At 32.2% G+C, this 70,064-nt stretch overlaps 2 protein-coding genes across 6 annotated transcripts; both read right to left on the bottom strand.

The window, feature by feature from the left end:
- Positions 1–15,700: 15,700 nt before the first annotated feature.
- LOC117923955 (small RNA 2'-O-methyltransferase-like) lies at positions 15,701–31,928 on the bottom strand. Of its 3 annotated transcripts, none has more exons than XM_034842472.1 (11): positions 31,819–31,928; positions 31,122–31,197; positions 30,611–30,950; positions 30,343–30,432; positions 29,528–29,979; positions 29,185–29,427; positions 26,695–27,644; positions 25,965–26,116; positions 25,769–25,885; positions 25,153–25,290; positions 15,701–16,434 (listed from the first exon to the last, which is right to left on the bottom strand). In XM_034842472.1, exons 3-11 carry the CDS (start codon positions 30,881–30,883, stop codon positions 15,997–15,999), a joined length of 2,853 nt encoding a protein of 950 aa, XP_034698363.1. In that variant the 5' UTR covers positions 30,884–30,950; positions 31,122–31,197; positions 31,819–31,928; the 3' UTR covers positions 15,701–15,996. The 3 variants fall into 3 exon arrangements, with proteins under 3 accessions (XP_034698363.1, XP_034698362.1, XP_034698364.1); XM_034842471.1 differs by having other exon boundaries at positions 30,611–30,953; XM_034842473.1 differs by lacking the exon at positions 31,122–31,197 and having other exon boundaries at positions 30,611–30,953.
- A 21,512-nt stretch (positions 31,929–53,440) lies between these two features.
- On the bottom strand, positions 53,441–66,920 carry LOC117922860 (probable 3-hydroxyisobutyrate dehydrogenase, mitochondrial). Of its 3 annotated transcripts, XM_034841043.1 has the most exons (10): positions 66,699–66,917; positions 65,966–66,054; positions 65,619–65,733; positions 62,612–62,762; positions 59,818–59,900; positions 58,856–58,951; positions 57,566–57,708; positions 56,983–57,067; positions 54,535–54,614; positions 53,441–53,689 (listed from the first exon to the last, which is right to left on the bottom strand). In XM_034841043.1, exons 1-10 carry the CDS (start codon positions 66,804–66,806, stop codon positions 53,602–53,604), a joined length of 1,038 nt encoding a protein of 345 aa, XP_034696934.1. In that variant the 5' UTR covers positions 66,807–66,917; the 3' UTR covers positions 53,441–53,601. The 3 variants fall into 3 exon arrangements, with proteins under 3 accessions (XP_034696934.1, XP_034696937.1, XP_034696935.1); XM_034841046.1 differs by lacking the exon at positions 65,966–66,054 and having other exon boundaries at positions 66,699–66,781; XM_034841044.1 differs by lacking the exons at positions 65,619–65,733; positions 65,966–66,054 and having other exon boundaries at positions 66,699–66,920.
- Positions 66,921–70,064: the final 3,144 nt, after the last annotated feature.

Genomic DNA, 70,064 nt, shown 5'->3' on the forward strand with positions numbered 1-70,064 from the left:
AGCTCTCTCTTTAGAGAAACCCTGGCCTATTAAGAGTTTTTTTTTTTTTTTTTTTTTTTTTGCTAGATTGTTATTTTTCTTAGAAAGGACACATCTTTAAGAATGGTTGTAGGAACTCTATCCTTAAGTGCACAAAGGCTCAAAAGGACATTAACTTTATTGAAGATGGTTTAGCATAAAACCTTCAATAATTTATTCGCAACTAGTTCAAATACATAGAAAGTAAGAATATAAAGATGCATGTTTAGATTTCAAAATAAGAGTTTTGATTCATTTCTATTCAACATGAGTAATCCTATATGTTTTTCACGAATATTTGGAAGAATTAATTGGTTAAAATGGATGAAATAATCTTCATTTTTGTGATTTTAACTTCTTTCATATTCTTTCTTGAAGAGTAACCCATTTTTTATATTAATGTTTTTTACTATTTCAAGTATTTGCATATAGGTTTTAAAAGAAATAGTTATTTTTACAAGAAAAAATAAAGGTATTTTAGTCCAAATATGGTCAAAAAAGAATGGAGGGTTAGATTTCCAAAATTAGGTTTTCAATGGTCCTTTTAATCAAATAACCCTATTTGAAATGAGATCATTTTGCATCCACATTTGTTTTTGAAAATCTAGATCAAAAGGATTGCTTTTATATTTTTTAAAACTTTGAAATTCGAAATTTTTTATGAAATTTTCGGCTTTGCTCCACCTTCGTCTTCATCCATGATTTGATGATCAAGATCACATTATTTGGATTTTAAACGATGGAATATATATAACCATATTAGGGGAATCATGTAAAAGTGCATTATTTGAAAAATACTGATGAATTGAGAATCTAAAAAAGTGGGTTATATTTTGGGAAAAATAATTCTCACATCATGCCTAGAATTGTAACTTTGGGCATGCTTCCAAGACTACCCTTAAGCATAAAAGTGGGTTGCCATCTAACCAAGCAACACTATTTAATTATGCCATGCATATCCTTTTCTTTTTCTTTTTTTCTCCTTCTAAAAGTCAACTCTCTTCATTCCATTTCTATTTAACCATGCATTTAGGTGTTTTAATTAACTTGTATGAAAATAATATAAGTTGAACTATTTAATAATTTTAAAAATTATAAAATAATATTTAACTCCAATTTTTTGTTGATTCTTTATATATGTTCTTTACTTGTGATGGTTGCAACTTGGTAAAAGCAAGACTCTTCAATCATTAACTTTATTGTAGACGGTTTAGTATGAAACCTTCAATAATTTATTTGCAACTAGTTCAAATACATAGAAAGTAAGAATATAAAGATGCATGTTTAGATTTCAAAATAAGAGTTTTGATTAATTTCTATTCAACATGAGTAATCCTATATGCTTTTCAAGAATATTTGGAAGAATTAATTGGTCAAAAAGAATGAAATAATCCTCATATTTGTGATTTTAACTTCTTTCATAGTCTTTCATGAAGAGTAACCCATTTTTTACATTAATGTATTTTACTATTTCAAGTATTTACATATAGGTTTAAAAAGAAATAGTTATTTTTACAAGAAAAAAAAGGTATTTTAGTCCAAATGTGGTCAAAAAAGAATGGAGGGTTAGATTTCCAAAATTAGGTTTTCAATGGTCCTTTAGATCATTTTGCATCCACAATTGTTTTTGAAAATCTGGAGCAAAAGGATTGCTTTTATATTTTTTAAATCTTCGAAATTTGAAAAGTTCAATTTTTTATGAAATTTTCAGCTTTGCTCCACCTTCATCTTCATCCATGATTTGATGATAAAGATCGCATGATTTGGATTTTAAACGATGGAATATGTATTTGAAAAATATTGATGGATTGAGAATCTAAAAAAAATGGTTATATTTTGGGAAAAATAATTCCCGGAATTGTAACTTTGGACATGCTTCCAACACTACCCTTAAGCATAAAAGTGGGTTGCCACCTAACCAAGCAAAACTATTTAATTATGCCATGCATGTTGTCTTCCTTTCTTTTCTTGTTTTTTTTCCTTCTAGTAGTAAACTCTCCTCATTCCATTTCTTTTTACCCAGTTTGGTGTAAAGATCATGTTTAAATTTTTATTTTCTTTTTTGAAAATAATTCTCATTTTTTCCCTATTTTTTAAAATCTACTAAATTAAAAAAGAAAATATATCTTAAGGAGAATTATTTTTTTATATACATCATATAAAGTGGGCTATTCATTCATTTGTTAAAAAGTATACTACAAATTAATCTATAAAATATCATTGTTTTTTATTTTTTAAATTCCACTTATTTAAATTTTTAAATAAATATAAATATTTAACTCCACATTTAGGTTTTTTTAATAACTAGCATGAAAATAATATAAGTTGAACTATTTAATAATTTTAAAAATTATAAAATAATATTTAACGCCGATTTTTTGTTGATTCTTTAGATATGTTCTTTACTTGTGATAGTTGCAAACTTGGTAAAAGCAAGACTCTTCCCATTCCAATCCATAAAAATAATTTTAAAAATCATTTTGATCGAATTCATATTGATGTTTGGGGAAAGCAATGTTTTCATAATCATTGAACTGGAAAAGTTATCATTTCACGATTCAATGGTCAAACCATTGGTTAAACTGCAATTAAATTGATGATGTCATAAATATATAATTTAATAATTTATACATTATATAAAAATAAAATTAATTATAAAAAATAATGAATATATATAATTAAAATTTTTAATAATAGTTCATTTTTATTTAAAAACATATATAATATGTAAGTATGAATATATATTTAAGATTAAAGAAAAAATATAATATTTAATTTTATTCATATATCTTATTATTTTCAAAATTATTATATTAATTAATTTATATTATTTTCATACTTATTATCATATAATTATTATAAAAATAAAGATGAAAGTAAATATTTATATTTATTTAATGGTTTTATTGCATCAATACCTTCTCAATTTATTTAATAGTTGTGCATTAAATTAATTGTTTATCATCATTTAAGCTTCATAATGAGTCTCCATACTTCAGTTTGTATAACCAACATCCTTACTACACTCAATTACATGTTTTTGGATGTCTTAGTTATGCTCATCTTCCCTCATTAGACAAGAATAAATTGACTACATAGTCTACTATATGTGCTTTTCTTATGTATGCAAATATCGCAAAGGTTTCCTTTATTATGATCTCATTACTCATAACACTCACATTTCTTGAAATTTCATTTTTGTTGAATATATATATATGGAAATTTCAAAATACTCATGTTCCCACTCCTCCATCTTCATGTTCTTATCTTCATGACTTTAACCATGGCACTTCTAATGTCGCAAGGTTTAAATCTAGGGTAGCACATTAGCGGAGAGCATAATTAGTAGTCAAGAAATAGAAGGCCTCATCAAGAAACTTCTCCTTACCTTGATCCAAGTCTTGAATCATCCAAGACAACCAATATGATGGTTGCACCTCCTCTTCGAAGATCCACTTGACAAATTAAACCTCTTGATTACTTGTCTCTCGTGACTATCTTATCCTCCATTGACATTCCAAATTCGTATTCACAAGTTAAACATTCACATTGGCAAACGACTATGAATAAAGAATTAGAGGCTTTGACAAAAAAAAAAAAATCATACTTAGGAAATTTTTCATTATCCAAATTAGTGTTGGTTAATTGGGGGCAAATGAGCTTACATAATTAAATAGAAACCTAATGGACCTTTAGATCATTATAAAGCTCATATGGTTGCTCTTGGAAATTGGTAAGAATATGGGATCAATTATCATAACACATTTGCTCCAATTGCCAAAATGGCAACTGTTCAAACTTTGTTAGCCATTGTAGGTTCACAAGGATGGCCCTTTTTCCAAATGGATGTTAAAAACACTTTCCTACATGGTAATCTTCAAGAAGAGGTCTACATCAGTCGTCCTGCTAGAGTAAGATCTTATTCTAAAATTCATGTATGTCATCTACAATGTCATCTTAATGGAATGAAACAAACCCTGCATTCATAGTTTGATAAATTTCACCAATTGGTGAATAAGTTGGATTTTGGTAAGAGTTTCAATGATCTTTCTATGTTTCTTCATTGTTCTATTGTTGGTATCACCATTCTTCTTGTTTATATAGATGATATAATCATCATTAGGAAATGCAATAAACAATAGATGATATTAGCACCAATGATCTTTCTATGCATCTTGGTGATGCTCTTGTTTCATGGAAATGCAATAAACAAGAGAACATATCTAAATCTTCTACATAAGCAAAATATAGAGCTATGTCATCTGCTTGTTCTAAAATTTTCTAGCTTCATTGATTGCTATTTGAATTGGTTTTCCCTCCAACAAATCTTACAATTCTATATGTTGATAAGATGAGTAACATTCAAATTACTGCAAATCATATTCTTCATGATTTAATGAATTAAACACATAGAAGTAGATTATCACTACATCTGAGATGCATATGCTAATCGCACAATCACACTACCCCATGTATCCACAAAGTTTTAAACTGCTAATATCTTTATGAGGTCCTTGACAAAAATACGACATGAACTCTTACTTGATAAATTGATGCTTATCAATTCACTAGCATCAATTTGAGGGAGGATGTCAAATGTAGTATCTTGGGAGATTGTTTGGCATGATATTAGTTTTTTTTTTTTTCTATTAGATTCTATACTTGACCTCATTGTATGATTTTAGGAATTTGCTTGTTATACCTCCATTGTAAATACCTAATCTTGGGATTGTAATTTTAAACCTTCCTTGCATAATTTTTCCTCAATATAAGAAGGCTTTACCCCTAAGAAAGAGATAATACCATTTCAAAAAAAATCTTTGTTTCCCAAAAACATTTTTATTCCTTTGAGTCTCTTTTATTTGTCAGTGTGACCCTTTTGAAAAAATCGAAAAAAATCAAATTAGTAATTATTTTTAAATCAATACACACAATCTCACTCTTTTCAAATAAATTCCTAATCAATCAACATCCTAAGTGTGCTGTGCCACTGCACTAGCCTTTATTAAAAGAGAACGCTATGGTGGAACTATCTTTCCCTTTTTTATGATTCACAGAATAGTGATGACTCCTCTCTTAGTAGAGAACATCAATCAGCGTCCTAACAACTCAATTACCCAAGTGGGCTACTGCCACCACCACTCTTCCCTTGCTTCCCAGCTGTTGTGCCATTCAACTGGGTTGGCTATTCAACTGGGTCCTCTCCAAACACAGGTGGAAAGGCAAAAGTTTTAGCCGCAATCACATTCTTTTCTCTTAAATCGTTCTTTCTACTCCTCTCTTTCTTCTATCCCTATCAAAGTGTACGATTATTTAGCTATGATTAAACCCCATTTCATTGTCCCCTCCTTCCTTTAATTTTCATATCATGCTTAGTGTCTAGTGAAAAAAAAAAAAACAGTGAATTAGCTTAACTAATTCCTCTCTCTTCCTAAGCATGTTTGAATTGGCTTTTTGAAATTCAAAAGTTCTTTTTAAAATAACAATAAAATAAATTAAGCCACAATCGAGTTTCCAATAGTTCCCATGTGGTGATATGATACGAGAGTCATTTAAATATAGCCACTTTTATCAACAAAAAAAAAAAATTGTCAAAACCAAGGGCTTGGTAACTGTTTTCAAAAACAGTTCTAAAAAATAGGTTTTACAAAAAAAAATTAAAACTATTTTCATATATTTGTAAAAGAAAAGTTTGTTTGAAAATCTAAAATATTTTTAACTTATTTTTAATATTTTTAAATATATTTTAAAAATAACTAATGTTTTATTTTTAATCATTCCACATGTTTGTATAATTATTTTTTAAAACAGACATCAAATAATAAGTGAAACAATAAAAAATAATTAAAAGATATTATCTAAAAATATCTTACTTTATATTCTTAAGAACAAAAAATAGAAAATAATTTTTGATTGTCAAATATGTTTTTAATTCTAGAAAATAGTTATCAAATAAACCCTAAATATCTTTAAAAAAAAATCAAGGGTTAATTAGCTATACCCATTATATGATATATTTGGGTATATTCAATTTCTTCTTACGCTTATCTCGTGGATTTGTCCATTCGTTTTAACAAAAAAAAAAAAATCATATTTGATATTACTTTTAAAACAAATTCAAAAACTAGATTTAACACATCAGTAAAAATAAATGAGTGATTTTTTTAATTTATTCTAGAAATAATTCAGGCTCTATTTAAGAAAATAGTATCTCATAAGTGATACGACTTAGTTTATGTTAAAATAATAATTGTTTCTTTATTTTTTAACTAAAGTAAAAAAGTAAAGAATAAGACAAAGTGGTTGTCTTGTAAATCAATTTAATAACTTGAATTAAGTTATTAAGTAAATTAAATATAATTAATAAAATAACTTTATAGTATAATTTAAAGTCAAAATCAACTTTAAGTAATAAATGAAAACAATTAATTTATTCTTAAATATATAACTTTATTTTACTTTTTTACCTTTATTTATCCTAGTTACCTTTAGGATCTCTTGTATTACTACTTCATATCCCCTATTGTAATTCGACATCCTTTACCCTAATTATAATTTATAAGAATAAATATGTCAATTTAATAATTTAAAATAAATTTTTAAATTAATTTTATCACACAATCTTAATACCTAAAATAAAAATTAAGTAATAAATTCTAAGTAAATAATTTAAATATAATTTAACTTAAAATCAACCTAAATCATTCACTAATATATATTAAATTTAACAAAAACAACCCCAAAACCTAAAATTAATTGTTTCTAAATTCCTCTACATTCATTTAATAGTTCATATTTACAAAGTTAGAAGTTATTCTTTCACAAACATGTTGAATGCCTTTTTCATGGTTGATGATAAAAGGCAATTTTCATGGGGAAGAGAAACTTGAAGGAAACACATGGTCGGCGAATAGTTCTTCCACAATTTTTCAAAACCAAAGACTATTTGGTCACTGTGCAACTTTTAAGGACATGTATACTAATTTGATTCTATCACTAGGAATCAAGAGGTAGGGACTCACCCCCTTTCCTTATTCCCATGTTCACTTTACTTAGTTGTGGAATCAAATATATTGGTACAACCCAAAACAATTCTGGCATGTTAGGACCCAAAACAATCTGGGACAGTTGAGTGTTTGATACGTGAGAATGAGAAGTAAGAATGGACATCATTCTTTTTCCTTTCTTCAATCCTATGTTTGGATAATTTAAATTATGATGAGAATAAATTCAAAAATGATTTTAATAGATCCAATTATGAGATATTTTGATTCCCTAATGCAAATTATTTTTAAAAATTAATTTTTCAATTTTTCAAAACCAAAGACTATTTGGTCACTGTGCGACTTTTAAGGACACGTATACTAATTTGATTCTATCACTAGGAATCAAAAGGTAGGAGCTCACCCCCTTTTTCCTTATTCCCGTGTTCACTTTACTTAGTTGTGGAATCAAATATATTGGTAGGACCCAAAACAATTCCGACGTGTTAGGACTCGAAACAACCTGGGACAGTTGCATGTTTGATACGTGAGAATGAGAAGTAAGAATGGACATCATTCTTTTTCCTTTCTTCATTCCTATATTTGGATAATTTAAATTATGATGAGAATAAAATCAAAAACGATTTCAATAGATCCAATTATGAGGAATTTATTCCCTAATGCAAATTATTTTTAAAAATTAAAAAGTTAAAGTCTTTTTTAGGTAAGTTGTTTTTAAAAATAATTTTTTATTTTGATTTTGTAAAATGTACAAATTATAAATTCAATTTATAAAACGTAAACTAAATTCTTTAAATCATGTCTTATTAAAAATAAAAAACAATTTTTTAATTACAAATAAATTAAAAATAAAAAGTTTTTAATAAAATATGAATATTAATAATATAATAAAGTCAAAAATTATACTTTTTTATAAATATTATAAAAATATAGATATTAACATTAATTTATTTATTTTGTTAAAAACAAATAATAATAATTCAAAATTAATAATTTTTAATACTTTTATATGATTTTATTAATATTATAAAATATGGATATTAACATCTTATAAAAGCATAATTATTTATTTTATTAAAAATAAAGAATAATTATTCAAAATTAATCATTGTAAATAATATTCTATTTTAAATGAATATTAAAACAAATAAAATTTAATTTTTTTAAGGTATAAATGAGTCAATTTTTTTATTATATGCATACATTTATTACTCAATTATAAAGATGATATTCTGAATTATTTTATTTAATCTATAATTAATTAATCTTTTTTTAATTTCAAATTATTCTAAAAATTATAAAATTCATTAAAGAATTTAAAATATTAATTATGTCTATTATTTTTTATAGCCATTATATATATATATATATATATATATATATATATATATATATATATTGAGTTTTAAATTATTTTTAAAAATTATTAAACTTATTAAAAAAATTCAATACAAAGTCTCGCTTAGTTTGAAATTCATTTTTTCTAGTGAAAAAAAAAATATTAGAAGAACATTCTCTATGTTATTTTGTTTTTAAAGAACAACAACCAAACAATGATATAAATTTTTAAATGAGATTTTATTTTTAAATCAAATTCCCAAATAGGTTTTTATTACTTAGCAGAAAAAAAAAATACTCTCAAGAAATTTTTTAAATAAAAATAAAAAATTATTTTAAACTAGATATTATTGATAATTTTTATTTTTATTTTTTTCATTTTCATTCCCATTTTCACTTAACATTGAAATAAAACCAAATTATTATTCCAACCTTACATTCGTATATGTAGAATAGAAATAAAAACCTGAAAATAGATTCTTAGTTAAGGAATCCAACTTTTGTTTCAGTTTCCAAATCTACCCTTAGAGTGACACCTCTCCTTTCGCCATACTTGTGACAAGAAGAAGCAACTACATTATCTCCCTCAATCGATAACTTTAATCTATTTCAGCTACAAGATTCTTCTCTTTATTTCAATCTCTTACTTGTTAGGTGTTTGTTTATTTTTATTTAATTCTAAATAAAACTTAAGATAAAATAATGTTGAATAATGTTAAATATTGAGTTTTGATTCTTTTTTAATATTATATTTCTATTAAGGATTATGAAGTAAAAAAAATCAAAAGATTCACTTTAGTTATAATGATTCGCTTTATCATTTAGAAAAAGTCAAATATTATAACTTTTTATATCAATCAAATAAATTAACAAATAAGTAATAAGTCAACAAAAAATAAAAATAAAAAACAAATTATTTGAAATCTAAAAGCAAGTTACTTGAGTCAAAAATAAAAAATAAAAATAAAAATAACAAAAATGTACCTTAGTTACAAAGAAAAATGAGGAATGTATAGATGATTAAATTTTGTTTTATTTTTTGTTCCAAGATCTTTTTTTTTAGGCTGTTTGGTTCTCAAAAAATTTAAGGGAAAATATAAGGGAAAAAAATAAAGAGAAAAAATATAAGAAAATAAAAAGTGAATGAAAATAAAAAATAAATAAATTTAAAACCAATAAATTATTTTTATTTGCTATTTCAAATTCGTTTCATTTATTTTAATTCATCCATATAAATATTAAATAATTTAAAAATATATAAATTTTTAATTAGTTTTAATTATACTTTATTCTTTTTTGCATTTTTCATAAGACAACCAAATATGAGAAAATCATTTTCTTTAGTATTTTTTTTTCTTTCCTTAGACTATGTTTGGTTCTTGAAAATTTTGATGGAAAATGTGAGAGAAAGAAAATAGAGAGGAACAATTAAAGGAAAGAAAAAAAAAATTCAAAGTCAATAAATTAATTTTATATGCTTTTTAAATTTATTTCACTTAATTTTCTCTATTGTATAAGGATAAAATAATTTTAAAATACATAAAATTCTAACTAATTTTAATTATATTTGATTTTCTTTTGTATTTTCTATAGTGAAACCAAATATAAGAAATCATTTTCCTTAGTATTTTTTTTCTTTTCTTTTCTTACTACTTTTCAATAACCGAACATAACTTTAATACTTTGTAGGAACCAAATATAATGTTAGGGTTTTCTTTTTAGGTGTTTTTGTTCTTGAAAAAAATTTAAGGATTGTTATTTGATCATCTCAAAAGTGAGGAAAGGATTGTTATTTTTATTATTTTTTTTTTCTTTGTTTTCTTAACCTGCGGACAAAAAAAAAAAAAAGAATGAATGAATTTGTCCTAATTTTTAAAAATTATTTCCTACACTAGAGACTCTGTATTGTGGAATTTTTGTTTCACTAAATGTGGTGCTCCTTTTTAGAAAATTTGACAATGGTTAATCAAACGCAACATGCTTTTGTTTGATCTTATTTTAGTAATTTAACATGATGAGAGACAAATTGTTGATATTGGAGACTGTCATAAGGGTGGGTTCACTTTTTAGTCTAAAGTTACATAATTAGGCAGAAGTGTTGAATATTTGTATATCTTTTATTGGTTATTGATTCTTTTTATTCTTGCTGTTTATTTGGCATTAAGAGTCACAAAGTGTGTAGGATCCACAGCAGTTGGAGAATAGGTCTCCTCTCCCCTCCTCCATTCAATTTTGGTCAGATAATAATGCCCTTGTCACTAAAATAATGATCAAATATTTAAATATTATAATATATTTTATACCAAAATATTTAAAATAAAATAATAATAAATATTTGAATATTTAAAATAATATAAATTATTTAATGTTTTTTAAAATAATATGAATTCTTTTTCCTAGAATCTATTTTAAAAGTGATGGGAAAATATTCATTACAATTATAAATTTTAAATAAAGTGAATAAGGATAGTATGATAAAATTATACACTTCATTCGCTTTCCTTTACCATAAGTATAAACGCTTTCAAAGTAATCAACTTCGTGATTATTTCTGTTCTTGATTATAAACTAAAGACTTCAATCTCATGATTCTTATTCTCTTATCTTTCATTCTTTTATTTCTTTTCCTACAAAAGGAAATAAACATAAGCATGGATGACATCGAGGTGGGTTCCCATTTATTTATATCTATTTTCATCATCACCCAAAAAAAATTTTAATGGGGCAAGGTGAGTATAGAAAATTCCTATATCTATCTAGCTTTGCCCCATTTAAAAATTTTCGATATTTTTCAATTTTTATTAAAAATAAATAAAAAATATCGTAAATATTTATAATTTATTTTTATGAAAAGTAACATTTAAAAAGTTGAGAAATGAAAAAATCAATTAAAATAAATTTTTTATTTAAATTTATATATAATTGATGGAGGACATATATATTGATTATGATATTTGGTTTTAATGAATTTCTTTTAAAAAAAATTATAAATTTTTATTTCATATTTATCCTGTTTATAAAATAAAGAATTTTATTATTAAATAATTTATTGTAAAATTTGTCTTGCTTTATATCAAAATTTTTATCACAAGCTTCTTCATATAATAAAATTAAAATTACAAATTAAAACTATTTTAATTAATTTATATAAAGTATATAAAAGCAAAATCTATTTTAAACTGGTTTTTGTTGAGATTGAATTTTATAATAAAATTATTTATTTTTATTTATTTAATACAATAATTCATTCATTTAAAAGAATTAATTTTTCATTAAATAGTTAATGAAAAACTAAAGAAATACAATTATATTTCTTAAAATTGGTGAAATTAGGTACTATATTATTTTTATTTATAAAAATAAAAAAAATATATTAAATAAAACATTTTTTAACTCATTATCTATAAAAAGCATTAAGAGATAAAATTAGAACCAGAAATTCAACGACTCAAAAGCTTTTATCCTTTGGCATGATTGGCTAGGTCACCCAAGGTTTTCAATGATGCGTCAAATAATAGAACACTCACATGAGCATCAACTAAAGAACCAAAAGATTTTTTAGTCCAATGAATACTCATATGTTGCCTATTCACAAGGTAAATTGATAGTCATACCATCTTTTCCTAAAGTCATATCTAAGTCATCAATCTTTTTAGAAAAAATACATGGGAACATATGTGGATCTATCTATCCGCCATGTGGACCATTTTGTTATTTTATGATCTTAATAGATGCCTCTACTAGGTGGTCACATGTTTGTCTCATTTCTACACATAATGTTATCTTTATCAGGCTCCTTGTACAAATGATCAGATTACAAGCACAATTTCCAAATTATTCAATCAAAACAATACGTCTTGATAATGTTAGCAAAATATTGAATATTGAATATCATGTTGCTCATACTCATACCCAAAATGGTTTAGCATAATCTTTCATCAAACATCTTTAATTAATAGTTCGACCATTACTAATGAAAACCAAATCACTTAGTTTTTCCTAGGGACATGCTATTATGTATATTGAAAGCTTTAGTCTGTATTCGACTTACAACTTACCATGAATACTCCCCTTCACAACTTGTACTTGAAAAACAACCAAATATCTCTCACTTACAAATCTTTGGTTGTGCAATATAGGCACCAATTGCACCTACACAATGCACTAAAATGGGTCCCCAATGAAAACGTACTTAAGATTTATGTAAGTTTTGATTCTCCATATATCATAAAATATCTTAAACCTTTGATAGGCAATGTTTTTACAACCCACTTTATGGATTATCAATTTTAATGAGAGTATTTTCTCGCCATTAGGGGGAGAAAACTAATTCCAGAAGAATGAAAAAATAAATATTTGGAACGCATTTACTATGCCCCATCTTGATCCTTGTACAAATCAATGTGAACTAGAAGTTTGAAGGATCATTCATTTGCAAAATCTTGCAAATCATTTACCAAATGCATTCATTGATACAAAGAAAGTGACAAAGTCACATATCTCGACTACACATACTCCAACATGGATTGATGTCCTTATAGGACAGTTAACAAATGAATCTAAGATATGCTTAAAACGTAGTAGACTTGTCGACTTAAAGGATGTAATTCCCCAAAAGAAAAAAACATAAGGAAAACTTAGCACCCTAGAAGAGGCCATCAGAATGATTGATTAGTCTAAAATTGATAAATCTAAACCCCAAAAATAGGCACAAACAATGCAGAAAGCCCCTAAAAAGGCACATATTAAACAAGTGGCCCCTAAAGGGCACAGGTACCTGAAAATTGTAAGATCTCAATAAGTTATGTGCACATAGGGGAAAAATGGGATCGAAGTAATATTGTTATTAACAATATTTTCACTTTTCAAGTAGCCTATGATATCATAAAAAATGATGAAGATCTCAAACCACGAAATATAAAAGAATGTCGACAGAAAAATTATTAGTCAAAATGGAAACAAGCTATGCAAACATAGTTAAACTCGTGAACAAAATGAGAAGTTTTTGGACTCATAGTCCAAACGCCTAAAGATGTACAGTCTGTTGCGTACAAATGGGTATTTGTACGAAAGTTCAATTAGTAGCACAAGGTTTCTCACAGAGACCTAGTATTAACTACGAGGAAACATATTCTTTTATAATGGGCATAATCACATTTCATTTCTTAATTAGCTTAGCAGTCTCAAAAAGACTAAATATGTGTCTCATGCATGTTATTACAACATATTTATATGAATCCATAGATAATGATATATACATGAAAATCCCTAAATGATTTAAATTGCCTGAAGCAAATAGTACAAAGCCTCATAGCATGTACTCAATTAATTTAGAACAATCCTTGTATGGATTAAAGCAATTTGGGTGTATGAGGTATAATCGCCTTAGCGAATACCTGCTAAAATAGGGTATGTGAATAACCCCATATGTTCATAAATTTTTATTAAGAAATCAGAAATCTTTTGGCCTTCTGTCTTTTCTCTCTTGTCTTTTCCTCTGCATAATTCGCAATTTTTCATTTTTTGACCTTCCAATTTTCAAAAATGAGTTTTATGTTGATGACTCAAATCTTGTTGGGACTCCTAAAGAGCACATAAGAACAACAAATTACATTTTTAAAAAATGAATTTGAGATAAAAGATCTTGAAAAAAAAAATTGTCTCGACCTGTAAATTGAGCATTTTTCAAATGGAGTTTTAGTACATCAATTAACATACATTAAGAAATTTTTGAAGTGTTTTTCTATGGATTAAGTCATCCACCATTTTCTTAACCAAATCATTAAAAATATGGTTAACACACCTATATGAACACATAACTTAGGAGGGATATGGAATATGTACCACTATGCAAGGTTATACTAATTGTACAAGGGAAATGTGTCAAGTGTACAAGGGTGTACAAGTCTCCTAATAAGTTTTATACTATTTTTAAACAACTTAAGTTTGACATTAAGACGATTATCGTTATTTTTTTTTTTTTACCAAACTATGCCATTAAGACTTATAAGAAATAATGTACAACATATTTATTATTTTGTAACTAAGAAACAAAAAAAATATTTTTTAAAGTATTTAAAAAATATTTATTATATATTCTATAAGTTTAAAAAAAAAAATTGATGAAGTCTAATTTGCAAGTTAGAACAAACAAAGAATACTAATATTTTATGAGGTGTTTAAAAATTGTTTGATATTTATGAGAAATAATGTAAGCTTGAAATAAAGAATAATATTTATTATATATTATATAAGTTTCCAAAGTATTTAAAAAAACATTTATTATATATTATGTAAGTTTGAAAAAAAAAATTGATGAGGTATTTAAAAATTATTTACTTCAAAAATACATTTGACAATAATAATTTTTAACCATTTATCTCTCTTGGAAAAAAATAATTGGGAAATCATTCAACTTAGTTCTACTAAATAAGTAAGAGAATGGTGAAAGAGTCAAAAAAAGAATAAGAAAGGTGAGATGACCGATTAGTTTTTTAATTTAATGGTTAAGGCTATTTTAGGGATTTTTTAAAGGCAATAACATTTCTCTCAATTTCTACTCTTTCATTGAGTTTGTATCTAAACATGAGTGCTAGGAGGACCTTACCTCAATTATGAAGCCTAGCCGAGCACAATTCTCCCTTTAAAATACATGTTAGAAATGGATTGCTCTCATCAATTAATCTCAAATAATAGGTGGGCATAGTGTTCAAACAAATGCACCTTCCTGTAGTTAGAAATGGATTTTCTTTAAGGTTAAACCAATTTTGCTTAAGGATATACTTAGATTCTTTTAACATAAGTTTAGGTAATTAATCCTTAGGCATGCATGAGGGGTAATGAGAAATGGATGATTCTCATCAAATTGATGTCAAATGATTTGTAGGCATAGTGTGCATACAATATACTTCTTTTTCACGTAAAATGTACCAAGTTTTCTTAGTCAACATGTAACAAAAAATAAAAAATAAAAAGGATTTCATTAGTCAACATGCAACAAAAGAGGGCAAAAAAATTGACGTGTAAAAGTGAGAAAGAAAAAATGAAAATAAAAAGGCAGCAAGTGAAAAGTGATTTGTGCCGTGGAAGTTAAAAAAAAAAAATGAAAAACGATTTCCATGAAAAAAATCATAACAATCATTTTTTGCGATTTTTTTGACACCCCGCCTCACTTTTCCTCCATGCAGCCGCACTTTTCCTCCCCCTAACGTCAACCTTTATGTTTCTTTTTTTCTTTTTTCCACCGTCCCACCCCCTCCCTCTTACAATAATGTTGATGGCATGATGGTTCAACCATCAAACCATCAACTTGCAATTTTTTTTTGATTCAATAATGAGTCTGATTCTAAAAACATTGTCTTCAACAATCTTATAAATCATCATTGGTTCTAAACATGTGTTTCTAAATACCAAAATGTTTCTATGACAACATAGGCCCACACTAAACAAAATGCCTACAAGGCTTGGCCTATAATTAGCAGCAACAAAATGCCTTCATCTCATTAATGTTACTATGTATTCTACTTCATATTATAACACAACTCTGAAATTCTTAAATACAAGACTATCTATTTAACCTACTTCTAGTTGATATATAGATTGAAAGACTATTGTGCATAATTTAGTGAGTACATCTTTACCTGTTGGATCTGTCCCACTCCCATACAACCTCGTACTGCCGAATTAAATCCACCGGGTTAGGGTGATTATCGGTCCCAAGCGGAACGCTCCTCCTAAAGACAGCCATGTGAGAAGCAAACCCTGGTTCCACATCAGCGGATCCCCCAACTCCGCTGAATTCAACGCTGTAATTGTGTTTTCTGGCTAGGTTAGATGCCCAATGATTGAATTGCTTCCGCGTCCACTCAAACTTATGGTCATGGTTGCGAAATCTGCAAGCTTGCGACTGGGATGTCTCATCAGGATCCTCTTCTTGATTTGATGGATTAGATCTTTGAAGTATTGCATTATACTCGTAGTTTGGGGTGGAAACAATAAGAACCTTTGGACAAAAATAACTCAGCACTACATCTCCAAACAAACATGCTTGATCTTCTTCCATATGCTCGATAACCTGTAATTCTTATTAATGTCAGCTAGTGAAAGCAGTTAAGCAAATCTCAATACAAACAGTAGAACTACAGACATCCTGATAGGCAAAATATTTTTTCAAACAAGTATAACCACAGATTAAGATACAAAATTTCATGTTAAAGATTTAACATGAAGTGGTTTGTACGACCAATGATCCTCTATATGAGAATGCAGCAGATTGGATCATCCCCACCGTGCACCACCATTTTTCATTCCATTATGGTAATGTCAAACCCACGAGACCCAAGGCAACAAACTATTTAGTTTCCTTCGGAAATCTTAGATTAACAAGGGCCCAATCAAATAGCAGATCCTAGCAAATTGCCCCATTATCTGGATGTAGTATATCTCAACTCTAAAAACTTTAGCATGATTCTAGAATAATTTTTAGATAACAGAACCATTTCAAAGTCATGAGTCTTCTTCTATAGCTTAATCACATGATTCAAATATTAGCTAAGATTTGGACCATATATTTTAAAATTTGCTATAAGTTAAACAAGTATGAAACCAGACAAGAATCCCCAGGATTGAATTACAGTAGATTAGGGTGGAAAAAACTTGGCTTGACAGCATGCTAAGAGTTTAAGCATACTTGGGGTAAAATTTTAACATTTGAGATGGGTCTTAGCAAATAGATGTTATTTTTGTCGAGTGGAAGAGGAATCCATTGACCACCTCCTTCTTCATTGTGAAAAGACAAGCGCATTGTGGGAGATGCTTTTCACCCTTTTTGGAGTGTCTTGGGTGTTCCCATTGTTAGTTAGGGAAACCCTATTGGGTTGGACTGGTTCCTTTGAGGGAAAGAAGCACAAGACTATTTGGAGAGCGGCTCCTCTTTGCATTTTTTGGACTGTTTGGAAGACTAAGAATAGAATCGCCTTTGAAGATGAGGTGTTGTCCATCCAAAGGCTGAAAACTTCTTTTCTTAACTCACGTAGGTCAAAGACTAATTTGTTTATAAAAGATGGTCTCTCCACCTTTGTTGAGTTCATTGATTGGGTTGGTTCCCATTGAGGGAGGGGTTTTTGTGTACATCTTTATGGACAGTTTTTTGTTTTACTTGTATGGGGATGAGTATTTCCCTTTCTTCTGTACATCTTGAGTCACTATTTTAGCGCCTCTTAGAAATACAATTCTTTTTTTACTTATCAAGAAAAAAAAAAAAAAAACACAAGTTTTTTGGCATGCACATGCTAGGCAGTTGCGTCATCTCATGCATTGCACCTGTTGAGAAGAGACACGAATTGGTAGGCAATTGACTCAGACAAGAAGCGGCAAGGGATCATTTGGGTGCATGGCATAAGACTAAGGGTTGGTTGTTACATAGTTGGGTAGTTATGCGAGTTAGATAACTGTCCCAACTCCCACAATCAATAGAGGGTGCTGTAAGATCCTCACTGGTTGATTTCAAATGGGGAGTTATGTTTGGGAGATTGCACCAGAGATACCATATAACCTATGTAATTCATCAAAGATATAGAGAAAGGGGGATATTGTCTGTGAAAGGCTAAGTCTTGAACCACTTCAATTTTGCATCTTGTATTTGCTGAGTTAATAACACAAGTTGGGTGTCTTCTTTCCAATAACTATTGCATGTGTTGTATTCATCCATTATTGCCTAAATGTTCTTGGACGAGGGCTGGATAATTTTACACTCAGGGTCACTCATTGACCAAAATAAAAATAAAAATAAATAAATAACATAGAGGGTATTGTGGGTGTGACAATAGTCACACAACTATCTAAGACAAACTACAATTCTCAGTTAGAGAGAAGCGGATCCCAAGTGATGCAGGTCCTAAATTGTCAGGGCATCTTTCCTCCTAATGATGGACTAGAATGGGAGGAACACTGGACGCTCAGGCCTACACAAGAAATGGGATATAGGTAAATATTGGATATGAGCAACTAGGATGCCCTTTTCCAACATCTTATCTACAACAATTAAGCTTGTCTTCCAAAGCTAGATGGTGTATAATGTGGTAGTTTAAAGAATTGGCAGAAGGTGAGCACATTGGAAGTAACACTACCCATCAAAAGGGGAGAAGTTAATCTAATCAAAGGCAGACTAAAGGCCAAATGAGGTTGAGAAACAAGTAAAACCCTTCACTCAGGAGTCAGGTTTGCCATTTGGTTCATTTAAATTAAGTATATACTTAATAAAGCGCAGGTTTGGTTTTCAAGAGATTGGAGGCCTTCAACATTGTTAGCATTGATGCTAAGAGATGGGAGAAACTGTACATGAATCCTGATTTATGTTGTTCATTCAAAAAACAAGGAAGTTATTGTGTTGAAGAGCCAAAGGGAAAAATACTCTCTGTATTTTCCATATATAATACTTTCAACATTTACAGTCCTATTCATTTACGACACTTACTATATAGGGAATTTCATGTACATAGGTAATTTAGCCTAAGGATTACCCTAAAAAATAGGAATTGCTATATTTAAAAATTGTAAGAGATAATTTCAAAAATCTCTCCCACCTCTCTTAAACCGTTGCAATCTCTTCTAATTTATTGCACAAATCCCCTAATTTACTGCACCAAATCTGCTCCCCCTCATGTTGGCTCAAAAACATCTTGCATTCCAAAATTGCATGTAAGATTACCAAATCGCGGTTTCAACAATCCCTTGGTAAGAACATCAGTCAGTTGTTTTTTTGGTTGGAATGTAAGGCATGCAGATCAATCTGTTTTCCAATTTCTCTTTAATAAAATGTCGATCAACCTCCACATGTTTGGTTTTGTCATGCTATACTAGATTATGAGCTATATTAATAGCCACTTTGTTGTCACAGTAGAGCTTCACAGGCAATGGATTGGGAATTTGCAAGTCTTTAAGTAGGTATTTTAGCCATAGTAACTCACAAATTCCATAAGCAGTTAACTCAAAACTTCGCCTCAGCACTATCCTTGCTTCCAATTTGGATTTCACTTCTCAAGCTAAGTTACCTCCATTAGAAGTGCAGTACCCTGAAATGGTTCTTCTATCTGTTACACTACCTGCCTAGTCATCATCCTTGTACGCTTCAATTTGCCAATGGCCATGATCCTTAAACAGTAATCCGCTCCCCAGTGTCCCTTTTAGATATTTGAGATCCATTAGACTGCTTCAAGTGTTTGTCTCCTGGTGAGTGCATGAATTGACTCACTATACCATCTAAAAAAGCTATGTTTGGTCAAGTATGCAAAAGATAAATTAGCTTTCCAACTAGCCTTTGGTATTGCTCTCGATTTCCCACTCTTTCTACTCCTGATGCTTCTAGTTTCGCATTTGATTCCATTGGAGTCTCCACTAGTTAGCAGCCATCTAAATCAGTTTCTGAGAGTAGGTTTAGCACATATTTCCTTTGTGTGACAAATATTTCTTTCTTAGATTTTTCAAATTTGATTCCTAAGAAGTGCTTTAAAACCCCGAGATCTTTAATTTCAAATTCTCATGCGAGAAATGACTTCGATATTCACATCATCTCCGATTAAGATAAATGCCACACGATGAGAATGGCCATCTCTCCATTACCAAAGTGTTTGAAAAACATTGTATGATGAGCCTAACTTTAAAGATATCCTTGACCTTTAACAACTCTTGTAAATCAATCAATCCATGCTCTAGGAGACAACTCATAGTGCGCTCATAAACTGTTTCAATCTGCAAACTTTTCCATCTTCATAAACTTTTTCAAACCCCAGTGGCAAGTCCATAAAAACTTCCTCCTTCAACTCACCATCCAAAAAAGCTTTTTTCACATCCACTTGTTGCAATGACCAATTCAGATTTACAACAAGTGAGAAGAACTCGTATGGAATTCATCTTTGCCACGGGAGCAAAGGTCTTTTGATAATCTATTTCATATGTTTGTGTGAACCCCTTAGCAACAAATCTTGCTTTACATCTTTCAATATTCCCATCCGACTTGTACTTTACTATGAATACTCATTTCCATCCCATTGTCTTTTTTTCTCGAGGAAAATAAACAATCACCTGAGTTTTATTTTTTTCAAGAGTCTCCATCTCTTCCAAAATTGTTGCATTCGATTTAGCATGGTTCAAGGCTTCCTATATGGTTCTAGGAATAGAAACACTTGAGAGATTAGTGATAAAAGCTCTATGTGGGCAATAGTCTATGATAAGACACATTTCGCAATAGGATGCTGATAGGTATCTAATGGAGATTTTATTATTGAATTTCAAGAATTTCAAGAAACAAGAGACCTAACTGATACTCAGATAGCTATTCGAGAGGCTATCACTCTCCTACCAGATCCACACAATATCCAACCCTGTAATTCCCTCCTTTTTCCTATTTTAAACCCTCCCAGCCTGTATCCAGATTGTGACCTAGCCTATGCTAAGGCTGTTACAACTAACTGCCAGGTGGCAGTACATTCCTCTTCCCTTTTCTAGTATACACATAACATATGGGAGGCCTATCAGATGCATTGTGCAAGAATGAGTATCTTTCCTAAGTGCAATGGGAATATCAAGATCAAAGGAAATTCTCTTACTAATAGACTTGGGAATCAAACCAAATTAGGGATCGAATTACTTGTTTCATTCCAATTGCCTTTATCCAGAGAAGTTTCTTGGCATGGTTTAGTTGGTTGATGCTCTTTCTCCTAGAGTAAACATGAAGTTCACTTTGGGGTTTTTCTTGATAGTGTTTCTCCCCTTCTCAGTGATTTTTCATAGTCTATAATACTCAGACTAATAGAATTAGGATCAAATCAAGAGGGATTCAACAAAGAAGAGGTAGGTAAAGGTAAAATAGCTGAGACTTTCCAAAGATGGTCTTCCCTCTCATTATTCTCCCCATGAAGAGTATTTTTGGTAAAGTATGGTTGGTTTTCAAAGAATGTGACATCCATACTAACAAAAAAAAAAAAAGAATTCAAAGATAGGATTATAGAACTTTACCCTTTTTGTCTAGGAGAATATCCAAGAACACACATTTTTCAGCCCTTAGATCAAGTTTTGATTGATTTTGTTTATGAATATGGACAAAAGCCACACAACCAAAAACACTAAGAGGCAGTGAGATGAAGATTCGAATATGATAAAAGACTTTGAACAAACTGTTTCAAGGAGTTTTGAACTTTAAGTCCCGAGTTGACATCCTATTAATCAAATATGAAGTTGTAAGAACAATTTTACCCCATAAATATTCAGGAACCCCCATGTTGAACATTACTACCCTTGCAACTTAAAGAAGATGTCGATTTTTCCTCTTAGGGATATCGTGTTGTTGCAGGGTATCAAACCAAGTGAATTGATGGAAAATACCTTTGGATTTTGATTTGAAATTGGTTTTCATAGAATAGAATTCTATCAACACTCTCTTAGCCTCAGACTTTTCTTTTCATAGGTATACCTATCACACTCTAGCATGGTAAAAAAAAAAAAAATTGATAAACCACCTAGTTCCAATAACATTTGTCACACGAGATGGACCCCACACATCACTATGTATTAAAGAAAAAGGTTAGATGCTTGATAGGGTTGAGAAGGAAAATAGACACAATGATGTTTGGACAATTGACAACTTTCACATTGGAATCTTTAGGGATTTTACTAACAAACAATAGACAACATGAAAGTTTAGGAACATGCAGAACAGAATTTAAAGTAATATCCTTTGAGAGGACTATGAACCCTTTTCCAGCAATAGGTGACAAACTACCATCAGCAATTCTAACTTTTAAATGGCCTGAACAAAGATCCATGATGTAGAGTTCTTTAAAGTGGTGAGGGCACTTAGAGCAAGAGGACTACCATTTTGAGCAAGAGAACAAGTTGGAATTAGAGTTTGAGAGGGTTTGGTTTGATGCAGCAACTTGTAGAGATGTTCCAGGTGCTCTTTGCTAAAGGCAGATGTCTCAGGTCCAGAAAATTGCATCTCTCACCTTGTTTTGTCTCCAAATCAGCCACCTTTCTAGTTTGCTGGTTAGCCATGTAATTTCTAACAAGTACCCTTTGTATGTTGAGGCTTATTGCAAAAATCACACCAAAGGTTGTCGTTGTCTTCAACCTTTTGCTGCATTTTTTTATTGGTTATAGCAGCTGCAGTTTCTATAGTCATGGTGTTCAAGGCAGGGTTCTTAGATGAGACACCAACTGGATTCTTTCCCATCATCCCCATCTTCCTGCTCTCTCCTCTTCTAACCTCCAAGAATACTTCTCTAGTGGAAGTTAATGGTTCCTTGCCTAAAATACGGCCTCTTACCTCATCCAAATCTGCATTGAGTCTCACCAGAAATTCAAACACTCGATCCTTTCCTAACATCTTCTTGAATAAGCTACTATCCATGACACATGCCCACTCAAACTCATAAAAGAGATCATGTTCTTTCCATAACCCCTTGAGAGAGTTATAATACTTTGTAACAGTTTGATCACCTTGCTTAGTCTCATGAATCTTTGTTTTGATTTCTTACATCCACGTTGAATTTCCTAAATCAGAATATGTCTCACCTACTACCTCCCATATTTTTTTTGCAGTAGTGAGAAACATGTACATTTGATCAATTTATGGTTCCATAGAGTTGACAAGCCAAGACATGATCATTAAGTTCTCTGCATCCCAGATAGAATAGGTTGGATCATCTCTTCTTGGAGCCTTTGTTGCACCAATTAGATAGCTAATCTTTCCCTTTCCTCTAATGAGCAACTTCACAGACTGAGACCAACTTAAGAAGTTATGTCCATTCAATCTATGAGTAGTTATTTGCAAAGTCAGATTGTCTCTAGAACCTGACAATACGATCTGCGTGTTCTAGGTAGAAGTTTTCTTCAATGAGTCACCAAAGAACTCCTCATTAGAAATTCCAGACACAATTACACACAACTAATTTGCCAAAAAACAATTGAAGAACAATAGAAGAATAGTCTTCTACGTATCTTGCAATCAACCAGAATAAACAAATATTGTTGATTTGAAGAACCAGCAAACAAAAAAAAAAAAAAAATGGTCCCTGGAAGGGATGCTCTGATACCATGGTTGAAGAGCTAATGAGAAAAACATTTGCTTTATATTTTCTATCTAAAATATATTCAGAGTTTACAATCCTATTTATTTACAACACTTACTATAGAGGAATTCTATATACACAGGTAATTTAGCCTAAGTATTAGACTAAAAATAGGAACTGCTATATTTAAAAATTAGAGGAAATAATTTCAAAAATCTCTCCTATCTCTCCCAATCTGTTTCACCAATCGCCTAATTTACTGCACCAAATCTGCCAACATACTGTGACAAGATATTCTATGTTGGGATGCGGAGGAGTGCAGAATCCTAGATTTACAATGTCTTCAGGATTGGAAGACAGAGAGAACAGGTGCTTTCTCAGATACCATGTTCATGGGGCTCAGATTTAAAGGAGGGTAAAGATACTATTAGATGGAGAGGAGGGCTGCTTTCAGTGTGTATATTACAAGCTTTGATAGGGTATTAAGATGGTCATCTCCATAGGAAAGGAGCGAGGTGCTCTATTTTTCTGTTAAAGGTTGTTTTCTTTGCTGGACAAATTATCAGGGTACCATTAACTGGTTACAGGAACAAGATTCTTCCTGGTTAGTGCTGCATATGTAAGGGTGAAGAGTTGGCCAATCATCTCTTATTGAAATTGTAGGGCCATAAAGGCGCTTTTAGCCCTGATATTTGCTTCATTTGGGACTCACCTGTTGATCTGAGACTAGGACGTTAGAAAGCTTATTTCAGTGTTGCAGGAGGTTTGCAGGGATAAACCTGTTCGGAGTGCAGCCTTCACAATAACTTTGGAACATTTGGAGGCAGGCAAACTTTTGAGGAGAAGGAGCTTCCCAGTGCTTAAGGCCTTACACTGAAAATATTTGTATTGTGGGGCTGATTTTATAAATAAGAGACCTGAATCCATAGTAATTACTTTATAGATGTGCTATAAGTTAATTTTTCTTAGATCCATTTTCTGGGTTGTCTTCATCATGAAGGTTTCATGAATGTAATTGGGTTGTGTGCCCTTGCTTTAGGCACTGCATTTCCATATAAAAAAATTTTAGTTTCTCATTTGATCCTAGATCATCTTTCTGATTCAAATTCCCCATAGATCTTATAAATTGCACTTGCCACCTCTGTTCCCCATATCTTTTCTGGCTTGCACTTCTGGCTTGCACTTCCAACTGTGATAAGAATGATTGACACTAGTAAGTTTTTACACTAAATAGCCTTCTGCTCCATTTCATTTGTACTTTTCTAGTAAATACGCAAACTTTTGATTATTTAACATCCATCTTTAATGTTTATAAATGCTGTCATTTTTCATTCAATGTACTCATGTACACCTAAATTTGGCATCAGGATAAAATCTGATGCATGACACCAATGGTAGACATCTTATCAACAGTTTACTTCTATGTCTGCACACCAAATAATATCTACTGGCTGCAGCATGGTCATTTTCAGTTTCACAACTGCAAATGCAACGCAAACACCCCACAAACCTTGTATTGTACCTCATAAAATTCTAATAAATAAAGTTAGGAGGATGAGAAAAGGACAAGAGGGAAGGGGGAGAATCACTTTGTAAAATTACTATAGATCAAGATGTAAGCTAAAGATGACAATTAAAAAAAGAACTCAAAAAACCATTAGGTGCATTATTTAAGGATCAATTAGCAAGATTATGGAACCTCAGGGTTGTGAAGGGGGCAACAATACCTCTAAGCAAGTGCCTATATCAAACCCATACAATCGAGGATCAAAAAATGTTATGGAACCCTCATAAAGAACTGCAGATTTGATGCCTCCACTTGGCTCGCCAGCATCTGAATTTCTGCTCAATTTTGAATGCAGTAGCTGCATTGTTATCACAAATACAAACATCAATCAATCAACTGATTAGATATACAACATATTGAATAGTATAAAAAGAATATATCTTCCCACCCAAACTTTACATGTAAGAGTGAGAATTTCCATCTCTTTGTCCAAGCAGTCCACATGACACTCACACAAAAGGGTATAGTGAAAACAAGGAGATCTAGAAGGTCATGGTAGATTTGGATTGCACCAAAGAGATATTTCAGGCATAAGAACCATATTCCCAATTGCGACCATCAATCTATTCAAATGTATACCATCATATCAAGGGCCATCGTTTTTCACCCCAGCCATCCCCATGATTGAACCTATTTGACAATAGAATCCTGTGCCATATTTTCCATGTTTTTTATCAAGGATCCTATATTTTGCACTCCTCAAGGACTGATCATGCGAGTGACATTTAAAAGTAAATACTTGTTGAATCAAGCCTCAATATTTAAATTGTTTATACCTTTGCTGCACGGCTAAGACTCTTCTTTGAAATATCAACACCAACAATTTTTTCCAGCGAAGTTGGAAAATCTAATAAAGAATCCAATAAACTTCCAGAGCCACATCCAAAGTCAATCTAAAATGGAAACAAATGATATCAAACGCAATTCTCCAAATCAACTCTGGAAATTATAAGATGAGATGTTAATTTATACCAAAGTAGCAGCAGAAGATTCTTTGATGTGTTGCAATGCAAATCCCACTCGTTGCTTTGAAAGTGGAGGGCTGAAAAGAGCCTGCTCCATTCTGTCCTCCAAGGGTTCGGTTACACGCAACAAAACTATAGAGTACTCTAAGAAGCAGACTTCTGCAAAATAAAAATACAAACAGGTAGTTGTCTTCCAAGTCAGAATCAATATGGGGAAAAACAAAAGAAATATAAGTGGAAATATAATTCAATGGCAAAGGCTCTCCATCTTTTGCTACAGAAATCATTTCCCAGTTGAATGTTTCACACACAAGTTGTAAAAACACGAAAGTTTTTTTGGTCAATGTCTATCTTATGCTCAATCATTCATTTAATAAAACCCATTTCCAAAACCAGAGAGAGACAGACAGAGAGAGGATAGAGAGATGTCTGTCTTCTTGTGGGTGGGTAGGAGGGGTAGCAGGGTGGCCATAAGTTATTTCCCACAATTTTTAGCAACATGAACAGAAACAAATTGTGTATAAGGGTTGTATTTATAGCCAACAATTTTGCTACTCAGTGGCAGCTTCACGTCAGGAAAGAAGATTTTCATCAGATTTCCCACAAAACAGAGGAAGCTATAGAGTCTGCATTTGTCAATAGCATAGGAAGAAGAAGTAGCTCATCATTCTTGGTGCAGCTAGCTAAACCCATACAATATTTACATAAAATGAAAGTGAAAGGAGGGATTAACTCACTTGAAGACAGCAATGAAATAGTTTTCACAGGATCACCAGTTGCAGCTAGAATCAACTCTTGAGGAGGTAAGTCCATGTTGAAACAAGCAGACTGACCTACAGACATTTGTGTCACGACTGCTTCAAGATGGGGAATCACTGCCCCAACCCCTATCTCAAACTCAAACTCATCATTACTTTCAACACGTTCTTTCATATGCTCCCCTTCTGCCACCAAAAATGCTACATAATTTATACATGCCAAAGATCCATTGGATGGAGAGGCTCCAGAATCTGGACCTTTTATATTGAAAGAATAAAGTTCATGCCCCGGCATAATATATGGCTGATTTATAGAATTTGAATCCAGTAATCTCTCTCTCTGAGTTTCATTTCTCTGGCGAAGATTATGAATGGATGGACATGATGCAAATGTCTTAGCAAATTTTTCAGGATAAATATGGATATCAGCAGCAGAGGCTAGCTTTTCCAATGGCATATCTAGTTCCTTAAAATAGGTGTTCAAACACAAGAGAACTCTCAAGGAAGAATTCTGGAGTGCATCACTATGCTTTCTATAAGAATCTTTTGGTGAATACTCAATAATCAAATCCTGGAGCTTAGAATATATTTTTATTTCACACATAAAGGTGTCTCCCGATCCCACTGATTCATTGCCATGAGGAACAACACCAGCTCCATTTCTATATTCTGTTTCTTCTGCAGAGGACTCTGCAACCTTCAATCTTTTGCACGATCCTGATACCTCTGATGACTGTTTCAAAGGCGTACTTAGCATAGAGAAGACAGGTTCCGATAGACGATGCTGACGGCAGAATGAACAGAGGAGATCCCTCGGAAAGGAACCCTTCCAATTTGTTCGTGTGGTGAATGCCATAGGCAACTCTGCTGTGAGTATTGCCTCTCTGGATAACTTGTAAACACCACTAGGTATCTTACTAATAAGCAACCTGCAAAACCAGTAGTTATCATGATTAAGTAACTGACAATTCCAAATTCCACAGTATTTATGATAGTAAAAATGTAGCTGCATGAGTCCTAGTGGACATTTGTTATGTGAGAAGATTATATTAGAAGTGATAAACTGGGGCAACTAAGCACACTTGAAGTATACAAGAGAAACCCCTGGAGAAGAAAAAGAAAGAACAACAGAAATGCAGGAACAGAAAAGCCAGGAGAGCACTCCATATAGAACGATATACCAATATATCTTTCCTGTCTCTTTTTATTTTTATTTTTTCTTTACAAGGCTAATCATTTTTTCGTTGGCTGTTACATCTAATTGAACCTGGAACATTTCCCATCCCCACCACAACCCCTTGCCACTAAAGCCAAGCCTCAAAGGTACAGAACTAGACCAATATCTCAACCCACACTTAGTTCACAAAGTCCATAAATTATCTGCTTGGATTCATTCTTGAAACTAAGCTCCACTCTGGCATCCAAGCATTCTATTAAATTAATACTGCCTAAAGCAAGAAATGGACAAGTTTCAAACAGGATGATGCAGCCACAGTTCATGGAACTTAACAAGCACAGTAGCATAAGCCAATCTTATATGCCACTACAAATCTTTCAAAGATGGGTCCATGATAACAGAAAAGTTACCTACTTCCAAAAGTTTGATCAAATTTTTGACCTTATTGATGTTTAAACAATATGCCACTGCTTGGATCTATTAAATAGCTGCTCCTCCTTGGATATTTCAAGTGGTGGAAGCACTTACTAACATCTCTACATTTAAATGACAAGATTTGAAATTACTTTAGTAACAGTTAAAGGTATTAATTTTAGTTTAAAATATAATTAATTGTTTGAAGCATAAATATTAATCAACACTTACATACACTAACTATAATGGTCATTAATTTTCCCAGCATTAGTAAGTAGTAAACAATGTTGTTATTACTATTATCATTTAAATTTGAACTTACTGTTAGAGGGGAAAAAATGTGACTGTTACAAAAAGCCCAAAAACTTATAACATACTGGTACATACATAAATGAGCCATACAGCATTTGCCCATAAAAGTTATAAATACACTGATCAGATATAAATCAGCAATATATGTCAAGCCCAAAAACTTATGAACATTTTTTTTCCATAGGCAATAGGAGAAATGTATTAAAAAACGAGGGCCCAATCAAAAACTTAACATACTGTCAACATGGAAATGACATTTAAAATTTCTTATGCAGAAAATAAATGATATACTATAAATAATTCACCTGATTCATGTGTGACTGTGCAATACACATTACATTATTTTGGAAGTATGTTAAAGTGATTCACAAACTTATCTTCTCTCAGTTCACATCAGCAAACTACACTTTAAACAAACTTGTGGCAAGGATTGCATCATAGTACAAGAATATGAGAGGGCTAAACCACTATAAAATTCAACCACTGCAGCTGTGATGAAGGGTGTCTAATCGTTGAATTATGGTAGAAAAAGAAATTCAAAATAAGTATATGAGATCAGAGGGGACCTATAATATGACTGCAGGGATACATCTTCATGAAAGAGGTCCATAGACCTCCACGTGTATCCAATCGATGCCAAAATTGCATTGCCATATATAGCATGACCAGAGAAGTAACTTGCCCTTGCATTAAATGATCCTTCTTCAGAGGTAACTTCTTCCACATTTAGATCTGATAACAGATCCACCAGATACCACTCAGGGGCAGAAAAATACAGTCTCATCTCAGAAGAAGCTTTTCCTACAGTCCTGTAAAACAACGTAGAAGCGGTAAACATGTAATATTGAAATTCAAGAATAAGAAGTTTCCAACAAAATAATGTGCTTCAAAATAAATGAATCTGCAGACCTTGAGACCAGTATCTTAGACGTATCAGCTAAACTAAGCTTTCGTGCAATAGCGTCAAGGTAATACCCAGTTGAGGAAACATTAAGCGTCAAAGATTCAACATTCTTCTCCAGTGAATAAGGAATGTATACAGCTTCAATCCAAATGCTTTCTGGGGAGCTCAACTGACTGCTAATAGAAGACTGTATAATCTCAGGAGGGTATGGGTTTTGCCGCCTCATCCAAAGCTGTCCTTCAGAAGTAGCAAAAGACCCAGATGCAGCAGCCTTCAGAACAAGTGGAATAACCAAGAAAGGATTCGACTCCACCCCAGGGTTAATGGATTTGCATATGTTACCAAGCTTTGTGTCACAGACAGCAAACACTGAAACTGGAATTAAACCATAAAGGTCACCATCTCTCTGCAAAGCTGCTCTGAAGTGACCACTCAGAGGATGAAGTGATGAAAGGAACTTCACCAATGACACCAAAAAATAAATAAACAAATAAATAAATAAAGTAGAGAAGTTGAACTGAACTAAAATCTACCTAAAGATAACAAAGCAAGAGGATAACAATACTTTCAAAACAAAAAAAAAAAAGCAAGCAGGGATGCCATAGAAGTAGCTTGAATGCTAGGTTAATTGACTCACTAGGGATAGAAGTTATGAAAAGTTAACTTTACAGTTTTTATGCAAAAGCTAAAATAAGAAACGGAGTAAAGCAAAACAAAAAGATCCAAATACACTGATCCAGTAACATGAACATAGATTTTTTTTTTTCATATAATGGAACAGAAGCTAATTTAGCCCCACTTTTTGGAATGAACTACAAACCTCATCAGCAAACAAATAGGAGAGACGAGAAATCAATTCATCCCATGGTTCCCGCACAATGGAATTACTGGCTGCAGGATCAACACCTAACTGCATAGAAAGAAGGGAAATTGATGGAAAATTTACTCTTTATATATACCCCTTGAATTACTCCTTTATATATGTCCCATGAATCGTAATTTTCATTTTGATTCTTGCATCATTCATAGTTTGAGAAAGTAAGCTGCAGCTAAAGATAGTGGTTTATGGACAGAAACAGAAAACAAACCTTTCGTAGAGCCTTTTCCGCAGCAGATTGCTCAGCATCCTTCTTCCTTTTAAAGCATTCTGACACAACAGAAAATTCTGGAAGCTGCAAGCTGCAGCGGAAAAGGCAAGGACCCTTCTGTGGTATGGCCAATCCTGGGCATCCATTTTGAGTGTCCCCCTGCACTTCCTCTACCTTATAGCATGCCTTGTCACCAAATTTCTGGTGTATAATAGCCTTTGGTGTATGTGTAGTCTTCTTGGCTACAACAGGTGGCGCTCCACCCATTTCCATAAAATCCCTCCAGGGACTTAAGTAGATATAGATCTAACAAAAGTAAATTAGCAAAATGCTAATTTAACTCCTGTTCAAAAGGGAGGGAAAAAAAACAGCAAACCTATATCAGTATTAAAGAAAATACTGATTGGAAATCTCTGCTTCGAGCCTAAGTAAAATAAAAGTATCAAATCAAAGTCCATCATAGAACATACTCTAATAGAACACCCAAATACAAAATATGTAATTGCCTCACCTTAAGTAGTGTAAAATCAATTCAGGAATCAACCACAAATCTTTTAACAAACCTTTGCTTCTGCTGACTTTGATCACTGAGAAAATCCACAAAAAGGAAAGAAATCAAATTTTTGAATCTTTAACTTCTATTTTTCCCAAAAGAAAATTGAGCCGAAAACACACTTGTTTGGCTTAGTTAAAAGGCGCACATTTGTTTCCGTTTGCCATTCAAGAATTTACATTTCTTAATTTTTATTTCCCAAGTTTTCTTGGCAACCAAACAGACACCGAAAAACAAATTAACAGAAAAAATAAAAAAGCGCACACAACCCCCGCAACAGTCCAACGATCCTCAGACATATTCACAAAACCCCAATGCGCACTTTGACCACTGAGATAATGCATAAAAAGAAACAAAAATCATATTTTTCGACGCTTAACCTTTTTTCCCTAAAAGAAAATTGAGTTGAACAAACATTTGGTCGGCTTAGTTAAAAGTTAGACCTTTATTCCATGTTTTGGCAAACCAAAGCAAAATAGCTTACAAAAACCATTCAGATTTTACTTTCTTTCGTTTTCCCGAGCTTTTTCGGCAACCAAACAGACGCTAAGTCTCAATTTCCCAACAAATGGCAAGAAAACAAACATCAAGTTACTGAAACAAGAAATAAAAATGAAATTCGAAGCCATAATGCTGTAACATCGCATGATCGTACCTCTGAATCGGCGATGGCTAAGAGAGAAATAGAAAATTCTCTGGAGGAGATGCTAAAATTCTAGAGAGAGAGAGAGAGAGAGAGAGTGCGCTTTTGAGAAAGCGTGAGTTTGGGGGTTTAAAGAGAGAGGAGGGAAAAAGAATAAATAGAGAGGGCAATGTTATCGACCGCTCTTTAGCTGCTTCCAGAGGCAGACAGGTAAGTCATTGGACAATTTCTTGTAAGAGGACCTGGAAATAGCAATAATTGTTCTGGCTCTAGAAATCGGAATTGGAAACGAGAGAAGTATCCCAAAGGGTAATGGTCCCAACGTGCGCCTTAAGGAAACGATTGTACTTAACGGTCACTCCACTTTCGAATTTCGATTTAAAATTAGTGGGGAAAATATTATTTGTATGAAAAATTGTCGTAATAATAAAATAAAATTAATATATATATTTGTTTTTGTTTTTTCCTCTTCCTATTTTTCCTCCCACACAAATAATATTTTTCTTATTATTTTATATTTATATTTCTCTTTTTTAATATATTTTCTATTTTTTATTTTTTAAAATAAAAAATTTTATACAAAATCATAATTATTATAAAAAGTAAAAATAAATGTTTTTAAAATCATTATAAAAAATAGTTTTTAAAACAATTTTTGAACATTATTCTATAATGTTATGTAAAATAAAAATCTTTTGAAAATCCGAAATATTTTTAACTTGTTTTTAAATATGTTTTAAAAATAATTTTTATATTTAAAGTTTTATTTTTAATTATTATACATGTTTATATAATTATTTATTTAAACAATTTTAAAAAAATAACTAAAGATATTCTCTGAAAATATTTTATTTTCTATTTTCAATAATAGAAAATAGAAAGCAATTTTTCAGTTACTACACATATTTTTCAATTTTTTATTCTGAAAAATAGAAAAATATTCTAAAAAATAATTATCAAACAAGCATTAAGTACTTCCAGCACTTAACAACTTTTTTTTCAAGTTTTTAAGGGATTCACTTCCGCAAAAAATTTAAATTTTTGAAAAATAATAAATTCACAAAATTTCATATAAAAGTATGGGTTTTAAAAAATAAAAAAATAAAAAACAAAAAGTGTACAAGCACCAAATAAATGTGTTTTCCCTTATTTAATTTTAAGAAAAAAACAATTAAAATATCATATTGATAATCAATATTTTGAAAATAAATGGCAATTAAATTTTAAAGTTTTAAGATTCTATTTGGGTTAGGAAGTTCTTGGGAAAGATATTTGAGAAAGAGATAGAAATCTCAAAATAAATATAAAGTTTTTATTTTGTGTTTTTTTAGTTTTATTTTTATGTTTTTAAATTTTGAGTTTTTATATTTTAATAATGAAATAAATAAAATAATTTAAACACATTTCCATTGTTTTTGTGCCTTTTAAATTTGGAGTTGATAGATAAATGTCGGGATCTTACCAATACCTAGGCTATATTTGGCTACGAGAAAGTGTTAAAAAGAAATTATTTTCTTATATTTAGTTTTACAGTATAAAATACAAAAAGAATAAATTAAAATTAGTTAAAAATTATATATTTCTCAATTATTTAATATTTAGAAAAATAATTAAAACGAGTTTAGGAAAAAAGTAAGGTATAAAACTAATTCATTAACTTTAAATTTATTTATTTATTTATTTATTATTATTTTTTTATCTTTCCTTCTATTTTTTATTAATTTTATTCCCTTCAAAATTTTCAAAATCCGCATAACCTAAAAAAATAGATTCATTAAAAAGGAATACAAAATAAAAGAAACCAATATAATCTTTCTACATTAATTTTGGTTATGGAAATTTAAACCGCATTTTCTCATTAGACAAACATAATTTAAACCATACCACGTTCAATGCATTAAAGAGTCTAGAAAATTTTTAACATAATTTGGAACTAAAATGTCTTCAAATTGATGAATGATAGTTTTTCATTGATTATTTCATTTGTTCATGTACAGAGTATATATAGAGAGTAATTATCATTCTAAGAATGGGAAAAAATGATACAAAGAATGAATGATATAAGGAAAAAAAACTAATATCTTAATATCTCAACATTCCTAATATCTCAACTTTCCTAATATCTAAACATTTCTAATATCTCAACACTCCCCTTCAAGTTTGTGAATAGATGTCACACATGCCCAACTTGTCTAAAAATTTTGAGAATACTCGACTTGAGATTGCAGCTTTGGTCAGGATATCGGCCAATTGATCTTCTGATCAAATCTTAGGCAATTCCACAATCTTATCATCCAACTTCTCCTTAATGAAGAATATGTCCACCTCGACATGCTTTGTACGATCATGTTGTACTGGATTATGAGCAATATCACATGCGGCTTTATTGTCACAAAACAATCGGATTGGTTGCCTAAATAGGTAACCTAAATCTTGTAAGAGGAGTCTTAGCCATAATGTCTCACAATCCTAGAGTCATACCCCTAAATTCCGCTTCTGCACTTGAACGAGCGACGACATTCTGCTTCTTACTTTTCCATGTCACAAGATTACCACCTACAAAGGTAAAGTAACCAGATGTAGATCGCCTATCATCCACTGCACCGGCCCAATTAGCATTAGTATATACTTCTATACTCTGATGATCAACATTTTTAGTGAACAAAATTCCCTTCCCAGGAGCATTCTTCAAATACTTCAAAATACGCATGACTGCATTCATATGTTGCTCTCTAGGATTATGCATGTATTGACTTACTACACTCAATGTATAAGCAAGATTTGGTCTTGTATGAGCTAAGTACATTAATCTCCCCACAAGTCTCTGGTATCTTCCCTTATCGGTTGATACTTGATTAGGTTCAACACACAATTTCAGACCTTTTTCTATTGGTGTATCAATAGGTTGACATCCCAACATTTCAGTCTCTTATAAAATATCTAAGGCATCCTTTCTTTGAGACAAAAAAGTTCCTTCACTTGATCGAGAAACTTCAATCCCAAGAAAGTATTTCAGAGGACCTAGATAAAGCATTTCGAATTCTCTAGATAGATAATTTTGCAGAGCTTTTCTTTCTTCAAGATCGTTTCATGTAACTACCATGTCATCCACATATACGATGAGTGTCGTAATCTTACCATGTTGTTTTTTCAGGAACAAAGTGTGATCTGAATTACTTTGATGATAGCCAAAAGCTCTCATTGACTTTGTGAATCTTCCAAACCATGCTCTCGGGGATGCTTCAACCCATACAATGACTTCTTCAATTTGCACACCTTCTGACATTGCTTTTCTAACACCATGCATCCTGGTGGAAGATCCATATATACTTCTTCAGATAACTCGCCATGTAGAAAGGCATTTTTTACATCGAACTGTTGTAATGGCCAATCCAGGTTTGCAGCTAAATACAGTAATACTCAAACTATGTCGATCTTAGCTACAGGTGCAAATGTCTCTGTGTAGTCAATTCCATAAGTTTGAGTGTACCCTTTTGCTACTAGTCTTGCTTTAAATTGTTCAATACTACCATCTGTCTTGTACTTCACAGTATAGATCCAACGACACCCAACTAGCTTCTTTTATGGTGGACATTCTACGAGTTCCCATGTTTCATTCTTCTACAATGATTTCATCTCTTCATTCATGGCTACTTTCCACCTTGGATCAGCTAAGGCTTCCTGCACACTGTTAAGAATAGCTACAATAGATAATTGATTTACAAATGACTTATTTGATTAAGACAAACGATGGTTAGACACATAGTTGCTCATGGAATATTTGACTTTGGTAGACAATTCAGATTCATATGTGGGTTTAGGAATACCTTTATTATGACGGTGTGATAACCGTTTCATGAATGGATCGGGTTCCAAATTAAGAACACCCTCAACAGACGACGATTGGTTTGGTATTTCAGTGAAGACATCTTCGGACCCAAATTGTTCAGATGGTGGTAATGGTTCAATTATACTGTCTCTTCCTTCTTCTATCACTTTTTCAATTTCTAGGTGGTCATTACTACTTGGTTCCAAAGTTGTACCACTCATATCCAACTCACCCGCTTCCTGGTTTACTAATTCAGATTGTCCAGATTCATCCTCCTCGGAGATATGATAATCATAATCAAGAGTCTGAATTTCCTTCTGGTACTCTCCCTGAAGTTTAGACTCAAATGAAAAATACATCGAATCTTCATAAAACACAACATCCATTGTAATAAACATTCGTTGAGTTGAAGGATGGTAACATCGATATCCCTTTTTATGCAATGCATATCCAACAAACACACATTGCAATGTATGGGAAGTTAACTTAGTGCGTTGGTGTTTGTGTATATGCACAAATGCCACGCAACCAAAAACACGGGGAGGTAGATTTGGGACGGTTGGGGCAACTACGACATTAGTAAAAGCTTGGAGAGGTGTTTAGAAGTTAATTGAGTTGGAAGGTACTCAATTGATCAAGTATGTAGAAGATGTGATTGCTTCTCCCCAATAAGATATCGGTATTTTTGATGCTATCAAGGATGCACGAACAACCTCTAACAAGTGCCGATTTTTCCATTCAACGACTCCATTTTGCTGAGGTGTATTGGAAAAAGTAGTCTAATGAATGATGTCATGTCCTTCCAAATACTTTTGAAGATCAGAACTCTGATATTTTCCACCATTATCGCTACGTAAAACCCAAACCTTTGCATTGTACTGAGTTTCAATCATTTTATGAAAATTTTGAAACAACAAGTTCACTTCATCTTTGGTCTTCATCAAGCATAACCATGTCATTCTGGTACAATCATCAATAAAAGTAACAAACCAACACAAACCACTTAAAGTTGGGACTTTGGATGGGTCCCAAACATCATAATGTATAACCATAAAAGGAAACAAACTTTTATTCAAAATTAACGGAAACGAAGCACGATGACTTTTAGTCAATTCACAAATATCACAATGGAAACCAGAAATATCACTCTTTGCAAACAAACTAGGAAACAATTTTTTTAAATAACCAAAGGAAGCATGTCCCAGACGTCGATGCCACAACCAAATTTGAGACTTTTTCTTCTCCCCCTCAGATCTATCTGCCATCAAGGCTTGTTGCAACTTATTTGAATCCTTTGACTACAAGTTCAAGTCATAGATTTTTTCCCGCTTAATACCACAACCAATTGTCTGTCTTGTTTGGATGTCCTTAAAAACACAAAATTCAGGCCAAAAAATGACAATACAAGATAAGATTGCAGTGATTTGAGAAACTGACAAAAGATTGTAATCTAAAGATGGAACAACTAAAACAGAATCCAAATTCAAAGTATCGGTAAGAGTTAAGGATTTTTCCCCAATGACTGGGGTTGTGTTACCATTAGTTGTGGAAATAATTTTTTGTGAAGAAGGTCTAAGGGGTGAGACCTGTCTAGAATAAAAAATCATATGATATGTAGCACCAGAATCAATTATCCATGCACTATTAATAACAAGTGTAGAAGTGTTTAAAAACTTATCACCATAATCTGTAGCGGCTATCAATGCAGAGGCTTTCTCAGCAACATTAGCCTCTGGTTTTATTTCCGCAACAATTGCAGTCAAGGTTTTCTTGGAATCCTTCTTCCGTTGATCACAATTATGATCCCACCAGTCTGGATATCCCACAATTTCAAAGCAACAACTCTTGGTATGACCAGTCTTATTGCAGTGAGTGCATTTGAAGGTTGACTTATTAATATTAGGGTCTGTCTTAGGATGGTTGGTCTTGGATTGATCCTGCCAATTTTGGGTTGATCGTTGTCGGACTACCATAGTTGAGGTGTCAGGGTTGTCAGATTCTGCTTTCATACTAGCATGACGCATTGCCTATCGTCGAATCAGTGCATAACATTCTTCCAAATCAGGAAGAAGATCTTTGCGTAGAATCTCTCCTCGAACTTGCTCAAAGTCACCATTCAATCCAGCAAGAAAGATGTGCACCCGTTGTCGTTCAATGGATTTTCGGTATGCTGCAATGTCCTCAGGGTCTTTCATGACTACCTTATCCCGATGATTACTACTCAAAAAGTGTTATTTCATAGCTTGTAATTAACTCTTTTAAACACTTTTGAGTAGTAGTTATTACCTTTTAACCCAATTAACATGTTAAGGACCCTTGCAATCAATTCTAATCAAATTGTGTTAAGTTTTGGTGTTTTGATAGCTTTTTTATCACCAAAGCAATACAAGATTGAGGAGAGTTATTTGGAATTCATGGCAAAGCAATGGAAAGCTCAGAAGCATGAAGAACCAAAGCTTTGAAGTCCTTTGCCATAAGCAAATCCGGAATGCAAGGAGGGGAAGCAAAGAGAAATCTGTCATGAAGCATTCTTGATGACAGTCATGTCAGCCACTTTTAGAGTACTTCCTGAAGTCCAATTTATTCATACTATATGTCATTTTAAAGCTTAGGAAGTCAACAATCCAATGCTTCAAACGGTGTGCAATTCGGAGTTGAAATGAAGGAGTTACAGCCATTGGAAGCCGATCACTCCAAACTGAAGGAAGAATTTTGCACAGCGTTGCAAAATCACCCTTTTGTTGCGAAATGATTTCGCAGCCTTTTTGCACAGTGCTGTGGAATTCCCCCTAAAGTTTCATGACACGTTGGAAGCTGAACACCGCAAACTGAAAGACCACTTCGCAGCGGTGCGAAATCAGCCGTTTGCTGCGAAGTAATTTCGCAGCCCTTTTTGTGCGTCTGCGAAATCTCGCAGACCTTGTTTTCACCTGCGAAATGGTCCTTAGTGCTTCCCGATATTTGTGACCGACACTTTGAGATATTTTTCTTCAGATTTTTGTGTCTAAATTTCCATTTTCTCCTTGTATTCAACCACTCATGTAATTCCTTAGCTAGGAAGTATCCAAGGAAGGGTAAATTACATTCCTATATAAACTCTCTTGTAAACACTAAAAAGAAGACTCTCGGAGGAGCTTGTTCCAGGAGATCCATCATATAGATATAATATATGTGAAATCGACAAACAGGGCACTTGCTCTGTTTCTTCTATGTATTTTTGTTTTCTCGTTCTTTTTCTTTATAGCCAATCAAACTCTGAGGATTTTTCCTCTGAGGATGAGAGGCTAGGCTCTTTGTCTCTTGGAGTGAAGAAAGCCGGGTAAGTTTCCGAATGCATAAATTGGAAGTTTTGTTGTTTTAGTTTTTAATGAAGAGAAAGAGTGACCCGTTAATGATTTTTATCTTTTTAGTTAACTTAAAACGTCTTTAAATCACCTGAGCCAACACTTGGTAAGGCAAGTGATCTCCGTCCATGGAGATTCACTAGTTTACCCCTTGCGAGCCTCTGGGAGGTGACTTGAAGGTAGGATTTTCTAGAATTGCCAACACTTGGTAAGCTTTTGGACTCCAATGAGACATCCATTAGTTATCTCTTGCGAGCTTTTGACGGGTAATCCAAGGTTAAAGATCACCTTGAATGGCAAGTGCTAGGTGAGAGGTATGAGCCATTGCAAGTTGCATCAGTGAGAGGGATTTAGTGTTTGAACCCATTAATGGGAAGCATCTGTACAACACCGGTTGGAGAAGGAACTATATGTTAATTCTCTAATGCGAGGAAAAGAAACAAGTGACCGAAACTCCCTTTTTGTATGAGGAATCTGAGCCTAGTGATCTGAAACTCCAAGAAACACTTTTCTTTGTAATTAAAATCAGTTACTATTTTTGGTTAGTTTAAAACCGAACTTTTTCATTCAAACATCTTTATGTTTTCTTTTAAAGCTAACCTTGAAATGAAAAGGCACCAATTCAGCTTTGAATTAATATCATTTGCAAAGTGAAAATCCATCCCAGTGAACGATCCTAGAGCCACTATGCTATAGTAGCTTTGTCTTTGCTACCCTAGTTTATGGTGTAATAGGTTATAAATTTTGTTAATTACTCCCTCAATCAAGGAGCACCAGTTGGACACGAATCAACTGAGACACCAATTGGGCACGAATCACCCGATGATCCAATTTGCAAAAAAAATCAGTTAACTCTCCATACTATTCAGAAAGAGACATGTCGCTTTGTTTGGCAGTGAAAACTTTTTTATTCAAAGTGAAAACTTATAATTCATCACTTCCATCATAGAAGGCCTTTGATAATGCACTCCAAATTTCTTGAGCGGTGGGTGAGCGTAAGTAACACTTCATAATTTCTGGACTCATGGACATTAACAACCATCTCTTCACCTTTTGATTCTTAGCATACCATTTTTCATATCCATCTTCTGATTCTTTTGGTGGATTTGTCTTACCTTGAATGTAGGAAAGTTTTTCCCGTTCGACAATATGCATCTCTACGAGTTGTGACCAAACGTCATAGTTTGATTTAGTTAAACCTGGATTAAAAGTACCTTCAGATTGAAAAACAATGGTATTTTTTTCACTCATTTTTTTTTATCGCGAAGGAGAGGCAATGGTTGGCCTTACTGAAAAAATATCCAGGATTTCAATTCTATGGCTATGATACCATCTTCAAATTGATGAATGATAGTTTTTCATTGATTATTTCATTCGTTCATGTACAAAGTATATATAGAGGGTAATCACCATTCTAAGAATGGGAAAGAATGATACAATGAAGGAATGATATAAGGAAAGAACAACTAATATCCTAATATCTCAACTTTCCTAATATCTAAACATTCCTAATATCTCAACAAAATGTAGAGCAAAAATTAATATTAGAATCCTTGGGAGTAAAATTGGTTTAGAATGGCTATGTCTATTTATCCTTCACACAGTCACATTTTTTAGCACGAAAAATAGGATCTAAATCAAGCAAAAATTAATATGTTGGACTTTTAATAAGTCAGAATAATTTTTAAAAATAAATTGAAACTTGATATTAACTTAGTTAGTATTATAATTTATTAAACCAAAATTGGTTTAAAAGGATTATGTTAGTTTTTTTTTTTTTAACACAGCCATATTTTTTTTTAACCTTTTTATATGGGAAATTGGCTCAAAATCAAACAAGATAGAGAGTGTTTGTTTTTTTTTTTTTTTTATAACTTTTTACTAAAAATAATTTACTTTTAGACTTTAAAATTATTTGTTTTTCTACTTTTTCTCGACTAATCATAAATTTTTTACTAAATAAAAAAAATCAAAATATTATTTTTTTAAATAGAAAAAGTAACATATTGATAACTTTTTACTTTTTAATGCTTAATAGAAATAAAATATTACAAAAATAAATAATCTAATACTTAATATTATTAAGTACTATTTAGTTTTAAGTTCTATTTAGAATTAAGTAAAAAAAAAAAAAAACAAACACAACCTTAATGCATTAAGCTCTTTAACAAGCTAAGTAATTTTTAAAAATATTTAAAAACAAAAAAAGTGTCGATTATTATAAAAAGTTTTCAAGCAAATTGATCCAAAATATCTTGTTAATAAGTGGGAAATAAGAACATACATATAATAGAAAATATAGGATTTTTACATATTTAAAAAAAATTATAATGGTTTTTATAATTCATTTTAAATAATATATTATAACCATTATTATTTTCTATAATATTATTAACCATTATAATTTTGTAAAATATTATTATTTATTTAAAAAAATACAATTTACAGCTTTATTAAAAAAATAATATTCATCTTTTATCATTTCTACTAAAATATTATCACTCCTTTTTAGCAAAAAAAAGTTATATCATTTGTTTTTGTTATCAATTTTACTATTCACATAAGATTTTTAAACATATTATAAAAAGTAAAAAAAAAAAATTGAAAAGACAAGAATATAGTTAGATTTGTAAAGTTGGTGAGAATGGTAGTTTTGTAATAAAGATCAAGTTACTATTCAACAATAAGAAATATTAAAATTACGTTTGGTTCTCAAAATGTGTAAGCTCATATTTCATGTGAGATAAATTTGGGAACAAATCTTGTGTATGAGCTACACTCACATCATATGCTTTCATATAAGATACAATATCACTCATACCAATAACCTCGACAATATTTTCAACAATTAATCTTCTGGATAATTTTGAAGGTTGCTTCAATCAAAACCCTTTTACGACTTCATCCATTCCAATGCTAATTGACCTTAATTCTTCAATTAGAATGTTAGCAGATTTGGATTTTTGCTTCTTCATTTCCATAATTGACTTTGATATAAAATCGGATATATTTATAAATGGGAAAGATGTTTTAGTTGTGCACTTCTTTTAAACAAAAGATTTTTGAATGGTTGACATTGACTCCATGCTTAAGTTATCTTAAAAGGATTGAATCATTAACATCCAAATTTTGCTTCATCGCCCATTGAAGTTGCCCTTCTTTTGTATCTACAAGTCACAAGTTTCTTATAAAAAGCGAGCAGTTCTAGTAAGATTTGTAATATGAATACCTTTACGCTTTGCCGAGATATAAGGCGCCATTCTAGGATTCCATTTCCTAGTACCATGACCAAAATGAACTCCTGCTTCCATCATCTCTTCCAAATTGATGTTCCAATATCTTCTTTTATTTCTCCACACATTTATGAGAGAAAAAAAAAAAGTTACCCCAAAATAAATAATTGTTCCGATGGAACCTTCTCTTATACCGGAGATTGGCCGTTGATACACGATCCAAGCCATTAATTCTTTTCTATTCGTTTTTATCTTTATTACTATTACCAAATCAAATACCAGACCAAATACAGATAGTTAAAAGAATGAATCTGCTCTTAGGAATCATTAAATCCCATAAATGATTGTTCTGATGTATCATGGAAATTCTTTGAACTGCAAGAATCAAATAATTCTCTGTGGTGGAACAAAATATCTCTCATTTCCCTCTCGAATAAATTATTCTTTTTGGTTTCCATTTCCAAAGGGATGTTGTTATGTTGCCTTGAACGGTGCAATGGGTATCATCCCCCTAGAACGACGTTTTCTTTTAGACCTTTCATCCAATTGATACGACCCCACATAGCAGCTTTTGCTAAAACTTGAGCAGTTTCTTGAAAACTCGCCTTGGATATGAAACTTTGGGTATTCAGAGATGCTTTCATAGCTTCTTTGAAAGCACGCCCCATTCGTTCCGCTCGCAACAATCCAATTAGTTCTCCGGGCGAAAAAACATTAGACATTCCATCTTCTGAAACCAACACTTTTGATGTTATTTGACGTACAATAATTTCTATATGCCTATTATGGATCTGAACCCCCTGGGATCGATAAACCTTTTGGATCTTATTAACTAAAGAGATATGACTTTGCGCTATAGTTAGCTTAACACCAATGAAGAATCCCCAATGAATTCTAAGAATTCTTGTTATATGCTTGTTCCAACCCTCAACTCTCTTTTCTAGGTTCATCAATATGGAATCAATCGAACGAACTTCTAACACTTGTTTCACTTTTGGAAGACCCTGCGTTATATCACCAGATCTTGATTTCTTATATATATAAATGTAACTAATGTATCTTATTCGTAAAGGATTTCCTCATAATGTCCATGAACAATTGCTCCTAGAATAGCCAAATAAGGCTTAGTTGATCCTATTACTATAGAGTCAACTTGAACAATTAGAACTTGACTTGATTTTAGGTGTGGTATGTTTTTGGTTATACATGCATTTTCACAAATAAACTATATGACACTAATTATTGTGGATGTCTCTTCACAATAATTTTATGATGGAGAAAATACCAATTCAAATTGAATGGATTCAAAATGATGTTACTGCATGGATCGGGATTATAAGTTATCCCATTTTCATCCATTAAATAATATTTAAGTGTTTGAAAAGTCTGTTTAAAATTGTCAAGTTGGAAATATTTAGTTACCAAGATATGATTATGAGTTATTAAATGGTAAAATGAATAAAAATTCGTAATTTGAAGGGCTGTTCCTAAAGGACCCAACGAATTCCTAATTGGAATTGGGGTATCTTTTTTAATTGATTCTTTTATCACATTGTGATATTTTACATCGTTGAATGGACCCATTCGAGAACAATTGGATGATGACAAAATTATCAAAGATTGGCATTCCTTATTTCTATTTAATAACGTACGAATAGTTCCTTGATTTTTTTTTTGTCTTTGTCTAAGTAATTGTTGAATCCTTTCCTTCGGATAAATGGAATAAAACGGATTGATATTGGTGTGATCTGATCCATTATCAGCGATCAATCCTGAACTTGACGGATCATTCCTTTTTCCGGTATATGAAATATAGGATTTCACTAAGTTAATTGTTAGGAAATCTCGAATCAGACCATTTGTCCTTACTTCCATAAAGGAAGCATGGGTCTTTTCGATAGGAGAACTTTTTTTTTCTTGGTACCAATTCAATACTAAACAAGTCCGAACTAATTGAATACTTGTATCAGAAATTCCCCGAATCGGTTTGCCATTTCCATAAAGGATATAATTGACAACTTGAAGGTGCATATTATCCCTTTCCTGCAACAGATCCTGAGGGAAAAGTGTTGCTAAATTTATACCGTCCGCTATTTCATATGTGACTACGGGTCGAACCAAAACAAAATACTTTTTCTTGGTAGGTGTGATCCCTTGGACATAGATCCAATTTTTCAATTTTTTTGATTCCTTGGAATTTTTTTTTCTCGTTCCTGGTGGTATCAAGATGCCGATGTGTCGGGATATCTTATTTGTCTCTCCAGGAAACTGGATATCTCCAGAAAAGATTTTAAGTTCAATCCTTTTTTTTTTTCTCTCCACTCGGACCAATCCACTTACTCGGCTTCTTGTATTTAAAGTGATTCGTGTATCTACTCCAATGATACTATTGTTCCGTACCATTATGGAAGCAGATCCGGGTAAAATATGCACTTCCTCGGGAATGAAAAAAAATCGATCTACTTTCATTTGGTATTTTGGCTTAAATTCTTTGACTCCTCGATATTCAATCAAATCCTCTTTTTTAACGATTGAATGCGCCTCTATAGTCCCATATTTAGTAATTCCTGAGCTGTTTCTTCTGTATCGAGGATCGTCGAAATAAGCAAGAATACTATTTCTACGGAAAATACCATTTATAGGTATTTCAATCGAGATACCTGAAGGGGGCATTAGTTCTTTCTCTCCTTCTTGAATCGATTGGAATGGAATGATGAATCTATTTCTTCGCCTCTTTGCCAATAAATCAGAATTCTCGTGTAGAATGGCAGGATCTATGAGATTATAACGACCAGTATATATGATTCGATTAAGTTCTGAATAAGCAGGAATCCTACCTTCTTTTTTACCAGAAAGATCAGAACTAAAGAATTCGTGTATCACTTGATCATTAGTCACTGAGGGGTTAGAAATATATCTTCGTTCGACAGAAAGAGAACGAACGCTCATTTGATCTTGATCCTTGTGGATCGAAAAAGGGACTATACTGAATCTGCATGAACCCCCAGATAATATCCATAAATGACTTGTCTTTGGTAATAGATGAACATTACCATATGTAAATTCAGGTGCATGGTACACATCGGTACTCCAATGCATTTCTCCCTCTGAGTCAGAATAAATATGTTTTCGAACCCTTTCCTTAAAATTTAAAGTGTATGTTCCTGCACGAATCTCAGCAATCACTTGTTCTGATTCTACATATTGATCATTTTGAACTAGAAGAAAACTTTTTGGGGGAATATTCACGTTATGTATAATTCCTTCACTCTCAATAGTTACATACAAGTCTATATAACATAGAAAAGCAGGATGTCCATGACGTGTACGTGTGGGATGAACCCAATCTTCATTGAATTTTATTTTTCCATTAGAAGGGGCTCGTACATGCTCTGCAGTACCCCCAGTGAATACTCCGCCGGTATGAAAAGTTCTTAATGTTAGTTGAGTACCCGGTTCTCCAATAGATTGCCCCGCAATAATACCTACAGCTTCTCCCAATTCGACCAGGTCGCCATGAGTAGGACTCCGACCATAACATAGTCGACAGATCCAAGATGTGCTCTTACAAGTAAAGGGGGTTCGAATCGATATTGTCTGTGCTTGAAAGGTTATGAATCGATTGACAAGCCCAATCCCAATATCTTGATTTCGAATGGCGATGCATCGTGGGCCCATATATATATCGTCTGCTAATACACGACCAATTAATGTTTGAATAAAAATTCTTTCCGGTATCATCCCATTTCGAGGACTCACAGAAATACCTCGGATAGTGCCACAATCTGTTCTACGTACAACAATGTGTTGAACTACTTCAACAAGTCTACGCGTGAGATATCCAGCATCTGATGTTCGTACAGCAGTATCTACAACCCCCTTGCGGGCTCCGTAGCAAGAAATTATATATTCTGTTAAAGAGAGCCCCTCACGTAAATTGCTTTGAATGGGTAAATCAATCATTTGTCCTTGGGGATTTGACATTAATCCTCTCATACTTACTAATTGGTGTACCTGAGATACATTTTTTCTAACTCCTGAAAAAAGACATTATATGAACTGGATTAAAGAGGTCAGTCATCCTAAAATTAGTATTCATTTCTTGTCGCAAATGTTCACTTGTAGCATACTAGATCTCAATGGATTGGTGTAATTTTTCTACCACATGTACATTCCCATAATGATGGTGTTTTTCCAAAATCAAACTTTGTTGTTCAGCATCTTGCACTAGCCATCCCTTAGAAGGTATTGGTAAAAGATCATCAATTCCTAATGACATGGATGTAGCAGTGACTTACTCGAAACCCAGACTCTTTACTTGATCCAGGATGTGTGTTGTATATGTCATTCCGAAGTGATCTATTAATCTGTTACATCCATAATGACTTATATACATATAAAATATGAAACCCACCCTAAAAATGAAATAAAAAATAAATGAATATTTTTGGGGAATGCTCAGGAGTAAAGAAACTTCTTTTTATGTTTTAAGAAAAAGAAAATCTTATCTAGCGAATCTTCAATTTGAATCGGGAATTCTGTGTACAAATACAAGTGGTCCATATGCATCTGATCATATATGTATTACCATTATGTATTACAATAAATAAGGAGGATTTTAAATGCGAGATCTAAAAACATATCTTTCCACGGCACCGGTACTAAGTACTATATGGTTCGGGTCCTTAGCAGGTCTATTGATAGAGATTAATCGTTTATTCCCGGATGCGTTGACATTCCCTTTTTTTAATTAACATGAGAAGGGGTGAAGAATATTAGAGATACAATCAAATATCTGTGACTAATTCCTTTCCCCCTCCTCTTTTTTTCTCTTTTTTAGAATTTTATAAGGGACGAGTAAGAGAAAGAATAAAAGTGGATTTAACCTCAGCGAAACTCGGGTTCAGACTCGAATCAAATTAAGAATAGAGGGAAAACGTAAATGTAAATGTTGGTCTAGTGCAAGAGTATCATACAAGATCCTTAAATTAAATACTGTACTGCGATTAGAAATATAGTTATAGTTAGAAATCATTGTATTACTTATTATTTACTATTACTCTATTGATATTGATTACAACGAAATCCTTCATATCATAATTGGATTTTGAGTTAGCAACTTCTATTTTTTTTCCTTACTTTCTTCGAATTGAAAATAAAAGACTTGAATGAATAAAAAAAAAACAAAGGAAGTTCATGGCCAAGAGTAAAGATGCTTGAATAAGGGTTCTTTTGGAATGTACTAGTTGTTTACAAGACGATGTTAATAAGGAATAAACAGACATTTCCAGATATATTATTGAAAAAAATCGACACAATACGCTCGATCTATTGGAATTGCAAAAATTTTGTCCCTATTGTTATAAACATAGGATTCATGGGGAGATAAAAAAAAATAGATCGAACCGAGGACCTGTGTATCACATTTCCAAGGAATAGCAAAAATAATATAGTATATAATATTATATAATATATATAACATATATTTAAATAGAAATAAACCAAATCCTATTTCTGAATTCTAATTCATTTTTGATCCGAACGAAATAGGATTTTCGGGATAAGGAATAAACAAACCATGGATAAATCCAAGCGACCTTTTCTTAAATCCAAGCGATCTTTTCGTAGGCGTTTGCCCCCGATCCAATCGGGGGATCGAATTGATTATAGAAACATGAGTTTAATTAGTCGATTTATTAGTGAACAAGGAAAAATATTATCTAGACGAGTGAATAGATTGACTTTGAAACAACAACGATTAATTACTATTGCTATAAAACAAGCTCGTATTTTATCTTCGTTACCTTTTCTTAATAATGAGAAACAATTTGAAAGAACCGAGTCGACCGCTAGAACTACTGGTCTTAGAACCAGAAATAAATAGGCTTACTCTTCAATTGAATCGAAATTCCAATTCGAACTCAAACGCAGATTTGATGTTTTGTTCGAAAAATCTAAGAATCGAGATTTGATTGTTGTGTTGTAAGAAACAAAAATAATCGGGGAAGAAGAAGAAATCCTTTTTTTTTTTTATTGAACATATTCCTTCATTTTGACGACTTTATCATATTTTATCATACTAATTTAGAATCTACCTTCCCGGAGTTCATTCTCCGGGGAACTCCATTTATTTAAATCATTAAATCATTCCGGTGAATTCTTTACAATCTCTTTATTTTATGATCTCATTGGAAATCATATAAAGACAATTCCTATTGGATATAGCTATTTGTGCAAGTATTTTACGATTAAGAAGTAACTGCCTCTTGTACAGATCGTGTATAAATCTACTATAACTATAGGATGCCCCATTCTCGTGAATTACTGCATTTATCCGAGTGATCCACAAACGACGAAAATCTCTCTTTTGCCGATCTCTATCCCGATGAGTCGAAACCAAAGCTCTGATTTTCTGTTGAGTAATAGTTCGAGTAAGTCTTGAATGGGCTCCTCGAAAGCTTGATGTAAATAAACGAATTTTTGTTCTACGTCTACGAGCTATATATCCTCGTCTAGTTCTGGTCATTGAATAAATGAAACTTTGATGAATAACTAATTGATTTCCTTTCTTTCAGTTATCCTTGTACCCTTTCCTGGTCTATTAATAACAAAGCGGATTCTTCCAATGTATAAAATAAAAATTCCAATGGCTTTTGCTACTATAACCTTCCCGACCACGATTTTTTTTTCTTTTTTCTATGCATTTCACCTCGAAATAAGAAATAGTATTGATACTAGGTATCAAAAACATAGTAAATTAACTAAAAAAGTAGTCAATTTGAAATTAAATGGATAAAGAAATAGTGGGTTCCATCGTTTCTATGGTTACTTCTTAAACGGTGAGGTCCTTTCTATACACCGGAGCTCCTTCCTTCATTTAATAAATCTTATTGGTAACTTGTACAGTTCACACTCTTTGGCTCTACCCATGAATTATCCAGTAATAGGTCTTTCACAATGAGATCTACCTATACAGTAACGGTATTTAATTATGAAGGTTAGCTAAGTAGCTGACCCTGTTAGTCCGTTCTTGCAAGAGTGGGAGCCCAATCTTTCTGCTGATTTTCCCCGCTTAATGGATAACCCTTTTGCCAATGGGGAATTGCTTATTATCTTAAATTTAGGTGATTGTATTTGCACCGACGGAAACCATAAATTTCATACACAATACACAATAGGGGAATATGATAGATCTTTTTTTTTTTAGTTTAGATAGTGAATGGAGTTCTTCCATTCTATTCACTGGTACTGATCATTGATACTGGAAAAGTTGTTTTTCGTCCCAGTCCATGATCTGAACAAGTCGCACATACACCCTAGTACATGTTCCTTAGTGCTTTCCTATTGTTTGGTATTTTTAAAGGAGAATGGACAACTTGTCATAACTCCTAATAAGCTTGTATCTAAGTTGAAATGCTCTTGAATTTGCAAAGACAATTTTAATATTATAATAAACAAAATATTAATAGAACTCCATGAGTTAGATAGATGAAAACAACCCAAAAATAGGAATAGGAAATAATTAATAGTTCATCTTGATTAGAAAAGCCCACACATCTATAATAGCTTTAACCATATGTATAGATTGAGTAAAACCAAATCCACTACCACTTTGTAAAACTCCTTGGCCAGCATTAAGGTTCTCTTCTCTTTTTCAAAGTCTTCTTTATATTCTTTATGTGTTCATGAGTTTATATAGGGGACAGGAACCTTTTGGAACCTTTTGAAGACATACACTAGTGGAGGAGTGTGGAAGGTTCTCTATGAGCTTAGAAAAAGCCTAAGTCCAAGACAATAAGCCATCTTTATGAAAACCCCCAATCTTTTGCCCTTTTATGCATATACCCCATCAACCAATTGACCAAAATATTATCCATTCCATCCATCCAAGTCATGATCTTTTCATTTAGGCTATGTTTGGTTCCCGGAAAATACAAAGGAAAGAAAAAAAATGCTAAGGAAAATGATTTTCTCATGTTTAGTTGTGCTATGAAAAATATTAAAGAAAATCAAATATAATTAAAACTAATTAAAAACTTATGTATTTTTAAATTATTTAATCTTTATATTGATAAGTTAAAATAAATAAAATGAATTTGAAGTAACAAAAAAATAATTTATTAACTTTTAATCTATTTTTTTATTTTCCTTCACTTTTTCTTTCCTTCTACTTTTCCTTTGTATTTTCTTTCCCTCGCATTTTCCTTCAAATTTTCCGGGAACCAAACATAGCCTTACAGTTTTGTTCCATTCAGAGGATTCACTATGTTCTATCTGAAACAACAAAGACTATAAAACTTCAAATACTAAATGGCAATATCATCACTGAAACACAGACAAAATTGTGCTAATAAATAGCTTGAGGACCCGAGAACAAATTCCATATTTGCTGTTAAGATTGGTCTAAAATGGGAAGTAGCCTTGTTGTTTCATTTTCCTGCCTATATATACATGCATGAATGCATTAGGCTCATTTGCTTTTGTTTGTACAAGTCCCAAAAGCATGCGGTTTCTGTGTGGAATGATGTGATGATGAGAATATTTGTGTAACAATTATGCACTTTTCCAACAATTAAATCTCAGAATTAAACCAACAACAAACCCATCTCATTGAAGCAATAAAAAATGAAAGGGCCAAAATGGGATACATTTGAAGAGAAATATAGAGCAAATTTGAGGCATACAATCATGAACCATGCCTACAGCAAATATCAAAGAAAACAATGAGAGAGAGAGAGAGAGAGAGAGAGAGAGAGAGAGAGAGAGAGAGATGCAACAAGATTGCAATCAAGTTAAAGGGAAACAACAGTGTACCCATATGAGAAAAGGCATTTAGAAGGCAACCACACGTACAAATATCACAATTAACTGCCAAGATTTCATGGCAAATGGGTAAAACTGTTGGGTTTTTCCTCATGTAGAAGACCCAAATTAAGAGCCCAAAATTTAAGCCTCTTAGGCCTTTATATAAAAGGGCTAGAAAAAGAATTTTTTTCTTCTTCTTCTTCCAATTTTTCGCAACCACCGGAGGCAGGAGAAAAGAGAGAGAAAGGGGAGAACCACCATTTTGAAGTTAGAGAGAAAAATTCAGTTTTTTTCTTCACTACCCATATTTCATCAAAGGTCCGATCCCGCTTCGTCTGTGGGCTGATCGACCTGAAATTTGGAGGAGAGGTTCGTGACTCATTAATCTTCATTCTAAACGGTGGAAATCGGATTTGGAGATCCGAACGGTCGTCTTTTAGTCCAAGAACAAAGCCTCTGTTTTGATGCGTTTTCTATCCGGACAGTTTTGATTATGAACTCCGACCAAGGTTAATCTGTGATTTGATTGAACTGTTTTTTGGAAAGCACGTTCAAAACTCATTGGTCTTCATTCTGAACGGTGGAGATTGAATTTGGAGTTATGAAAAGTTATATTTTAGTCCGAGAACAATGGTGTGTTTGGTAAAATCTCTCCATTGTTTTTATGCAAAGTTGTTGAAATTGTCAAGATCAATTTGTCTTGAGATATGGTTAATGTATACCTCTAGTTTTACCTAGAGAGAATTGTGTAACCCATTAATTATATTAGTAGAGTTTTTAAGTGGCCTAAGAGTCCCGTGGTTTTTACTTCTCATATTGGAGAAGGTTTTCCACGCTAAAATTATTGGTGTTCTTACACTTGTTGATTGGGTGAATTCTTGTTGCTCTATTTGATTGATTCATATTAGGTTCTCACAAGAGGGGATAAAACCTGGTTGTGCATTCTTTGTGTTTATCCCATAAAAAACTTCATACATCATAAATATTCTGAATTTCAAATTCAAGATCCAACATAAATTTCAGTGATAGGGCCTAATACAATTTGGGTTGTGTCTTTACAATTCAAAACAGGAATCCATTCACAATACTCTTTTTTTTTTTAATTTGTTCTCTTTCCTAAACTTTCTATGTAACCAACCAGAGTCCGTATTAAATAATACAATATGAAAGACCAGAAAACATTTGAGTGATCTTCACAAAAACACAAGATCCACAATTTCCTTTTGCTTTCCCTCAGCTTTCCCAAAAAAGGGAATTCATTAATTTTCACTAACCAAAACAATATAAGGAACTTAAAGTTTGCATATTATGATAAAGCACATAAACCTGTACTCGGTTGAGCTTAATACAACCATTCATCTTAGTTGAGCTAAGATCATATCCATCTGTACTTTATCCCAAAGTTTCTCAGCAACCAAATGGACAGTCAATGTTCAACAGCACAACAAACAAATAAACAAAACCAGAAAGCATATCGTCAGGTCAGTTGGATCAAACTGTGACATCATGGCATTATAAATATTTGGTTATTGTTAGTAATAACGAAAAATAACTAGAAATGAATAAAATTACAAAGGAAAGAAAAATACAGTTTTCCAAAATTTTTCAACATTTTCCTAATTTATTAACCAAAAACTGAGACATAGCAGTAAGGGCTTGTCAAGGGGAAAACATAAAGCAATTCAATGAAAGGCATGGCTATATAAATGAACAAGACTATGGAGGCAGAAGTGTTAATAGGAGGGCCCTACTGCTAATCCAATTGTTGGTTTCTTAAACATCCACTCATTTATTGATATCTTCATTGCCTATTATCAATGTCTAGTGAGCATCAATATCTACAAAAATTTTCCTCCATTTTCTGCTCAATAAAATGTATCCCAATTTAGAATCACGATTCCACTAAGCATTAACTCTAATGGCAGAACCATGGAAAGATGTTAACACCCCTTGAATTTGAAAACATGCATGAACACAACCTTCCAACATGGAGTATATCAGAAACAAACACTGAGTAAGAATCAAACAATTTCATCTCCATTGGCTAGAATCAGAACTAAACAGTTTACATCTCAGATTTCTCATACTGGCATTTAAGTTTTCCAAAACCATACCAAAACCCAAATAATTAATCACAAATAAGAACAACAATAAAATTAATAGATGAGATCTTTTCTAACTCATACCTGATCTGAGGCTATGTGTTCCTGCACGTAGGTGGATTTTCAAAAGCACTGGAAGGTGGCCGGAATAATGGTAGGAAGAAATATTTTCAGGCTCTACTCTACTCCTTATTAGGAATTCAAACACACACTGAGGAAAACTTGAGAGTTCTGTGGCTTCAAACCCAGAACCCAATACTGTAAAGACTGAATCCCCTTAGAGATGCTGCTCATTTTTATCTTATTTTAAAGAGAAAAATAGAATGAGAAAGAAAAAACCTTAGGGAAAGAATAAAAGGAACATGAAAAACAACACTGTTAACTTATTACTAGAAAGGTTGCAAAGTACACGGGCATGCAAACATAAGCTTCTTTTATTAAACTTCAGCAGGACTTGGGATCTTCCACAAGCACATTTCAAACTAATGCTCATCCTTGCCTGAGTAATAATGGCGAAAAACACAGGAGAAGTCCTTGGCTTCATGACCCTCCTTGCAAAGCTCCACATATCTGATAATAGGAATTCAGTTCATTAGCAGACTGATACTTTAAGATAACATATTATAATTTTATTATAGTATGTCTAAGCTTTTAACTATTGTTTTGTTGCCTGAGACAATATGTTCATTGTAATTCATTGTTTTCAGTGAGAAGTTAAAAGGGTCAGGGAAAATCAATATGGCAAAACTAACCTTTTGGTAGGAAGCTAGAATTTTCAAATGGATGATCATAACAATTCAAGCGACTTCTATCAAAGCTTCAAAATTACTCTTCAGATATTAAGCATGAGGATTTCAGAAGATTAAAAAGTTATTATTGTTAAAGAATCCATGATTCAACCCATGGGAATTGTCATGCCTGATTTTGTCCAAGACCTAGGACTCAACCCATGAACCCATAGCCCATGGTCCAGTCCATGATACATAGGAGAACAGGATCAGTGATGGAAAGGAACAAAATTAATGGCCATGTAACAGGAAACAGGACATATCCTCCATGCAGAACACAACAGTAGCCCAAGAATATATTAGCCATTGAGTCAGAGTTACTCTATTATATGAAAGTTTATTCCTAGTAAAGTGTATGGGAGTGGAGCATTTTCAAAATATCATCTTCATTGGTTATCCGGTAATGAACTTGTGTTTTCACTGGTCAAATAGTCCAGATGATATTATAAAATCATTCAACATAAATTTCACAATTATCCATCAAATGACGGCTCTTTTCTTAGTACAACTTCAACAGCATCCTTAGTACACTCTGGTTTATATCAGTGTACCCACTCAGTTCAACAAACAGATGCTGAAACAGCAAATATTTTAGAGGTTGGATCATATGAGTGCAAATGAACTTACATCTCTTTTGCTTGGGATGTCAATGGGCATGTGAGGCCGGTCTCTTTGGCTGATTCTGCAGCAAGGTTTAAGTCTTTAGCCTGCATTAGAAAGAAAATGACAAAAAAGAAAAACACCATCATCATCCATACTCATTGTTTGTATATTGAACCAAAGATTTGTACTGGAGAAAATAAAATACAGCTTGTCAGGCATGTTTTATGGAGCAGCAGGAAAGATGAGCAACAGTAGAGTAAATTATAGGATCCAAATGTAGAATAACCATGAGTGTGTGTGAGAGAGAAGCTGTAACTATTGCTAGAAAAAGGTAATCATTGTGAATAATAACCTCTTCCCACTACTTGTATTAACACCACTTATGTCAATTCTTTGAAAATACTCTGTTACCTTTGACATCTTTATTTGAGGAGGAACTGTGACGGCTAATTTTGGAAGAATGAAGGTTACACAAGTGGACATGCTTGCATTTAAAGAATACTACCCCTCCCCTGAAACACTCCCTTTAAAATTACCAAGGCTACCCCTCCCGTAGCTTTGCAAGAGTACGGGTTACATTCCATGTATAATGTCATGGTCTTGGTTAGCAAAACCTTTAGGCTATGTTTAGTTGGCACGATATAACATGGGATAGGATAAGACATTAGATAAATATATCTCATCCCACGTTTGGTTGGCAATAGAAGAAAATAAATTATCTCCTCACTTATCATATCCGATGTTCAAACAAACATAGGATGAGATATATCATCCAACCTTATGATAGCAAGTATATTACTTATGCATAAGATATGTTAATTATAAGTTGAGATATGCTAGATACAGATCCCGTATATCATAAATTTATTCTTCTTATTAATTTTTTTTTCTATGTGTTTATTTACTTATTTTGCAAAACAAAAAATTCTGAGTCAAAAATTATAAATTTGTAGATAAAAAAGAAGAATTAAGAAAATACATTTTACAATATTAATATATGTATTACTTAATATATACAAATTATTTTTATACATTGAATAAAGTAATATAACTTTTTTTTTTATTTCAAAATTTTAAATATTTGAATCATGAATATTAATAATAAACAAATAAATAATTACTTACTAAATTTTAACTTGAAGAAAATTTTCCAAATAATACAAAAGATATTTAAATTTTTTAATATCAAATATTGGAGTGCAATATAATTTTTATTTTAAACAAATATCCAAAATTAAAATATAATATGAATATAAATGTTTTTCATTTCATTTTTCTTACAAACCAAATATAAGCATGGCATAACATATTTGATTAGAAATAATATCCAAGGATATCATATTTCATTGGAAATGATATCCTAGGATATACATATTGTATCCTAGGATATACATATCCTATCCCATCTAGCCAACTAAACATAGCCATAGGTTTAACGTATCGCTCCGTAGTCTAAATTCTAACCGGTGCCTAAACCCCATTCCACCTCCATCAATCAAAATATGATCATTGGTAAACACTATACATCCTATAATATCTTCCTGAATATGCCAAGCAAGTATCCACGACCAATCTAAAACAAAGAAAGATTAAAAGCTCACTGTCAATCCTTCATGTAAGCCTATTATAATGTAAATTTACTAGTCTCTTCTCCATTTATTCTCATGCTAGTTATTGCTCCATCATATATGTTCTATATCTCATTAACATGTCAGCTTGACACTCCTATATTTATTAAAATCCACCACATGATCTCCTCAAGAAATGATTTAATGAGTCTGTGTTACAAAATCTCCTAAACAATAAAGAAGCTTCCATCACCAGTCTTCTTCACGCCAAATTGTTTTTCCATATCATCCATTCATGTCTTAAGTTTCGCTTAATTCTTCCGGAAGTTTATAGGCCTGACAGCACCATATAGTTGGTACAGCATTGACTGTAAATGTCATTCCTATACATAGGTATCAGAGTGCTTTTCATTTATTCATCACAGATCTTCTTCGTCTTAATGATGTTGTAATCTAGTTAGCTAAGCAAACTAAACCATCTCATCACCACATTCCTAAGCCTCAACCACTCTATTCGTAAAGACACAATATCGGGTAATATTTTACATAGTTTCTACACCATCAGTTAGGAATTACATATCTGTGTATTCCTCACTTTTGACCTAGACATTTTGTACCATGTTATCATCAATATTTGAACTCTGACTAAATTAACTAACCAGTGCTACCACCTCTTGACAATTGACACAAGATAACAAGTAAATATCTGTGTTACATTGTGCAATATGGATCTATAATTCATCACACAGAATAAATGAAAATAAACATCAGGATGATTGAAATACTCTTATTTCATCAGTTAGAAGCCACAAGACACATTAATGGTTCATCATAAAATGGTTATTTCTCAAATATTATAAGCAAAGAAAATGATTCTAGAAGCAAAATAGGAGAACCTGCTTACCATAAGCTTAGTTGCAAATCCACCAACATAATTCCTTGAAGAGGGCACCCCTTCCATCACTCCAGGAACTGGATTATAACTGTCACTGTAATGTATAGCATGCTCTTAGTATAATTAAAACATATTTAAACCATCAAGATCTGAATGAAACTATCACATGAGCAAAGTCATTTTATTCATTTTAAACTTTTAGTGAATGAGCAAATATTTTTTATACAATCTGCATTGGACTTTCCTCTCATGTTGCTGAAATAAAGGTCCCTAGGCTATTGCTGGAACATGGTCAATTGAAGGCTATGGACTTGATATGGAAAAATTGATGATGGCACTTGATTTCTAAGTTGTCAGAAATGTGGGAAGACATTGGCTCTTTGTTTTCCTTTGTTTTACATCCAACACTACAACATTGGTCACTTAAGATGGCCCTCTAACATAAACGTGGTCACAAACTCATCATGGGTGGTTAGAGAATCTGGCTTGTACATTTTTTTACCTTTAAGTGCAACTGGAAGAAAACAAATCTCGTCCAATTGGAACTATCAAATGTTGTGAAAAGGTCAGAGGTTAAAGAGGTATTGAATACCTACTCCAACAGCGAGCGCTTGAAGAATTGAATATCTTTGCTAGGGTACCAGCGGCAATTCCTAGAGACTGACCAAGAGCAAAGGCTTCGGACACTCCAAGCATGCTGACAGCCATCGCCAAATTGTTGCAGATCTTTGCTGCCTAAATAACATATCCACCCAAGGAATGAAGTAGTAGGCAAAAATTCACATATTTAGAATTAATCACCAGTTCTAAAATGATCAGGAGAGATATTAGTTACTATACATGTAGGAGTAGAAAAAGGAAATATTGAAGCAAGATTAAGGATGAATACAGTTGGAAAAGATGTTTATAAGCATATATTACACCAAAACTTTCTTACAATTCTTTATCTATCCAACATACAAAAGTAGCATCATCTCAAGTATGGAGGTAAATCCTCCAAAGACAAAACTGAAGATCCGCATTGAAGACCAAGGATTCAAGTATGTCAGTTGCATTGCAAGGATACAAAAATACTAGGTTTATTCAGGGAAGCCATATAATGTCCAAGCAGAACATGACATCCTTGCTGTAAAAACCAACTTATACATTGGTGTTTGTTTTCATAGGGGAAGAATAATGAAAGAGAAAAATCTTAGATTAAATTAGGGCATTCTTACATCCCGGACCAAGCGCATGCAATATAAGCGACTTTCCAAGTTACAGGTAATAAAGAATTTCTTAACATAGCAGTTCCACATGAATCAGACTGTAGATGAAGACTTGTCAAGCCAATTTATGAATCCAAACTACATTGATTGTCAGAGTTAAATATATTCACTGTTTTTTAACACTCAGTTGGAAATGTTATGAATACCCAATTGAAATATTTTTGCGCTCCAATGCTTATGAAATGTGGTTTCATGTATGAATGGCACCAATCTCTGATTGATGACTAATTTGTTGTATGATGTTAGCATTAGATTTCAATAGATTATCGCTAAATCATATATTCATTTTAAAACAGCACAAATTCAAATTTTGATTCTGCCAAGAAATATGGAAATACATCGGTCAGAGGTAAACCATCACCTACTACAGCCTACAGATGCATTTAAAAATAATGATAATTCAGCTTCATAGTTTCAAAGGAACATCTTCAGTGTATTAAAACTGTTTAGAATACATTATGTCACATCCCGACCATGCGCAGCAAAAGACACGAATCTACATGACAACATGAATCCCTTTTCTTCATCAAGTTCTAATTACTTCTCCAAATAACTAAAAAAAAAAAATTAAACGGGGAAAAATTCTTTAGCTTGAGGAGTGTATGAGAACTTACTGAACCATTTCCTGCTCCACCGCAATAGATTGTATTTTTACCCATGGAGAGGAATAAGGGTTTTGCAGCCAGATAAGCTTCCTCTGATCCACCAACCTGGAAGAAAAGCCATCTTTTGTTCATAAGTTGATTGAAAAGGACAAAGGAAGCAAACTGCTTGAGGATGTCAACTGAGACAAACTTCAATTATTTGGCATGTACTGAGTCATTACTTAATATAACTCAAACAAACCTGTAGTGCCCCAATCGTCCAAAATAAACAAGTTTGAGAAGGCTGGAAGGCTAATAAAATATAGGTAACTACCATGGATCAGGTTCAGATTTTAATTTCCAGCCTAATTCTTAAAGAATGAGATGCGGTTCAACAATTTTGGTCCTTACCTGAAAGTGATCTATTTCAATCCCTACATCCATTTAAAAAGACTGACACAATCAGAGCAGTACTGATCTCTAGCATGGGATGGCACAAAGGAAACCAACTGCTTGAAATTGGACATTTTCTACACATGATAAAATGGAAAATCGTTGTATGTGATTGGGCATATAAGTTTTTTGGTTGTATAGTATGTTTTAAGTAAGCAATTCTTTTTTATTTTCTTATTTAACTCTATCCGGGTGAACTGCCAGCAATTGAATACCAAGACAGAGCTAAAAGGAAATACAAGAACAAGAATGGCTGGGAAGGGGTCTAGTTTATGTGCTCCCACAGCATTAAAAGGGAAAATGAAGGCCTCTCATCAAATTTAATCTAACTAACCAGAACTAAGCCTGCATCCAATCATTCATTCCTAGAAGAACATTTGAACCATATAAGCATACCCTATGACCAAAGAAGTCATTTTCCATCCATAGTTAAAATCTCTATTTCAACGAGCAAATACATGGTTCTTCCATCATAATGGACCAGTCAAACTGGAAGATATCTATATCCATTTATTTTGGCGGACAATGCGGAAAGATACCATGAAAGTAAGTGTCCCAGTTTCTGCAGCAAGAACACCTCCAGATACAGGGGCATCCAAAATTATGGGAGTCTCCCAGATATCTGCATAAAGTGTATGTAGTTAATTTATAGAACTGCAAAAGAATGAAGTCCAACATATCCACAAAGTCTATAGGCATTGCACACCAGGTAAAAATCATATGATGAACCTTTAGACAATCATATCTGGTAGTCCATTGTACTGATACTTAAGGTGGCCCACTGATCCAGTGGTTCATTACCATGCATATAACTTGAAGGAAATTTGCATTAAAGGCATATGACAAAAACCTCAAAGGAAAGAACACGAGGTACAGTTACATGTTAATGCAGGATGCATAGGAAGACTACGGATGTAATTTGGCCTTTGATTCGTTTATTTATTAGTAGTAGATCATGGCATGTCCCCACACCCCATCCCCCTCCACAGACAATCATATCTGGTAGTCCATTGTACTGATACTATAAGGTGGCCCACTGATCCAGTGGTTCATTACCATGCATGTAACTTGAAGGAAACTTGCATTAAAGGCATATGATAAAAACCTCAAAGGAAAGAACACGAGGTACAGTTACATGTTAATGCAGGATGCATAGGAAGACTACGGATGTAATTTTGGCCTTTGATTCGTTTATTTTGAGGATATTCCTATTAGTAGTAGATCATGGCATGTTCCCACACCCCATCCCCCTCCACAGCCCACCGCCCCCCCTCCTCTTCTTCCCCCTTTTTACAACTGAGCAAATGAAATTTATTATTACAATCAATAATTATGTTGCTTATTTTGTACTAGAGCAACTCTCAGATTCCCTAGCCTTCTAGTCATTCTAATCTTCAATCACCTTCATTTTCAGCTTTTAAAGAAGATTGAGTGGGCTTTTGTACTTGGCAAAGGGGCTCTTGGCCTGTCTTTCTCAATTGGAAACACAGTTCTATTAAATAGTAAGTTAAAAATAATAATTTTAACCTAAGAAGGTTTTATGTAGAAGACTCAGAACCAAAACATCATAATTAAGATACTTTCCAAAACTAATTAAATCATATTAAACTGTGGGGAATATGATGAGCCACACTGCCAGTGATCCAATGTACTTACATGTGATTAAAACGCTTCAAATCATAATCTCCTATATTACCCTTCAAAAATATGGAGATTAATTTCCTATACTCCTCTCCCATAGACCTGGAGATTTTATGAAAACACTTTAAGCCCTTCAAAAAATATGTAGATTAATTTCCTATACTCCTGTCCCATAGACCTGGAGATTTTGTGAAAACACTATAGAGGTTTAACTGTCAACTGCCTTGCCTTGTATATGCATTCTCATTCAAAGTTGCTCCAGCTACTAGATTTTTCTGGCAGTAGTCACCTGGATGAAAAAATTGAAAACAAAGACATGCCTGTTATGGGCTATGAATGCGATGGTTTGTCTAACCTGGGCTTGTTTGAACTAAATATTCCTTTATTGACTATTTAGCTTGGGCTCGTGCAAGATTCTGAAATTTTTTTCCCTCTTTTTCTTCCAACTCCAAATGAACAATAAGTGTCTATGGATTGAAATCCATAGACATGATAGAATCATCCTCACAAGCAAAATTAACATTAAAAAAAATAGAAAATTAGAAAATCTAAAGCAGTGGACAAGAGAACATGAATAGCACTGAACCCAGGTTTGACCATCTCGCTTTAGTACCATGAAGACAAATAGAATTTCATTGAACACTAAGAGCCCATTTGGGAGTGATTCTTGGAGGGTTAAAGTGCTTTATAATGTTTAGAAATGTTTTTCTTGCAAAAATTATGCATTTGGAAAAGTTTTAATAATCACTTCTAAAAATTTTAAAAATCACTGAAAGTAATTTTTAGATTAGCACTTGGTAGTTTCTTCTTCCAAAAATCAATTTTTTGTTATGTAACTCATTACTAAAAACACTGCCAAAACTACCTTTGGAGCTTATATCCAAACACTATCTGATTGTTCATAAAGGCATTTTTTGGAGAACCTACTGACAAAAGTGGTGTAGACTAAAAGCATTTTTACCAGAATCACTCCCTAAATGGACCCAAATTTGATTGTAATTCACCTAAGAAGAATTTATAAGAAGACTTATAACTTCAACATAGAAAACAAGGCATTATCAAACCTGACCAACTCATATCTAAACCAAATCAGGGAAAATATGATGAAATATGTTGCCAGTGGTTCACTGTATCTTACATGTTTTTACAATATTTCAAATCCTAATCTCTAATATATATATTGATCATTGTATTTAGTTTTGCATACTAGGCTACGCCTGGCAGCTTCTAGTACATGTTTGGCAAGAAGGGCAATGGTTGCAGCTAGAGTATGACAATTTCTCGCTTAAAAGGAATTATGAAAAATTCTAAGAGTCCCGTCAAAATGACCCAAATTTTTTTTGCCTTTTTCTGGGAAACTGAAACAAAGTAATCTCAACATCCATTCTCTTGATCTAAACTCAGTGACACTAACAAAAAAACTCATCATAATCAACACTGTCGACACTCCAAAGGCAACCAATTTTTACAAACTCAATGTATATCTTGTCAATGCAATAAAGGTAAGAGCAAAGAAAATATGAAAATGGATAGACAACAGTGTGATTTCAATCGTAGTGACAGTTTATTACTGGTGCCTTTCTTTTCTGGGCTGCTACATTTGGCAGCCTTGTTAGTGCTGTATCTTCATTTTTCTTCTCTTCAATGAAATATTTGCTACCCAAAAAAAAAGGAAAGGGGAGTTACTGTTACCTTTCCTTTGTTTTAGGCCACAGTTAGACACTGCCACAGAAAGCCTTCTTGATGTCTGGGGATCAATTGTAGACGAATCTATGAACAACATTGGTCTTAGCAGATTCCCATCATGAATCAGACCATTTGGTCCAGTGTAAACATCCAATACCTATGTACATAAGACCAGTATGTTCATACAAGGATAGTGGCAGAGTAAAAGATAGCAGAAACTTTGGCCAAAAGGGTAAAAAATGGTAGTAAGAAATCCAAGTGTCCAGACCAAATAGAAATTTGAAACTGGTTGCAATTTGACAACACCAAAGCAGTCGCAAAGGTCTCCTAAAAACAGTATTAACTAGAACAAATGTTTCTTACGAGTTAGAAATCTCTCATCTTGGCACTATTTTGAACTATCAAGGAAATTTTCAGAGGACTTTGTTGCTCCTCTTTGATAATTGAATAACAAAGGTGCTTTCTCATAGTTTTCTTCTTGGTTATGTCTACTTTCATTTACACAAAAATTTTATTGCCTAATTTAATTCATGCCAACTTGGTACTGAAGCGGAATACTTTCACCTGAAAATTCAGAGCCAAATTTATCTACTGATTTTACCATCTATTAAATCTCAATGATGCATGAGTTTGGGTGTAGGTGCCAGATATGGACATGTGTCTAGGTTTCCAATCATTTACACCTACAAATTTTAGAATAGGGTATAGACACTTGGATAAAGAAATAATAAAAGGAAAAAAGAAAGAAAAACCAATTAACCATCAATAAAAAACAAAGAAATCTTTAATAAGAACTCTTCTTTTTATTTTATCCTAATTTTTTTTATCCCTAAATATTTTTATAGAAGTTCACTTCTAGTAGACTATTTTTTCAATGTAATTTATCTGCTAAGGAAGTTGAAAATAAAAATAAAAATTTATCAAAATCAAACAGAATCCAAAGCAAAATAGGAGCATACTATAAGGAACGCATATCCACACCCATTTGTGTCATGCCAACATAGGTACACTAGGTAAAGTTGAAGGATATAGGTACCATAACAGAATTCATATTTACTACTTGCAGCAATTTTGTATCATTGTAAGATCATAACTAAGATGGGACATGTCCACATACATTTTTTTTTCAACATTATCATTAATATTCAAGCAACATCAATGAATTAGAGGAACATGGTTCTAAAAGCTGAACCACACAAATCAAGCTTTTTTATCCTTCATGTGAGATTATATCATCAATTTCAAGTTTATCATAAATAAAACAACTAAAAAATTGGAAAACAATAAAAAGAAAAACAAAAGTATGCCTCAAGCATTTGTATCTCATATCTTAAAATGCACAATACAGAATGATGTGGTCAAATTTATACTTAATTATTAAACCTTTCTGAAAAATTTTAGCAACAAGTATATTCATTCAATCACATTGAAGATTTGTATTGTAGAAAACTTCTAAGGTAAGAATGTCGTAGGGAATTCCTAAAAGATACTGTTGTTGTTTGGGAAAAGACAGAGCTACAGGTAATCATTCATATCTATCTTGTGTACAATGAAGTGGTAAACAATTAGAAGAAAGAAAAACAGGTAAAAAATGACAATGGGCTTATGTCAAATGTAAGCATTAAACCCTTCTTGCAAACCACCATGGATAGGTTGTACTGATTAGATCATTTCAAGTTTGTGTTGTGTAGGAGTAAAAGTACTATAAAGATTTACTCAACCAAAAGATAACCAATTTAATAATTGCATTGAGATCCTTCAACAACTAGTTTATTAAGCAGGTAACACCATGAAATTTGAGTAACCCATTTAGTAAACAAGTAGGATTGGTCATGGGAGTATTAACATATGCAACCCACTGAACCATGCGTCAAGCCCACACAACTCTGACATCTTTAGCTTGTGCCTCAAGAACTACACAGATTGTAACTTGTTCTATCAAATAATTATCAAAGAAATAAGATAAAAACTATTTTGAATCATTGTTATAACCTTAATTTTTATTAAAATTTCAAAATCTGCACAAATTTATATGGGGTGAACATGTCATATTCTGGTGGGGCTGTAATCATGTCAACATGAAACCATAATCAAACTGTATCTAAGAAAAAGTTACGACTATATTTACTTCAACAATTAAAGAACTATTAGCAAGTCCTCTCATTTTATCACTATAGTGTAGGCAGGAACCATGGTTGGTAAGGATGAATAAATAGAGAGTTATATAATATATTCCTTTAATAGGTTTTATATGCAAACTTATTTTAACTCTTCTATTTAAATATTAAAATAATTTGAAAATGTATAAGTTTCTAACAAATTTTAATTATATTTGATTTTCTTTCATATTTTCCATAGTAAACCAAACATAAGAAAAATCATTTTTTGTAGCAATTTTTTTTCTTTTATTTGTAGTTTCTTGGAACCAAATATAGCATAAAAATAGTCTCTTTTTCCAATTTCTATGTATTGCTTCTACTTATTTATTTTCTAGTAGGAATATAATAAATATTTAGAACATTTTACTAATTTTGTCATATTTATATAGTTATCATATTAAGTGGGCCACACTTTATTTTTCTTGGTCCACCAATCAGATTTCTTTAAGATAAACAGATTCGTTTTCCAAAAAGGATAGAAAATATAGAGTTGGGGAGAACAAGAAGTTTTTTATCAAAGTTCTAGTACATAAGCAATATCAAGGCATAATGGATTCAAATGCTAGTCTTCGACGGGTTATAAATGGTGACAAGAACCATGAAGCCTATTCTGATTCCTTAAATTAAAAACATTCACAGCATGAAACTCCATGAGAAGTTTCCTCATATTTATTTAGCAAAGAAGTCCATAATAAGATCCAAAAAAATTCTAGTCAATAAAATGAAAAAGATGAAGCAAGCATCCCTAACTGGTTAGTATATTATAGAAAAGTATGGTAGGAAATCAAGCATGCAATTATAATGGAATAGAATTGACAAGCGAAGAAACAAGCTCAACAGAATCATAAACTCACATGGGAGGATGAAGGCAACATGGTAATTACAACATCACTTGTTTCTGCAATTTCAAAAGGAGTTTCTTTTGTGGGAACTCCCCGCTCTGCAAACATCCTCATGACTTCATGGTTTCTGAAAGAAACCAAAACCCCATGACATTCTTCACAGAAGAGACACACGAAGTACACTTTTCATGAAGGGGATTAATCTAATTAGAATTATCATCTAAATAAATAGGCTTCACTAATACAAAGAAGCAATTGTTTGGAATTCAAAGCAATAATTGAATTTGTTAAATGAAATTGAAAAAAACAATCTCAAGAGCTAATTTTAACATAATTGCACTAAAGAATAAATTTATTACATGTCATGAACTGCAACTTTATATCCAGCCTTAATTAGATTGTTCGCCATTCTGGAGCCCATATTTCCCAGCCCTATGAACCCAACATTCTGTGGCACATCAATGAATTGAAATGTATAAACAAACCCCTAAAGAAAGTGACGAAAAGAAAACACAAACGAGAAAAGAAAAGAAAAAACACAACATTTTCTAATTAATTACATTGAGAGAAAACATAAAGCAACAGTATCCATTGTTTGGACAGAGACCAAATCCATTTACCAAAGAAAGGGCAAAAACAGAAAACCGAAGAAAGTAACCATCAGTTTCATAACATACCCTATTAAAAAAAAAAAAAGACCTTGATTATGTGATTTTAATACCTGAAATGATAGAAATTCAATAGCCTCAGGGAAAGTTAACAAGGCTAACTGCACTTCCTCTTTCCCTGAATGCCATCACCTAGTTGGGGACCAAACAGTTGGAACCCACAGTTTCTTAGCAACCAAACACTATAACTGAGAATTTCTTAGCAATCAAACAGTATCAGCTGCTAATTTCTTAGCAACCAAACAGCACAAAAAAAAAAAAAAAAAGTTCAAAAAAGGCAGAAAACAAAACTAGCCCATCAATTTTCTCAGATACCCAACAGATAATTAGCCTAGTAAAGCTTGATTGTGTTGTTGCAGAGCAAAAAAGCATCCAAAAATAAGCAAGGAAAAAGAACGAAAGAAAGGAAGAAAAAGACACTGACCTCAAAGTGGGTTGAGGAGGTTGATGAATAGAATCTGTAGATGGAAGAAACAGACTTGTGTATACCAATAGAAAGAGGCAAGAGTGATCTTACTCTGGAAATCGCCATTACTGGCAGACTCTACAGTTGCAGAGAAAAGATAAGTCCAACAGTCTCCTACAGAATAATGCTGCACACAAACAAACATTTATGCAATAAATCTACATAAATTCGCATGCTTATCAGTTATCAACAACCCTCTGTGTTTATCTATTTTACTTTACCATTAAAATAATCACCTTCCCCTTTCTTTGTTTTGCGTCCTGTTTTTCCTCTATTTTCCTTAACGGAAACGTCCAACTTAACCCAATCTAATTATTTTTAAATATATTTTTGTTAAATAACTTTAATATTTGTTTTAAAAAAAACTATTAAATAAAAAAAAATCAAACATTGACATGCAATATATATTTTTTTCATTTAAAAAATATCAATTATTAGTATAAAATATTCTTTAAATTCCAATTTTTATTATAGAATAATACCTCTGAAATGATATTTACAAAAAATGTAATGCCACTGTCTGTCTAGGATTGGGTCATTTGATATCAACTTGAGCCAAGTCACTCTCTATGCATGCTTGTGGCAAGTTGCCCCTTGGGCTAGCTCCATGGGGCTGCTTAGGTCAAGGCTTCGAGCCATCCAAGCCACTAGGTCTGGTTTAGCCTAATGGGTTGTGGTGACTTTTTCTTATTGATGGATAATAGGGTTGTTAGTGTTGGAAAATCACTTAGATTGAAATGTTATTTAAATAAAAATGAGTCCACAAACAATAAGATGAAAGAAGGAAATTGAAGTTGGCTTAAACATGATGATCCGTTGTTCTTAAAATCGATTTTGCCCTTTGAGGCATGTAGGTTGTGTGGAGTAGGGTGGTGGTGTTTAGTATCTAGGATTCAACTGTCTAAATATATTTAGTAAAATAATTTAATAACATGATTTAAAGTAAAAAATAATTTTAGATAATAAGTAAAAATAATTAATTTATTTTTAAGTTCATATTCTCATTTTACTTTTTTATTATAATTTATCGTAGGTACTTTCACACTATTTCGCGACCTACATTATTACTTGACCTCATTTACTTTTATTATAATTTATAAAGATAAATATGCTAATTTGATGATTTAAAATAAATTTTAAATTAATTTTATTAAATAACCTTGATACATAAAGTGAGAATGAAATAATAAGTTTTAAGTCAATAACTTAAAGTCAATTTAAGTTATTAAATAATAAATATTAAGTTTACCCATAAAATAGAAGAGTTAAACTCATAAACTAAAAAAGAAATTTAATATGGAGAATTCAAACATTTGTAATAATTCAAAGTAATTTAAAAATTTGTAACAACTCACAAATAAATAACAAATTAATATTAACTTAATAAGTCACAATTAAATTGTAAGAGTTAAATTCAATTTTTGATGTTTCAAATTTGGAGTGGATTGAGTAATAGAAATTGAAATGCAAAAATGATGATGTCTTTTGTCATAAACCACTAACTATGCTACATGTTTAAGTCATAAACCTTGTCTTTGATTTTCACAAGTGGTCTAGAAAATTTACCAAATTCTTATACAAGGTGGTCCCACCTTCACGCTTGCATAAGTGGATGATTCCATCAAGTGTGTACTATAAATTTACTCACTACTCCAAGTTGTAGCAAACACAACTTACACCATAAAAATTCTAAGAAAAAACAAATAATAATGCTTGTACAATAATTTGAGTAACTTGTTTGTACCCATTGAACCTAATTCCTATGATCTCCATTCACATAGGTTGGGTTATCATCATAAATGGTTCATTTCGTCGACTTTGATATCATTTTTCTAGATGTCTCTTCTACTAGTTTTCTGGTTAAACCTTTTGTTAAGAATCTACCAAGTTTTCCATTGACATTATAAAAATCTTAAAAATTGCACCTTTTTGAGTAATTCTTTTTTTAAATTTTTTTTTTTGTCTTAAGACATATGCTTACTTTTTCCAATATATATTTTGTTTTTAGCTCGAGCATAGTTGCTTGACTATCATAATGTGGGGCGATAGATGGACTAGGTTTAACTCATAAGGGTGTGTCTAGTATAAGGCTTGTCAACTAATCAACCTCATTGTTAGCCATTTCCATTACAATAAACCCGAACTCAATATTAGGGCAAGTTTGTTTTTCTAATTTCCAAGAAACTGTTTCACCACTTAAAGCAAACACATAGCCACTGATAGAGTTTGAATTCATCATTGTTAGCAATCCAATTAGCATCACAATATGCTTTTAATTCTAGATGAAAATTAGTAAAATGAAGACTAAGATGTTAGGAATATTGAATTACCTTGTTTCCATGCCTTGGATTCGTAGGGTGCATGCATCTATTCCTAATCATCTTTAAATCTATCACAATGAAATAAAATGACAATAAAAATCATTATTAACTATAAATATATATATATATATATATATATATATATATAAACCTCATACTTGGATTTAGATGTTCATAGATCAATTCCTTGCAATGAAGAACGTGTATGAATCGTTTGAAGGTATCATATATCCAAGATCTTTCGTCCAATGACTCGAACTATGATCTTGGCACTCCAAAGTGTAGGCTTTGGAAGAGTGAAAAACTTATCTTTTTCTTTTTCTCTTTAAAGGTGGAGAACGACTAACAAAAAGTTATTAAGACATCCTAATCTATAAGGGAGTACTTATAGGGTAGCCTACTAGGCTTAAGTAACTTAAGCTCATCAAGGCTTAAGTCACTTAATCTAATCCAAAACATGTCTTAACCTAATTCAATTAACCTTGTTCATTATCCCTTATGCAACCTTGCATAATTACTAAAGCGCCCTTATGCATAAGAATGAATGTAGATTCAATCCAACCCTCATAAACCGTGTCATCATGGTATATAAGCTAAAAGCAGAGACCATTAAGACTTACAGAAGTCTTGACTCCTTTAGAATTCAATTTTAAAATTGATTCAACATTCCACTAAAGAGAATTAATTGCACTTTAATACCCTATGTAAATAACGAGACAAAGTACAGGTCTATGACCTACTATTCACTACATGGAGACTTTCTATGAATTGGTGTTTGTAATATAACAAGATTACCTCTCAAATCTTGATAGTGCTATCACTTATCAAGATTACTTCTCAAATATTTGCGTTACAAATTTCACTTATTATGTGATCAACTGATATACTCTAACTCTATTGAGCATATGTCAAATTCCACTAAATGAATTATTGTGGTTATAGACTTCATGATCACATATCCTTTGGATTATCTAAGGAGACATTGTTTCAATCCCATGAGATA

The sequence above is a fragment of the Vitis riparia genome, chromosome 10 (assembly GCF_004353265.1).
Source record: "Vitis riparia cultivar Riparia Gloire de Montpellier isolate 1030 chromosome 10, EGFV_Vit.rip_1.0, whole genome shotgun sequence".
Classification (NCBI taxonomy): domain Eukaryota; kingdom Viridiplantae; phylum Streptophyta; class Magnoliopsida; order Vitales; family Vitaceae; genus Vitis; species Vitis riparia.

Excerpts from the sequence above, each read along its gene's own strand:
- LOC117922860 (XM_034841043.1), bottom strand. The coding sequence starts at position 66,806 with ATGGCGATTTCCAGAGTAAGATCACTCTTGCCTCTTTCTATTGGTATA. Across the intron at positions 57,068-57,565 it reads AGCGCTCGCTGTTGGAGTAG|TGACAGTTATAATCCAGTTC; the intron begins GTATTCAATACC and ends TATACATTACAG. Across the intron at positions 53,690-54,534 it reads ACATCCCAAGCAAAAGAGAT|ATATGTGGAGCTTTGCAAGG; the intron begins GTAAGTTCATTT and ends TCCTATTATCAG.
- LOC117923955 (XM_034842473.1), bottom strand. The coding sequence starts at position 30,883 with ATGGAAATGGGTGGAGCGCCACCTGTTGTAGCCAAGAAGACTACACAT. Across the intron at positions 30,433-30,610 it reads CGGAAAAGGCTCTACGAAAG|TTAGGTGTTGATCCTGCAGC; the intron begins GTTTGTTTTCTG and ends CTTTCTATGCAG. Across the intron at positions 27,645-29,184 it reads TCCCTGCAGTCATATTATAG|GTTGCTTATTAGTAAGATAC; the intron begins GTCCCCTCTGAT and ends CTGGTTTTGCAG.